Raw genomic sequence first — 72089 nt, forward strand, 5'->3', positions numbered from 1 at the left:
AAATCAATTATTATAAATTATACAGTTTGGGTTGATTATGTCATGCCTGCTAATTTGTATAAATAAGGACCTCAAACAATAGAAGCCATTTATTAATAACTATCTGTATCCCAACCTGTACCGCACTTTATGTTACAGCTGCAGGATCATCTGTTACCCATGAAGTATTATATTCTCTACTGCTAGGCATATATGCTAATTAAACCCATAATTAATTGTAACAGTTATAGTTAAAGTCAAAATGCTGACAGCCTTTTTTGGCCTATTATTCATGGTAATCAACTGATTCAAAGGCAACGTAATCAACAATTCCTGCACTAGCCAGGGGATCATAATACAACGGCAGCACCAGTGACAGCTGGCACCCACAGGTCTTTGGATACAATAGGAAATATAAACCTCTAGAACTGAAATGCTTCAGTGTGAACAGTGCCTATTGTTTTTCTGAGACAAATACAAGCATAAGTCGTATTTAAAAACTGAATCCGTAATGCAATGGTTAACAGAAATGCACGAGAGCCACGCTCCAGAGAGCCTGCCCTGCCTTCCTAGGGTAGTGGCAGCCCTGAGAGTTCGATACCACCGTTTAGTGTCTTCTGGTTGTAACCCCTCGCCCATCCCTTCCCCATCCGCAGCAAACTGTCTCGCATTAGGAACGGGAATTCTGGAGAGTGATTTTATTTGCTCTCTTCTCATTGAACACGAATAGTGAATGGTGGACAGTGCCTGAAAGGCAGGTGCCCTCTCTGGGTACATTATCTGCAAAAAGAGAGCAGCATTAGACTGTGCAGGGCACCTCACATTTCCTGCATACATCTGGTTGTATATCAGCCTTTGAACCTTTTATTTTGTTCCCAAAGACAGTGGTGGATTCCATACCCACAGCAGCCCCGAGAGGACAGGCTGGAGAGAAGGAAAAGGGGAGAGTTTAGCTGTTGCCAGCAGAGATCCACAAATTCTTCCAGCGCTTGCTCTGAAGCAAATGTCCTGCGTGGGCACAAATTAGGGTATCTCCAGAGCGTCCTGAGCCCTTCAGCAGGCCACCAACAGTGGAAGAGGGAGTAAAGGCCAAACTAGTGGCCACTTATAGCAACTACATCTTACAGCCCAGATGAGGTGCCATGCCAGATGAGCCATCCGAACCTGTTGCATGCACCAGGTAAATGGCTCTACATGGGTCTCTGCGTGTTTTCCTCCTCAATTTAAAGACAAGCTAGTCACTGTGTGTGGCCTCAGATCACAGTCTTTTCCTGAGTCATTCCTTCTGTGGTCAGACATGCTCGTGGCCCATAGCACCACTAAGCCAGCAAGTTTATACATACACAGCTTCAGCTGTGCTGCTTCTGCAACAAGGTTAGCCACAGTTTCATTGCCAAGATTTACACTGTCAGTTACAGAGATGCCCATCCAATACTATAACACAAAAATTTATGGGCATCACAGGGAAATTTTTATGGTTAGAGCTCATATACAATGTGTGCCCTTAGTGACACATTTTTAAATAAAATATATTGTTCTGGTGATTTCTAATGCTTAAAATAAAATAATAATCAACTTTTAACTGCAGTTTCCCCCTGGTTATTGAGCTGAACTTAATGACTGGCTGAAAAGTATTTGTCAACACAACAGCTGGAGAGCAACACTTTCTTGTAGCTTTATGTCACAGCATATGCCAGCCACTCAGAACATGTGATAATTCAACTGGAGCTGGTACTACAATAGCAGATGGGTTGAAGCATTGTTATTCTCACTCTAGCTCCCAGCCCTTGAGGGATCACTAAATAAAATCAAAGCAGATGGACCATTACAAGCTCATTTGTGTTCACTACAAGCACCTCAACCTCCAGTTGTGATATACTGCACCTTTGTATAAAATGACATGTATGGTAACATGACCTAATGAAAATAGCATCAGACTTGGCAAGTGAGGAATGAGGCTGGGAAATATGCACAGATCTATTTATCACCGAGTTCTTACCTTGCAGAAAAGGTTCATTTTTTTTCCCCCCTCTCTCCATGTTTATCATTGTATTTCTCTTCATGTTTTATCATTTAATTTCCCCACACTTGTTGTAAGAACTAACAGAGGTGGCCGTTGGTTCTGGCTGCAGCAGGTCTAGCAGGTTTCGCAGGCTCTGCGAAGACAGGATGAATGCTACTAACCACAGTGTAAACTCCTGTTAGTCACCCATTTCTACACCCTGTTGATAAATATGTTAATACAGGTGTCCCACAAATGGCAAGGCTTTGACCAGCCACTGATACCAATATCAGGGGATCAGGGCTTCCGTGTCCATTTCTCAGTTGCTCCACTAAGCTCCAAAATTTTTGTATGTGAAGTCAGAGTTGGCATCCCTGACTGAACTGTGGGTGTCCCAGCGTGTGGGAGTAATTGCTTCTAAAGGATGAAATATCATAACGCTGTCAGTTGTCTAGAGGGGGATCCTTTGGGGCCTGCTGGTAGAGTTAGTGCTGAAAATTCCTTCGTGCCATCCTAAGCAACCTGAGATAAAGTTGGAGGCACATCTACTGCCTGCTTAGAAAATGTTACATTCATTTAATGTCTTCTGAGGACCTTGCACAGCAATGAACCAGCACTGTCACCTGTGGCAGGCAACTGTGCCCTTTCCACAGCCACATGGGCACACACACACACACGTGCGTCCATGCAGTTAGTGACACTTCCCAAATTAAATTTCTCTCTAATATGAGCTTTTTATATCTACATTTGTCTCTTTTTCTGCCTGGTTTTAAACAGCACTACTGCGGAGATATCTACATTCAGTGTTAACGTATACTGTGAACTTATTAAAGGCTTTGGGATTTCTTTTTTTTCTCTCCCTAAACGGGAAAAGTGGGAGTAGTCAGTTAGTCAAGCATTGGGGGAGAGTTAGATGCTTTGGGTTTTATCTGTATTAAAGATACCATATAAGACTATGTATCTTTAGTAAAATCTGCATCAACTAAGAACAAAATCTTGCCTCAACTAAGAAAAAAAGAAGGGTCATTGTCATAGGCGATTCCCTTCTGAGGGGAACAGAGGGCCCGATCTGCCGACCGGACCCATCCCACAGGGAAGTCTGCTGCCTCCCTGGGGCCCGGGTTAGGGATGTTGCGAAGAAACTCCCTGGTCTGGTGCGGCCTTCTGATTACTACCCCCTCTTGGTAATGCAGGTTGGCGGGGACGAGGTAGCAGAAAGAAGTCCCAAGGCCATCAAAAGGGACTTCAGGGCACTAGGGCGACTGGTTGAGGGATCAGGGGCGCAGGTGGTGTTTTCCTCCATCCCATCAGTGGCAGGGGACAGCACTGAAAGGGGCAGGAAAACTCACCTGGTTAACAGGTGGCTCAGGGACTGGTGCCATCGGTCAAATTTTGGCTTTTTTGATCATGGGGAGGTATACACAGCACCGGGCCTGCTGGCAACAAGTGGAGCTCAGCTATCACAAAGGGGGAAAAGAATTCTTGGCCACGAGCTGGCGGGGCTCATTGAGAGGGCTTTAAACTAGGTTCGAAGGGGGAAGGGGATATTGCCCAGCTCACTAGGGATGAGCCTAGGCTTGGAGTGCCAAGGCCAGGGGTGAGATTGACAGCCCAGCTCAAGTGTGTTTACACCAATGCACGTAGTATGGCCAATAAACAGGAGGAGCTGGAAGCCATTATACAGCAGGACAGCTACGACTTGGTCGCCATCACAGAAACGTGGTGGGACAACTCGCATGACTGGCATGCTGTCATAGATGGCTACAGACTCTTTAGGAAAGACAGGTCAACAAGGAGAGGTGGGGGAGTTGCTCTATATGTGAGGGAGCAACTGGAATGCATTGAGCTTGGCCTGGGGGCAAGTGAAGAAGGAGTTGAAAGCTTGTGGGTTAGAATTAAGGGACAGGCTCACACGGGTGACATTACGGTGGGTGTATACTACAGGCCACCCGACCAGGAGGAGGAGGTTGATGAAGCCTTCTACAGGCAGCTGCAAGCAGCCTCACAGTCACAGGCTCTGGTTCTCATGGGGGACTTCAACCACCCTGACATCAGCTGGGAAGATCATACAGCTAGGCAGGCGCAATCCAGGAGGTTCCTACAGAGCATCGATGATAACTTTCTGATGCAAGTGGTGGAGGAACCAACAAGGAAAGGCGCTCTGCTGGACCTTGTATTAACAAACAAGGAGGGACTGGTGGAGGACGTGAAGGTTGGAGGTAGACTCGGCTGCAGTGACCATGAAATGGTCGAGTTCAGGATCCTGCATGGAGGAAGCAGGGCGATAAGCAGGATCAAAACCCTGGACCTCAGGAGGGCTGACTTTGCCCTCTTCAAGGAGCTACTGGGAGGAATCCCGTGGGCCAGGGCTCTCGAAGGCAGGGGGGTCCATGAGTGCTGGTCGCTTTTTAAACAACACTTCTTCCATGCACAGGAGCAATGCATCCCCCTGAGAAAGAAATTTAGCAAAGGAGGCAGGAGACCTGCATGGTTAAACAAGGAGCTTCTAGCAGAGATCAGGCAGAAGAGAAAGGTGCATGGCATGTGGAAAGAGGGACAGGCCACTTGGGAAGAGTACAGAAACGTAGTGAGAGCATGCAGGGATGCGACGAGGAAGGCCAAGGCTCACCTGGAATTGAAGCTGGCAAGGGATGTCAAAAACAACAAGAAGGGCTTCTTCAACTACATCAGCAGCAAAAGGAAGGCTAGGGACAACGTGGGGCCGCTGCTGAATGAGGCGGGTGTCCTGGTGACGGAGGATGCGGAGAAGGCAGAGCTACTGAATGCCTTCTTTGCTTCAGTCTTCAGTGCTAAGACTGGCCCTCAGGAATCCCAGGCCCCGGAGGTAAGAGAAGAAGCCTACAGAGAGGACGACTTTCCCTTGGTCGAGGAGGACTGTGTGAGGGATCGCTTAAGCGATCTGGATGTCCACAAATCCATGGGCCCCGACGGAATGCACCCACGAGTGCTGAGGGAGCTGGCGGATGTCATTGCTGAGCCACTCTCCATCATCTTTGAGAGGTCCTGGAGGACTGGAGAGGTGCCCGAGGACTGGAGAAAGGCCAATGTCACTCCAATCTTCAAAAAGGGCAAGAAGGAGGACCCAGGGAACTACAGGCCGGTCAGCCTCACCTCCATCCCAGGAAAGGTGATGGAGCAGCTTATCCTGGAGGCCATCATCAAGCAAGTGGAAGAAAAGAAGGTTATCAGGAGTAGTCAGCATGGATTCACCAAGGGGAAATCATGCCTGACCAATCTGATAGCTTTCTATGATGACATGACTGGCTGGGTAGACGAAGGGAGAGCTGTGGATGTTATCTACCTTGACTTCAGCAAGGCTTTCGACACAGTCTCCCATGATATCCTCCTGGGGAAGCTGAGGAAGTGTGGGCTGGATGAGTGGTCGGTGAAGTGGATAGAGAACTGGCTGAATGGCAGAACTCAGAGGGTTGTCATCAGGGGCGCTGAGTCTAGTTGGAGGCTGGTGACAAGTGGTGTCCCTCAGGGGTCAGTACTGGGCCCAGTCTTGTTTAACTTCTTCATCAACGACCTGGATGAAGAGTTAGAATGTACCCTCAGCAAGTTTGCTGATGACACCAAACTGGGAGGTGTGGTAGATACACCGGAAGGCTGTGCTGCCATTCAGCGTGACCTGGATAGGCTGGAAAGTTGGGCAGAGAGGAACCTGATGAGGTTCAACAAGGGCAAGTGCAGGGTCCTGCACCTGGGGAGGAACAACCTCATGCACCAGTACAGGCTTGGGGTGGACCTGCTGGAGAGCAGCTCTGCGGAGAGGGACCTGGGTGTCCTGGTGGACGACAGGTTAACTATGAGCCAGCAGTGTGCCCTGGCTGCCAAGAAGGCCAATGGGATCCTGGGGTGCATCAAGAAGAGTGTGGCCAGCAGGACAAGGGAGGTTCTCCTTCCCCTCTACACTACCCTGGTGAGGCCTCATCTGGAGTACTGTGTCCAGTTCTGGGCTCCCCAGTTCAAGAAGGATGAAGAGCTACTGGAGAGAGTCCAGCGGAGGGCTACAAGGATGGTGAGGGGACTGGAGCATCTCCACTACGAGGAGAGGTTGAGGGAACTGGGCTTGTTCAGCCTGAAGAAGAGAAGGCTGCGAGGGGACCTTATAAATGCCTACAAATATCTGAAGGGTGGGTGTCAGGAGGATGGGGCCAAGCTCTTTTCAGTGGTGCCCAGTGACAGGACAAGGGGTAATGGGCACAAACTGAGGCACAGGAAGTTCCGTCTGAACATGAGGAGGAACTTCTTCTCTCTGAGGGTGACGGAGCACTGGAACAGGCTGCCCAGGGAGGTTGTGGAGTCTCCTTCTCTGGAGATATTCAAGACCCGCCTGGACAAGGTCCTGTGCAGCCTGCTGTAGGTGACCCTGCTTCGGCAGGGGGGTTGGACTAGATGACCCACAGAGGTCCCTTCCAACCCCTACTATTCTGTGATTCTGTGATTCTGCATAGGTCAGCTGAGTGCCATAGGTCCACTTCATGCCAGCTGCTGCTGGGTTTTACAGACCCAGACAGGTGCAGCAACGGAAAGCCAAAGAAATTGCTTCATTAGGGTTGGTAAATCCAGTTGCAATCCGGTAACTGCAGTATGCGAGTTGAAAAGAACTTGTCCGGCTTCCCTGCCGAAACAGCCTCCCGCTGAGTGTTAGAACTGTGCGAAAGCTATAAAGGGAGCAGCTAAGATTTCCCACCTTAGCCAGAAACTGCAGGGCAGCTGGACAGCCTCAAGGACAGTGCTTCCAGGGAGCGTCCCGCATGCAGTTCCTGGCCACGTTCATGGCTGGCTTGTTTGTTCTTCCTGAGCCCTTTCTGTTAAGTGTAGCAACTCATCCTCAGCGTGAACCAGCATAACTCCATCAGAAGCATGTGCAGGTCAGGTCAGACATCAGCGCTGCCTCTTATCTGCTGGCCAGCTTTCCTATCAGCCAAACTAATTTGCTAAGATAATTCTGTTTCCTGCCATCTATTACAATAAATCAACCACTGTAGCTTCATTGAAGTCTCTGGTAACTAATGAGCTGCCCTTGAAATTCTCAAACTTATGTAAGGGGGGGAGGGGGAACCTTACTCTTCTAATGTAAGAAAGTTTTAGATAAACAACGTGCTGTTCTGGGCAATGCTGTATCTCCTCAGCCCCGTGTTAATGGCTCATTCTGGCCAGAGTCAGCTTAGACTGGGGCAAAACCAGTAAATGCATCCATCATTCCTTAAATTTTCTAAAATTTTCTCAATAATGTGATCTCAGATGGTGGAGCGTATGTGTAGATAAACACAAACATGGAAAGGCGAGACACAGAGCAAGAAAGAGAGAGAGCGCACTTGAGGAAAGAGTCGGAGCAAAATGACAAGGGATCCACTGTTGTGGCTACTGAAGAAAGAAATCGGCATGTTCCTATGAAAGGGTAACTTGTTGGTACTTCATTTTGAATGGGAAAAAAATATTGAAGATAGACAAGAACTGAAGAAATGTGAAGCATCCTGGAGCACGTCTACTACAGCAGGAAGAACTCTGGGGCAAAAAGGTATTAAAACCATTCTGCTTTTTCCTTACGGCCATATCAAACTATTGAAAGCAGTAGCGATATTATAATTTATAGCCGTATTTAAAATCAGAAGATACACTACTTTATAATCTGCTTGTGCTGTTTTGTTCAGATTTTATATTTAATAATGCAAAGTTATTTATTTTTTAAAAAGGGACTGCCATTCCTTGTGGAATTGCAGCATTTTCTTTCAGCTTTTCCTGCAGATCAACACTGGTTTTGTAATAGCTCTGCTGGGATAAAACTCAGTTGTGCTGCACCAGTTAAGGCGCTGAAGGGAGCCCACAGCTCAGCAACATGGTTGGCTTCATTCATACAGTCATTTGGCAGAAGGATGTTTAAAAATAATTGCATATCCCCTCCCTGTCTTTAAATATTCAGAGGAAAAGTCACAGAAGAAACGATAATGTGACAATAATAATGAGGCTGAAGAACAGCATTATAGCGTGAAGTCATATATCCCTTGGTTTCATTTACATGTTTAGCAGCTGCTTATTTCTCGATCATAGAAAGATCATTACCTGACTTGTAAGAGGAGAGGGGAAGTCTGTTCACCTTTGGGCAACTAGCTCTGCATTTATTAATAGCTGTTGCCCATCTCATTATACATTTAATTGCTGCATTATAATTTATTTATTCATTGATTTATTGTAATAGATGAGTAGAAACAAGATTACCTTTGCAAATTGCTTTAGGTGGGAAATTTGCATGGTTGAAAAAACATGCAGTGTGGCATGTGAGATGCTAGCTAATGAACAGCATCTTCATGTGTGAGCGCTAGCGTATACAAACTGGTCTTGTTAGAAAGTGAAGGTGAATCCAGCTGATTTATAGACTGTATAAAAAGAAATTACTGTGTAACTTACGTGCAATTATCCTTACAATCCCAGATGTCTCTTTTCTTCATGGAACAAGGGATCAGCTGAAGGACCAATAGGATGGGAAGAGAGGACTCCTCAAAAATTAGAACCCTAAAGGTGGGAAGTTTGCAACACATTTGGCTAAGGTGGGGCTGCCTTTCTGTTGGTGTGGGTGTCACGCTCACAAAAGCTGTTTACGTAGCTCCTGCCTTGAGGAGGTGCTGGCTGTCCCTGCCTGGCAATAGACCCAGGCCAGGGCTGCTGCCTGCTGCTCGCTGCGCTGCGGTGGGCGCAGAGCTGGGCTGCACACGGAGCGGGCATGCTGCGAGGTGGCCTCAAGAGCCAGCTGGTGCCAGGGACCGTGAGGTGCTCCCTAACCCAAGCGTCAGTGATGCTGCAGCTGAAACCACATACCTTGGCCTCCTTCGGTCCCCAGACCCACCGAGCTCCCGCAGCAGCTCGCAGGGGAGGCCAGAGCCCATTTCCTGAACTGCCGGGAGCAGAACTGTGAGGAAGAGCTGAAGAAAAAAGGTAGGACTAACGGGGGCTGCGGCCACGGCTGGACCTGCTCCTCGTGAAGGGCCTCAAGATTGTGACTCACGCTGGTGCTTTTTCCTGTCACACTTTGTTTTGCATAAAAGTTTTTGGTTTGAAAAATTACTACTGCATTCACGTTGTTTACAGTTCTCATCAGCTTCCACTAAGCTCTAGAAATGCCCCAAGATCTCCCAGGTAGTATCTGCCTCAGTCGCTCAAAGAGCGGCTTCCTTTGGATCCAGGTTTCCGTTAGCAGAGCGTCGCACGGCGCGGCTGGGCCTGCGCCGAGGCCGGGACGCCACCTCGCCCAGCCCCGGCTGGGTGCCGTGCCAAGGGGACACCGCGCCGCCTGCCGCGCTTCGGCCCTTGGGGACGGCGCAGGGGGCCGAGGGCGAGGCCTCCGCACGCCGCCAGCCTGCCGGCGAGGGGGTTGTGTGCCCCCCGTTACCTCAGCTCAAGGTAGTTTCAACAGCAGCGCTATAAAAACGGGCTGACCACACATGGACACAAACCCTCATTTCCAAAGGCGAGCCGTTTCCAGCCGGTACAGGCACTGCCCTCGTCTGACGGAACACGCCAAATACAGCCAAGCGCAGCGCTGCGGGAACGTGGATGGGTACCGCGGGGAAAACGGTGAGGGGCATGTTCTGAGCAGCTGTCCCACGGCGACTCACAGGAGGGCTCAGCCTTAGCTTTAAAAAAGTCAAATAATAATCCTATTGCAAATGAAAAAACTCAGTTTAAAAAGCAAACAAGAAACCCCGTTAAACTGCAGAAGTAGATAACAATTTTCCTGAAAATATATTTTGAAAGTATTTTTACAAGTGTTTAAGTATTTGCAATAAGACAAAGACTTTAAAAATACTTAAATTGACAGCATTCCTTTTACAGGCAGGAAATCCCAGGTAGGACTTTTTCATCATCATTATTATTATTACAATACTCAGGAAATTAAAGAAATTAAACCTAGAAATACTGGCTGGCAGTTTTTTCCTAGACAGAGAAGTGTGCAAACTTGATGTGCAGGTCTTATAAATGGTAGCTATGGAAGCAGCACTGAAGCCGCAGCATGATCCCAGGAGGAGCTGATCGTCTAGGGTCGGTAAGGCAGTGTACTAAGCATTTAAAAATAAATTCATTTTTGCCAACAGGCAATCCACAGTTACCTTTAGCATCTTTTTGTTGGTTTTCTGTTAACAGTACCAGGTACTAATTGGTAAGACACAAGTAGTATACTTAGACTTGATTTGATACAGCAATCCCTAAGTTTTCTATAAATTAAGAAAGGCTATGAAAAATACCTATATTAAGAAATCCTTCTATAAATACACAAAACAAGCTAATTGAACACTCTGTTCATTATTGTTTGTGACACTCCCAAAACGCCAGACCCGCAAAGAAATGAATCAAGCCATACGAATAATATTTTTAATTAATATTAATATAGAAAGAGCACATGGTACATTCCAGCAGCAGCTAATTCCGCTCTAACATGGGGCGGGGAGGAGTTAAGGCTCGTTGAGGGCAACCTGATACAATGGTTTGCTTCCCTAACTCGGTCTTGGAGACAGCCTTTGTAAGTTTAAGAGACTATTCGTACACAAAACATGGGATGTTTATTTAGCAAAACATCAATAACAGATAAAAACATGCTTTGTTACAGTGGTAAAAATACACAAAGCTTTCAGGCTGTTTTTACACCAACTCCGTTCTGAAACCATAAAATGCCGGTTTGCAGCATGTTGTGCCTCGGTGTTGTATTAAACAGGCTATCGTTAGGGATCATGGTGACCAAGCTCATCCATTCAGTGGAATATAAAGTGCACAAGAAAAATAAGTGCATTGAAATGAACCATTTACGATCATGAGTAATTCCTGTAACACACAGGACTTGCTTAAAAGAGAAATCTCACAGGCTGTTTAGGAAAACGTAGTACTACATTTTTGAGGAGCACAGAACCAGTATCACAGCTATTAGAACTGAACAGACATATTGTTACTTTTTTCCTCCAATTATCTCCCACACGAAAGACAAGCATTCTGCTGCAGCTTCCTGCAGGTCTGGGGTTTCTCTGGGTTTGGTTTGATTTTAGCGATGCGTAAGGCATCACCTTTAACCGACACCTTTTCACTTTACCCTCTATGTTCAGAATCAACAAGCCTTTAGCAGCACAGTGATTTGTACAATTGGCTACTGATTTGAGCCCTCTAAAAATGCTTAGCAGAGTAGGGACTGAGGGCTGTATAGGGGTGCAGCTTTTCTCCCCAACTATGGAAGTTTACGTATTATGAAACTACATTTTTACAGGCTGTCAGGAACCCTATTTTCTATGTGTTTTCCCACTCACAGGTTTAAGCCATTGTTAGCAACATTTAAGAGCCAAACCATGAAGCAGTCATCTCAGTGCTATTAATATATGGGCACATTCACCATATAAAGAGAGAACTTACTGGGAGGTTCCCAAATGCATGAAACACCTAAGAGTTGGGTGCTTAGTCACCGGACTCTTTGGGCATTACATTTCACAGCAGCAGACGCTTTAAAATGCATGCTGTTTGTACTAAACAGCTTACTCAATTCCCCTACAATATATGCTGAAGGCTAAAAACAGTTTCTTACCCTTGTATACAAGTTATTTTACACCTCCTTTCACAGTGAAACCACTTTTCTGTCTGTCTGCTCCTTTCTGAGAAAGGAAATAAAAGTTAGGGTTAGTTTCCGTAACACTTCATTTACATGGCCAGATTATCTCCAATCCAGTGCAGTACACCATAAAGCAGTATTTTCTGGATAAAAAAAGACAACTGATTTGTCAAAACCAACACTTTTTTTTATGCTGTAGAGGACATCTCTGTCCTCTTAACTGATAAGCAACAGAGTAACCATGTAATCTTATGCTGTTTGCAAAACTTTTTACTGTTTTGCAGTAGTACAAAACGCAGGCTGTAAAGCACTGCCTGCATTTCGAAACAGTATTTGTCATCAAGAAGCGTGCACAGCAATGCATTTAAACTCCCTCAGCTTTTTCTGTACGTTTTCTACGTGTACCACTGTAAGAGCTCACACCACTTCTTTTCCATTTCCAAAGGCCACAAGATTGGAGGCAAGTGGCCAAGCAGTGCATTTACACCCAGCTATTTTTACTCACTTCTGCTAATAGAATGTGCATCTTGAAAATATGGGATTCCTGGATATTTGCACTTGTGAAGAAAAGTGGATATTTTGCTGCAAGATTATTTATCTAGAAAAGTTTAATATGGTTGCCAAGTCTCCCCTCTGGCGGTACAATTCCACAGCTGTTGGCTGAGTTCAGGCAGGAACAGGTACGGTAACTCTAACTTTAGGTAGCATGTAATGTATGTGAATGGCAGAGTGGGGAGGGGAGAAAGACACAAGTAGAAGACATATGAACATTACTGCATTGGGAAAACTAGAAAGTAATCTAGGGATAGGGAAGAGAAAGACCCCAGACATTCAAATTGGTCTCATTGGTACGTAGGTTTGTGCTTGTTCGTTCTGTAAAGCCTCTGTTTGCTCCTCGTTCAGAAGGGGCACCGCTTGCAACCACTTCCAGGCTGAGCGTCATGATGGGGCTAGGGTAATGAAGGTATCCAACAAGGTACTAAACTTTGTAAAGAGCAAGTTGAGACTCTGGTGTACTGTTATTGCCCTTTTTTTTTTGGGGGAAGCTCCCTCCTGCCTTTGCTTTGCGAACAGCTCGCTCCAAAGGCATCACCTGAGGTACCTGGAGGCTGTAGCTGTGCAGCCAAGGGCTGGCTACCCTACCTTCTGTTCAGATTATGGAAGTGCTCTCAAGCCCCCATTTTAAGAAATACAAGCTGCCTAGCTGAGACCATCAGCCAGTCCCTTTACCTTACACTGCCAATGAGATGCTCCTATGGCATCTTTATCAACACATCTGAGCAGCTGCAGCTGCTGTCCCAGAGCAGGACGGTAGGTAGCCAAGGAAAAGCCAACGGACAATAACCCATCCACTGACAGACTGCTACAGAATCCGTCACCTAGAGCCTCACTGAAATGTTTCAGGAGAGAGAGTTCAAGTAGTACTGAAACTGAAGAAATAAGAGTTTTGCCAAGGAGCACAGACTAGATAAATAAGGCAAGGGAGCATGGAAGCTACAAGACCATTAGAGGCAAAAGCAACAGTGACACTTTTAACAACTTCCTTGCTCTTGAGAGTGAAAAATTAGAGCACACTTCATGCAGCGGCTAATGGAACAGATCAACTCTCTCGGCACCTCTTGCTTTAGACAGATTAGTCCTTCCAGCATAATTTTCAAATCTCTCTCTAGTACAGTTCAGTAGTAAAGTGTGTCCTAAAGAAACATTTTCATTTTTCCGTGAAGAACAAAGTAACCACATTGTCTACAATATGGGATCAGTCTCCACTGTCTTTAAAACAGCACCTTTTTCAAAGTGGCTTTTCCTCTGTTTTATTTTGTGATCTTCTATAGACTTGATCCCAAGAAGGAAGTTTTCCATATAAAACATCTTAAGAGTTGAAAATGTTCAGCTCATCTTTATGCAATTTGTACAACCAGATTTTACTGCATATATATAGTTGCATGTTTGCTAGTTAGTGTAGACAGAAGTAGCTAAAAAGCAACTAACCCAGCAGTATTTCATTGCAAACAGGAGCCAACAGACTTCAAAGTATAATATTTTACATCAGCACAGGCTTTGCAGCTTTTCCAGTTAGTTTTCATTAGGTATACAGTAAAACTCTGATCTACTTTTATTTATAGTTTCATCTTTCCAGGCAGAGATTTTTAACATTCTGAAATGAAGAGTCGGATGTATAACATATTCGCAGGTAGTAGCTTAATGTACTGTAGAAAAGTGGGTTTTTTTTTACCAAGGTCTAGAATCCACTTCAGTAACATTCCCTGAGGCAATCCACTATTCTATTGTTTTGTCCTCGAATCATTTGTATATGGTTGGTGTTCTGTTCCAGACTGCTTTGCTTCTTTAAAAACAGACACCTAGAAAAAGACATCTGTTAACTTTCATTGCTAATGTTATATTTCAGCAATTACGCTTCCCCTTAATACCCTCTTCTCCTCCTCTTTTTCCCCCTCCAAAAATCGCAAGTTAACAGATATCAAATCTGTGTGCTTCATTTTCACAAGATAGGAATTCAGATCTTTAGATGAATGTTAATTTTAAAAGATGCAAATGTGTGAAAGTAGACAGACAACAGAATTAATATGCAATGAACATTCTAAAATTTGTCTTACTGAAACTGAAGTTGCTCTCTCTTCAAGAGAGAGAATCTACGGTGCTAGAAAGACCAACAGTGGGGAGAAGTAGTGGGCATGGAGGGTAGAGAAACACAAGAGAATCATCACCCTTGGTCCACAGAACTGCACTGAGCAAGAACACTGTGTATCTTTACATTCTCAATGGACTAAGGAGGTTTCTCCTGATATAATCCCACCTTTAACATTGCAGAAGAGCCTGTGTATAATCAATGCACTTAAAGCTTTAAGTTTTAGTAACGTCACTTAAACTTTGTTTATAAAACAAACACACACAAGCACACTTCCCAGAGTGCAAAATGCTTAAATACTTCAATTACAGAACTCCACGTGGTTTTTGGAACAGTGATCCTTTTGTTCTGAGCGTCAGCTTCATCCTTGTCATCGCATCCATTGCCAGCAACGGTTGCATTAAAACTAACCAAAAAATGCAGCAAATGCAACAGTAGATAACTCTGTACTGTTTCTTCAGTTTCCCACGGGACATTGTTCATTTGTATAAACTCATCGTGGGACTTTGATACATGCACATGTAGGCATCACAAAGCAGTCTTCGTGCACAACCTTGAATTTTTCTGGAATCCAGTGAGTGTAATTCTTCTAGAGACATCTTCAGGTATTCACCAACTTCTGGACACGGGGTAACTTGTGGAATATTAAAGCCATTCTGACCTCCTTATAACCGTAAGGAAAGAAAAAGAAACAGATTAGGATAGTGTCTACATGTATGTATGCTTTCTAATGTACTTTAATTACAACAGCATCACCAGTTCTTGAAAATGCCTTCTGAAAAAAAAACCTAAACATGCTATTCTGGACTACTGCAGGGTAAACTTACGTGTAAAGTGTATCATTCAATAAAAATCACAACTGGTGTCAAAGTATCTTGTAGCATTACTAACAAACACCCACACAACACCCCCCACCAGAAGGAGATCTTTGTGGTTTTGTTAACACTAAAGATTCTGTACGACTTTAGGGGAGTGACGTGAATACTTACTCCACCTCAAATGCTACCGCATTTGTTAGTAACATGACAACTGGTAATGGCTTATGAATTTCTAAACCATGAGTATCTGTACCTGACTTGCAAGACTAAGGCAGAGATTGTTCCTGGCCATTTCCCATGTAAAAATGAGCAAATTCAAACAACACGAGTACAGCCATCCATGACACTGCTCCCCAGCGGACATTTTTGGCTTATAGCACCAGCTGAAGAAAAATATTTGTGATGCAAAACCCCCTAAGATCAGCAGGATCATCCAGCGAGTATCTCATGTAATCTACATTCCTGAAATAAAGTGGTTCTTCACAGACTTCAGTCATACACATTTCAAGCACTTTGAAACAAAGCTTGACTGCCTTCTGGTTGTTACAAGAAAGATACTTTAATCCTGCAGCAATTTCATTTTCAACAGGAGGAAAGATTCTTCTCCCCCACCCCTAAATCACACTGTAACACAGGGGTTCAAGAATTCTTTGTGCAAAGAACTGTTGCGATGACTCTGATACTTGTGTCTATTACTGTTTTTCTCAGACATAAAACTGAACAGTCCTCTTTTAAACCCTATTTAATGGAGCAGTATTTAAGAGAGCACCTGTTCTACTGACATTTGTATTATTACAGAGCAACGTTTTGTCACTGATAACTCTAAAGAGATTCAATGGAACTGTATAGATGTTGTAACGCGTGACTATTTGATTCTAAAGACACCTGCACTAAGTCATTTAAGGAAAAGCAATAAAAATATTTGCATACTACCTGATAATTGTGCACATCCATTTAAATATAGTCTGCAAGCACACATGCCTGCAGTTGATTATTTAAAATGAATTTGCTCTGCTAAACTTGCAAAGTATAGAAAAATGTCTAAGGAGTCCGGCTAGAAAACTTCTGTAGTTACTTCTGTACCATCTACTTACTAAGGCAGCCAGTCTAGTTGAAATTCAGATTACGCAATTCTATGAAATCAATGCACTCAGGGTAAGGCTGGGTCAAGATTAGTGTTCCAGCATCAAGTACTTCAAGTTAAATGATATCAATATCCCCAAAATATTAAGAAATAGGCACTGAAATTTAAAATAGTAATACATGTAAAAAAATTAAGAGAAAATTAGTAAGAATAAATAAAAGATCTACCGTCCCGATCTGCCATGCTGTCAAAGAAAAGCCAGGCAGAGTCATCCCTCCCGTATTTAACAAAAGCTACATAGTGGCTTGTTTCTATGCAGAGAACAGCAAACAACTCCATCTTCTGGTACGGGATGCAGCCATGTCGCCAGTCCCAGTCTGGCAGATCTTTAGGTAGTGACAATGGATTGAATTTATGACTCTGTCTCTTGGGATGAAGATGAACCTACAATTGAAGTGATATTTCAGAAGACAAAAAACACCCCATAAGATTATTTGTTCCAGTGGCAGACAAAGCTAAAAGAACACTACTGCTGAACTGAAGATTAATGGCACTAGAGAAGGAACTGCAATAACAGTAGCTGACTAAACGTTTCTTCTATTTTTCCCCACCAGTGTAGCTCAATATTGCCCAGAAAGTTCAAATCTAAGGTTAGAAGGGAAAACAGATTTAATGCAACAATTTTATACTACGCTCAGACTCGAAAACAAGCCGTGCCTATGACAGCGTCACACAAGTTACCAAACAGCTCTCAAAATTAAATGTTGCTATGTCACGAATTTATCAATTCAAACAAGGTATCATGTATGTAAAATCAGGATTTTTAAGCAGGTGGCAGGAAACAGATTCAAAGCTGCCCACGATTACTACTTCTCCACCATATTCAGTCCTGGATTTGGCAGCTGCTGTGTTTTCAGTAAGAAACTGTTGAAGAGTACATTGCAGAGTCAAGCAAGCGGAGCTCCCGATTTGTCACCGCAGGCTACACTTACCTCGGTGGGCGCAGCTACACTAGTGCTGGTGAGAAAGTCTCACTACACTCTAAACTTTTCTGTCGATTATTACAGCATGTACCATAGGGGTTAAACCCATGGAGAATAACATTAACAACTTACTTGTGTATTGCAGGTTTTGCAGAACTGTTTGATTTTCCCAGCAGAAATGTCAGTATCTTCGTAACACTCTCTACACTCGTACATAGCAAGCCCTCCGCATATACGGCACTGCCTGGGAGCTGCATTTTTAAAGAAGGTATTAGTCTCCAATTCTGGAAGGCTTTTTTTGGTGTTTTTTTGTTGTTGTTGTTTTTGGTTTTGGTTTTTTTTAGATGGGGGTATGGAAAGGAGGGAGGATTACTACTTTAAATGGAGAAAAGCACCACATTAAAAAAGCTAAAACCAGATTGCCAATCAAAGCAGAAATGTACCACTGTATTTAACTTCCTCCTTTGGCATAATGTGGAACAAGAGAAAAAGGTTCAGAGTGGTAAGCTACAAAACAGAAGATAATAAAAATAAGTTTTAACTGCATGAACAAGTAAAAAAAGACTTTTACATCAAGTTAGTTCTCTCTATTGTATTGGTACAGCTAGCTTAGCCCCATGTCTGTCAACACCAGGAAAAAAAAAGCAATGGCCATGACAGTGAAAGAAAAGGCCATGATGGTTTCAGAGCTTATTATTCTAACAAATTTTAGCAGTTTTATTAATTCTTATCTCAAATTTAAAACTAGATGTCTTTTCTCAGGTAATGCAATGAAAAATTCTGGGGGATGACAAATGTCAGAAATTTAGGTCACAAAAAAGCGATAGATTTAAAGTTGAAAAATGCACCATCACTACATGCTGCAGTCTTACATACCGATCTCGGGTTCTCTCCTAGTTTGATAAACTAATGACAAAAAGCTTAAAAGCAAGCAGCAGCACAAACTAATGAAGACTAATGAAACGTAGTCAACACTGTAAATACCTGTTAACCTATCTTGGTGCTACACTTACCTTTTAAGATTTTCTACCTGCCACATTAATGAATTGTTTTGCTGCCAGTAACTCAATTTTAACAACACTGTCTTGAAATAATAAGTTTAGTTGTACAGATACCCAAGAATTAAATAAACATAATCAAGTTATATTCTATACATTCTTCTGAATTATAGCTTTTGACATGAGACAAAAAAGCATTCTAGCCAGTAAACTTTCCTTTCTCCTCAGCCTGAGCATCTCACACTACTTTGTTAAATATTTAATAAAAACAAAAAACAGAACTACCAGGAGTACTTAATCTCACTGTTAGTCACTCTCAACAACTCTCTTATTACACAACACAATGTTGTATACTTACTATCTTCAAGTAAGTCTGTTATATTTAATTCCAAGGATGGAAAAATTTTGTTGAACATTTTGAAGTCTTTTCCAAACCGAGGCATCTGGATGATCAGGCAAGAGGGTGCCTAGGTAAAATGCCAAAATGTAATGTAATGAGCTTAAAATAGGTTATTATCTAGGTTTAGAGACATATTTCTAATGCTGTGAACATATTCGTATTATTTAAACTTGCAGCCCATTAACTTCAGAATTAACAAGACAGTAAACAATCCAAAATTAAGCCTTTGAGAGAAACAACAGCTAAAAAAAAAAAACCAGGAAAGTGGCATCTAAATCAAATGTCAAATGTCGTAAGTCTCAGTCATGCTCAGGTATGATATTAAATATACTGGACTACACTCCCCCATCCAGGGAAGGGAATGCGGAATCTTCCCTTTGTAAAGCTTTTCACAAACAGAGGTATCTCGAAATACTGGTCGTCAAGACAACTTACTGGCACTAACCAAGACGTTTTCTTTCAGTAATTCTTTGCCTAAATTACTTTCGTCTGTCCAGCCAAAGGATACATGTCATTAAGTCAGCTTTACATACTTCTGTAATGTAGGCAACCTGTACCACTGCACTAGTACTCCCACTTCCAGCATGTCCACATTTTGGTTCTGCACCAAATCCTACAGTTGTCCCATTGCAGAACGGGCGAGTATCTAGGTATCGTTGCTTCTAACAAAGCAGCAGCAGCACCAACCTCTGCAAACTTCAAGTTGCTGTTGATGAACGACCACTCTAGTAACTGCTGAATTGTTGGGACGCCAACTTTCTCATTTTTGTCCATAAAAATTTGATAGAAGTAACAGTCTTGTACTTTCTGACCTGCTGATCTAAAAACAGATTTAAAAAACAGACTCTGAAGCTTTATGTAATGATGACTGCATTTTACTAGGAAAATAACATCTACCACAAAATAGTCTATACAACATTCTCTCTGCATTGAAATATATTGTGCCTTTTTTTTTTTTAGGGAAAAAAAACCAAACGCCCACCAACAAAATGCCTTAGATCACAGGCAAGCAACTGTGGACTGCTTTTAGAAAAACTTAATTAAGAAACAAAAGCAGTATAAGTTTCAGGTATGATTTAAAAACATATCGCTATGCATGAATGAACTACCAGCTGAGAAATACTTCCTAACCATACGCATCAAAAACTCCAACACACCATAGCAGCTTTCATTGGAAAGACAAGTGAGAGTTTCAGTAATAAAACGTCAAAAGGAACAACAATAATTCTCTTCGGTATGATATTCCCAATCAGGAGTTAAAAAAGCAAAAAAAGACTGGGTTTAATGAAACATTTCCTTCTAATCAGGGAGGTATTTACACTGCTTCCTACAGCAGAAGTCTCGCACAGATGGCTAGTGCTGCTAGACTTGCAGTTTAGTTAAAAGGAACTCTCCATAAGGATAATCCCTATTTAAGGGCGCTCCAGCTCTAACTGTTAAGTAGCCTTCCACATGTAGGCAAACATTAAGGCGGCAGGCTATCAGCTGTCAATGCTAGTCATAGTAAGGGGTCTGGATAAACGTCTTCATCCTCTCAAAAAAAAAAAAAAAAAAAAAAAAAAAAAAAAGGCAAAAAAAGAGAGCAAGAGAAGCAAAAAAACGCATCACACAAACACACACCACAAACTAACTCCCCCAAAACACTGAAAACTAAGAACCACAAAACCACAACACAGTATTATGCGGATAGGGAGAGGGGTCAAAGGATTAAGCTACCCATTTAAGTAGAATGTGAGGTCAGATGTTTCAAAACAAAGTCAAAATTAAGTACTGATATTTTCAGGTAATATTTGTGTTGCATAAACATAAATCTGAGATATTTGAGAAGAGAGCTTCAGATGAGTAGGTCAACCTACTCTGGAAGGACATAAAAGACTGCGTTCACATTGAAGAAACTGATATTGCTACCATGGAGAAAAAGCATATAGGAGTAACTAGCCTCTAACAGCACATGAAAAAAGTTAGGTAGGACCCGTTTCATTATTCTAATTATAATAATAAATACTATTAATATAATTATAGTATTGTACCCCAGCTGTTTAACCAGAAGAATACATAAGCCACAGGGGCTTCTCGGCACTTCATATTTCACAGAACTGAAGAGACGCAGTAGCAACAGCTGTGAGGGTCTTAAAATGGCAAGCTACTCTCTAAACACTTTTCTATATAGACCAAATAGATGCTTGAAGTTACTAGTCATTGTGTTTTGGTTCGGGAGGGGGCAGGTTTAACCTAACAGTAGATTACAAACATAGATCTCTGTCTAGGCAGAAGCAGGAACACAGTTCCAAAGCCATGATATGCCTTGATCTCTAATCCTTCGAACTTCTTCAGTACTTCCCTACAGAACTGCCACAGAGGATAGCCTCAGGATACTCAGATGGCATCTGTGCAGCGAACCACAGCATACCGCACACGGCTGCTCTAGTTATGGTGTCCTAGTGCCCGTATCTCTGCATAGCGCAGCCACATGAAGAGGTGCCGCAGGGCCCACTCACAGCAGCCCTCCGGCAGCACTGCAGACAGGCAGGAAGGCTCTCCAGCAGGCAGCATGAGGACAGGGGATCTTTGCCCAGTTCTCATGAAACTATGTTCATGAGCTTTTCCAACAAGAGACCAGTGGGGCAACACCCACTTACCAAAAAAGGTAGGAAATAGTGTCAAACTGACAAATTCTAATCTTACTAGAAATAAGAATCACAACTCAAAGGTGCTCTAAGAGCTATGTCAATTTGAAAGGCAGCAGACACTCTCTCCTCATCAGCCGCTACAAATAGATGAGTTCAACAAAGAGAGAAGATTCACCTTATTTTCAGCAGTGGCTCAACTCTTAGAATATGGTGAAATAAAATATTCAGAAATTCTTCTGGATCTGGAGGGGACAAAAAAAAAAAAAGTCTTGTTAGTATGCAAAACCAGATACATTATTCAAGACTGATTTTAAATCAAAGTTTTCAAAACTTTACTAGGAAAAAAGTTAAAGGTTCATTTTTATAGCTTTATTAACACAATAAGGTTATAACAAACTATGAACATTTCCATGATACAAACCTCTATTTACTCTTTTCACGTCAAACTGGCCTAACAAAAGACACAGGCTCAACAGGGTAACAAAGCTTTCCAGTAAAGATCAAAAAGATGCCCTGTATTTCAGAGGAATCATTTGGCACCACACAAATTTTTTTTCAGGAGAAATAAAAGCTTTTAAAAGAAAACAGTGAAACTGCAGAGAAGCAGTGAGGAGTAGTGACAGTAACACTTACATAAAAACCACACAATAGCACAAAGTTCTCTAATCAAGCATGCAGCTAACACTAGCTTCCCAGAAGTCTGTTCTCCCCCAACACTGAGAGTTTTCTGGTGTATTTCTCTTCCTGCCACTGACTGCAATAAATATTGGTTTCCAGTATCTAGCATTTACAAAGCAAGTAGTGTCCTCCCAAACAAAAATGAAATGGCTACATAATACAATGCTAATTAATCACTACATGCATCAGAAGATCAAAAGGTTGGGAATTGATTTTCTAACATGATTTACACATTTTATTTCTTAAAATACTACATAACCATTGTGACAATAAAATGTTGTAGTGAAAAGAGTATTCCTCAGGGACCAAAAGTGACATTGTGAAAGAGGACAGAGACCCCAGCTGTATCACAGTCTTCATCTCTCAGGAAGAGTCCCAGATCTCCCCTAACTGCTTGAAGGGAGTAACATGGGCACAGTTCTGGTATATAGCAAGGTATTTCAGTTCTTTCATGTTACGAATCTTACAAATCTCAAAGAAAGGAAAACCTCCCCAGTTACCTTTTTCCTCTGAAGTGAATCCTGATGCAGCCTCAACTTTTTCAAGTATTTTCCTCAGTTTCATTATTTTTGTAGCACATACATATCCATATCTAAGATAAATGGGTTTAATAAGCTATTAGCTAGTTTGTGATCAAGTCAGAGAAGCAGAAAAAAACCCACCTCTTACATGCCAAAATACAGGCTCTCAGATCCTTCTTTAAGCGTGTACAGTATTTCTTCAAAACTATGTACTGACTCCTCATATACAATCTGACTTCCAGTTTGTTAATGCAGTATAAATTTAGCTCAGTGCTCAATGTTCTTGCATAATCTTTCAGAGCTCTTTTTAAACATTAACTTAGGAGGATAACTGTTTTCTGATTTGTCAGTCAATTACTTTTGATTTGTTTTCACTCTAATTTGCACTGCTTAATACATCATTTTCAGAATGTCACATAACAGCAGCACTGTGGGAGTTGTTAATAAAAAAAAATTTCAATATTTGAGAAAAAGATACAGAACTGTATTGCTGACCTAAGAAGCTGAAGTTTTGAGCATTCAATCTTTTCCTCTAAAACTTTACAAAAAAGTGCAAAGAAAGTTCTAAGGGTGGTGGAAAGGTAGGAAAAGTAAGGCTTTGTCGTCTCAGCCATTTGAGATTTTTGCTGCTTGGTATGTATCCTACTACCTACACCACAGAACCCTGGAACACACCAGGCAAAGTACACACACCCTTCCAAGAACAAGGGTTCAGAAGCCATCATTTTATTCCAGGAATCAAACATAAAACTTTGTGATAAATTGTTCAGTGACAGCCCACAGAATTTCAGAACTACAACTGCATTATTTACATGTCTAAAAAAGCCACTAAGCTAAAGACAAAAACTTTTCATGCAGATTTTTGCCATATTTCCTTTGTTCATTGTGCCTAAGAAATTACAAAACTTATGTTCTTTTAATAAAAGTATTTTGACCACTTGAAGACCACACGTAAACATTAATGAAACTTTTAAAGCCTCACCAAATCTATCAAACTGTGAAACGCCACATAAGATAACCCAAACACCTTCACCGCATTAAAAACATGTAAATACAAATACTGTGAACAAACACAACTTGTATCTGTCAATGCTTTTGTATTCATACCTATACAAATTTTACAACAGCTTTATGCTGACCACATTTCTCAATACAGACTAGTGAAAATATTTTATCACTGAACAATAAATAACTATTTCCAGTTAGCACTGATTAAATTTACCATGAAGAACAAGTAACATACTCAAAAAAATAAACAGACAGACTGGCAGCAGCAGCTGGCCAAACGTTTCAGTTTTGCAATAGGAACACATACACAGCAGATCTAGTATAAAATTTATATTGGACCAGAGACCAGTGCATGTCTTTATACTTACATTCTCAAAGGATTCACAATCTCTGTCCGCAACAGGTCTTGAGTCTCACTATAATACTCTACGTCATTCTTTTCTTTAGGTCTCAGTAACACAGTGTCCAAAACAGAGCTAAAAGAAAACAGGCTACAAAGAAAAAAAGAACAGGAAAGTTGTTTCAATACTGCAAGATGCAACCATTCAGATGCCTAAGCAACATGAGACAAACCAAGCAAAGCCACAGGAAGAATTAGAGAACTAAACAAACTCAAAAAGAGATAATTACGGACAGAGAACAACACAGCTGTACTAAATAGTAAAAAAGTCCACTCTAACCCAGTATCCTTTCTGCAGCAGAGTACAAAACCAGTTGCCAAGGCAGGATTCTGCAAACAAGTGAGTTCAGAGATATTTCCCTCGCTCCACCCCCGGCCTGTGTACTCTTTCATCCTTCAACCATTTACAGTCAAAAACAGTATAGATACGTAAGGGCCAGTACAATTTGCACATGATTCGCACTTCATGTTGGGCACCAAAGCTGCAGAAGTTGTTCAGATTGAAAGAGCACAGTAATGTGTCACAGCTTGCAGCGCACGACTTCGTAACCCGCACAGTAATACACACAGACAGTCATTACAACAAAGATCTGCATTTCTAGCATGGGATGCCACTATACAAATTATGAACTTACCAGAATAAGGTGGAGTCTAAGTAACAGGAGTTGTAATGACCCTGGATACCTTTCTTCTTTCCAATCATTGTCTCTAAACCTTCTTTTTCCATTTTTGGAGGAGTGTTTTCTTCTACCACTTCACTTAAGTAACCTCCAAAGGCTGAAATTTTTTTTATCAAAAGACACTTTAAAGCCTCAAATTTTATTCCCCTTGAGATTTTCCTATTAATGTTTTATAGCTAAGCTGCTGCCTTAGTGTAAGCATTACTTCTCTGGACTAGAATAGCATTTTATTATAGCTGAGACTCACTGTCTTCCAGAGAGTGAACAAGGCCTTGCATTCCACTGACAACGCACATTAGAGTGCTTCAGAAAGCCTGCAGCACTGAATTAACTTCATCCAGTAGGAATGAAGTTCTCTTCTCATTATAAATGCCCTGTTCACACTATCTTATAAGTTTCAGACATTTGCTGTTGTCCCAGGCAATACATCACCGAAGAAATCTTAAAATATTTGAATTAGAAAAAAAATTGAGCTTTTCAGCACTACCTTTCACCATAAAAATATATTCTTTTCTACGTTAATATTTACAAAAAAATAATCTGACATTATAGGAAAATTGTATTTCTGATAATGCAATCAATCACATATTGCTGGAGCTGCAAATACCATTTTCAGGAAGATTGCTTTTCATCTTCTAAAGTAAAAAGTGTACAGCATAACAAAAAATCCCTTAATTTTATGGAATTTCTTTAAATATAGGAACATTTTCTTGTTTTAAAGCATAAAAGAGTAATCCATAGAAGTGTTATGTTCTGTACAGACTGATCTTCTATTCATTAATCTAAGTAAGACCTGTACAGATTTTCAACTGCCCAATACAAAGAACATATTGCAGGAATAAATGAAACCAAAACCCAGGTCAGTCCCCAGCTGATAAATAAGCAGAAGGTCAGTACCTAGAGAGTTGCAGCGTTCAATCTGGTTGGAAACAGGCTGTAGCGAGGCAAACCTGGAATCAGGCCTGCAGCTTTTGAGTTTAACAAAAAGAGCTTTCTTTGGCGCACAAGTGAAGTATCGAGTTCCTTTAAATGTTCCGTCTGTACAACCTGCACATTCATCTTCCTGAAAATTCAAGTGAGAATTCACTATTTTTCTTAATACTAGAATTCTGCAGTAAGACATTTGATAAAATAGCTACTCACAAGTCACCCTTTAGGTATTCTGAAGCTTGATATACAATGTACCTGCATTTTAGTATACAAAGCTTCGTCTGAGGTGTTCTTTAACTGGATTTATTGAGAAAACTAAGAGTCACACTTTTTTCTTCATGCTTAACCTTTCATCCCATCCAAAATAAAATAAAAATTCCATCAGAAGCAGCTTGGGGGAGGTGGGAGAGGAGAGCGAGAATTAAACCTAGTCAACATTAGGAACTTCACTAAGCTAGCTACTCACTCCAAATGCCTTCTGCAGTTAGAAAGAGCACACATTTCCCACTAAGCATTGGATAGTGTGAATACTTCCAGTGTGACTGTGGCCTGAACAAGAAAAATACCTGCTTCAGAACACGCAAAATGTACATCAAGGAAAGAGAACACAAACTAGGTATGAAAAACAACCAGCTATCATTATTTATCTTTGATAACACAATTTAAGGTATATTGTCTGCTTACTAACAATTGCTGGGTTTTAATGCAGCAATGCATGACAGGCAAGCCCGAGAGCCCAGTTTAACACAAGGCATCCTAGAATGCAGTCTCAGAACACCTGTGGCAAACTACAGCATGAGCTTCACCCAAAAAACCCACAAGCATCAGGATTTTTTGTAACAGCTGAAATTCCAGTTTCATTCTCACCTATTTTGCTAAAGATGTTTGTTGTTTTACGTAATTGTACGCTGCCTTATGTGAAATTTTAATGAACGTTATCCCAAAATAAAGACCCCCATCTCTCTAATTGCGTACACATTAACTGATAGCCAATCACAACCTTAGCAGCAGCTGTCACACAGTAAATCTCAGTGCGTAACAGCAATTCATATTTGCAGCAACTGTGAATTTGCAAAGGGCCCACAGGAACACATAAAGCACATGGCTGTCAAATCAACAGTATCACTACCACCGATTAGCAAAGCCAGTCTTATCACCGAGAGTTGTAACCCTGACTCTGTCTGTTCACTGGTACGCAAAAAACAAAGAAATGTATATTCAGTAAAGACTCTTACAGTCAGGGCATTTTATGTAAGTCTGCACTTCAAAGAACCTTTAAAACAGTCAGCCTTTTTCAATTAAAATCTCCCTGACGTAAGCAAAGGGCACTCCTTTAAAGTAAGTGACCAGTCCTACAAATTCAATTACCCATGGTGGCACAAAGACATCTCAGCACCTATTAACAGAGTAAGGTCTAGGGCAGCCACATAAGTCAGAGCTCATCTAAGAATTTAGCTATAAGGAGATCACATGACAGCCCGTGTGGACAAATTTCTCCAGACTGACTGCTTTTGCAAAGTATACAGGCACCAACTCTCAGGAACAAAACTAGAAACATGTAATTAGTATCAATACGAACTACAACGTATATTTACCAGTTCCAGTCCAGCTAATACTTCATTTACTCCAGGGGGTTGGCCAATCCAGCGGATTACTCCATAGAAAGGAGGATTTTCTTTAACTTCAGCCAAGGAACCTGCTTCAAGACCGTGTGAGTTCCCAACTGGGCCTACTGTTGATGGACTATCCTGATTAGCCGTAGTATTTACATCACCAATGACGGACTGAACAGATAAAGAGAGTGGACTATGTCCAATAGTACCATTAGTACTCGATGCTTTTGTCAAGCTAAAAGGGAGGGAGTGAAATCTGTTTTCTGTCGACATGGAGTTTGTTAAAGGTGGCTGCAGAGGTGGTGAAGAATGCCCAAACCCAGATGAATCAGTAAGTGATTTTGCAGGGTCTTCAGCAACTGTTAAAATCAAAACCGAGATGTTAGTAGATGTTGGGGGGGGGGTTTCACCCACCTTAAAAAAGCAAAGACTTAGCTATCAAACCAATGAAGGGTATCTGCAACCACATCTGATTTAGTGGGTGTCCTGTATGGGAAGCACTAACAGCTGGGACATGTAGGAATATGTCTGTCGCTTGGCAACACTGGAGAGGAAAGAACTGGCTGAGGAGACACTGGTGTAGCCCTGCCACTTTTACCACAACCAACAGCACAGAGAAAAGTGATGTTAGCCAGAAACTACGTGAAGGTTTAGACTGAAAACTTTTTCTTTTTTTACCCCCACACTGGAATTTTTCTTCGAATACAAGTTAACAGCCCCAGGAATTATGACTGTAGTGGGCAAAATTAGGAAGAACTCATTGGTCAGTGTGACTGAGGAAAGGATTTGCTTCACAGCTTATAGAGAGATGAGTAATTGTTTGCAGACATGATTTGCAAATGGAAAAGTGTTTATTCTCTATGGCTCTATCACAATATACTTTTGTTCCAACCCAAGGAATCCATCAGTGTCTATAAAGAATAAAGGATTTAAATAAGTCATGACTAATGCAGTGTTTGATAAATGAGATCACACCTAGATGTAACAGCAAGTGTTCTGCTCATGGTCTCATGACACACCATTGGTATTCACAGAGCAAAAGCCTCTTCATCACCTCTTCTCCCCACACTGTTTCATTAACTGAGGTTAATGTCCAAAAATTTATAAAATTATTTAATCCTTTGCTTCCATAGTGCTTTCTAGATAGGCTATTTGACTTGTTTATTTTAAAAATTATAATAAACTAATTTTTAAACAGAGCTCCAAGCTGCTGGAACAACATCTGCTAAGCAATGCACAACGATTTTAACCCCTTTTCTTTTACAATTCATGCAATTCAGGGGCTACGACTGCTGTAGGTTTCTATTGTAAATTAACATTATTAGTTATCTCAAGGGTGGGTATCAAGAGGATGGGACCAGACTCTTTTCAGTGGTGCCCAGCGACAGGACAAGGGGCAATGGGCACAAACTGAGGCACAGGAAGTTCCGTCTGAACATGAGGAAGAACTTCTTCCCTCTGAGGGTGACGGAGCACTGGAACAGGCTGCCCAGGGAGGTTGTGGAGTCTCCTTCTCTGGAGATATTCAAGACCTGCCTGGACAAGGTCCTGTGCAGCCTGCTGTAGGTGACCCTGCTTCGGCAGGGGGGTTGGACTAGATGACCCACAGAGGTCTCTTCCAACCCCTACCATTCTGTGATTCCGTGATCTACCCCTTCAGTCACTAAGCCAGCCACACTTTAGAAAAGCTGACCAGGAAAAAAAAAAAAAAAAATTTAGCTCAGGAAGCAAATCAGCATATACTGATCCTATGGGTATGCGCACCCATACTTGTAAGAATTCAGAAAGAGATTTTACATAAATAACTTTTTAAAATACTGAAAAAATTTGTATGCTTAGTCAGATTCCCCCCCACACACACACTTCCAGATTGAGTAGCTGGCATGGCAGAATATTACAGTTCCCTTAGATCTGTAACATTAGCTACAAAAAGACAGCAAAATAAAATTACTCTATATACTTGGCTATAAGGAATATCTTCGTATCCTCCTTCCAAGCCTCAGCTTTTATTTTGCCTGCAAGACATACACATTCCCACAGAGCTGTGCACACGCTGCCAAGAATGTAATCTCCTACACGCAGAATAAAACAACAGGTCTGTCAATTAAGACAGAATACACTTTCATGAGGGTTCCAAAATGTTTTTTATGATATGTCTTCCACTAAGACAATATACTCCAAGTGTTTTAAAATTAAACTTATTTTATTTGAAGAACATCAATACACTCTAGTTTTGTTTTGCTAAATAAAGTGTATGCCTACATGAAAGACCATCATCTCTCTTTACCTTCATCGATATACCACGGGGGTTTTGTTTTCATTTGAGGCTGAGAGTCAACTGACGAGCCGTTTAACGTGTAGAAGACTTCAGATCTGTTTCTATTTCCAGGTTCAGAGGTAGATCCTGGAAAACAACATGTTTTACTGAAGAGATTAAGCTATGCTCTTATTTCAGCTATACTTTCAAGAAGACATAACTGCCTTTCCACTAAGCAGAAAACTCTCCCATCAAAGCTAACACAGTTCTAAGCTTGCAAAAAGGTAACAGTTTATCCCTAACCAACTTCATCCTCCAAGCTGAAATTTCAAGTCACCAACCTAAAAAGAAGGCAGAAAATACCCCTCAAGTGTAAATTTTTCATTACTGTAAGTCACAGATATAAGAAAGCATTTGAGATACAGTGTACAGCAGGTATTTCTTCTTTGTTTTGAAGGCAAAAAAATTTTCAGAGTAGGCAAATTAAGTTACCAATCCAACTCCACGCAGCTGTAAGTTATACCAACAGACAACCACAGTTACTGCAGTGAAGACCGTCTCTGCCAGCATCCAATGCCAGGTAGAATGAAAGCTTACACAATATATTGTCATTAGTATTCTACAACCCAACACAGCCACTAGTAAACTCAAAAGACTAAATTTTGATTTCTGCCTTTACAAAAAAAAAAACCACCAGTAATTTATTTCCCTTCCAGGTTTAAAATTTTCCCTGGGAGGATTTTCAGAGCTGGCCAAAACCAGTGTCAAAAGAAGTTTATATTCCCAGAACTTCTAGTTCGGTTTTGAATCGCAGAAAAATTAACATATTTGCATAGATCTGCTCCTGGGCTACAAATTTGGAAGTTTTTAGTCCTGCAGAAGGAAGACAAAAGCAAACTGTATTTATTAAACAAAAAACAAAATAAAACAAAACAAACCCCAAAACAAATACATACCAAGTTTCACAGAGTGTAGCCCTGAATTGGTCATGCTAGACAACTAGGTAATATGCTCCTGAATTTCTGCTAAACCTCAAACTGTTTTTCATGGAAGTGAAGGTATTTTGAGCAGTCTTAAACTGTCTACCATCTTTATTATGATTAAATTAATACTCAAGAGAAATCTAATTTGATATGTAACTGAAATAATAAATGAAGTGACAGAAAATGCAAGGCAACACTTCTTCCCAAGTAACAGAAAGTTGTAATCTTACATAGGTAAAAAAAAAAAAAAAATCACTTCCCACACGTACCTGTAGCCTTTGGCTTACTATGATTGAACAAGCTTTTGTCACCACCACCTCTGGAGGCATAGGCAAGCTTGGGAGGTCTCCTGTCCTGTGACACAGTCTCTATGACGTGGTAGATGAGGAGAACATTAGCTTCCCTCTTCTGTGCTTTCACTATGTCACACAAAAGTTCAACTTGCACCATAACTGAGCCGAGGTCTAGCATCATAAGTTTTAAAACAGAGTGAAGCTAATCCTTGTTTGGCACATAACCAACATTTTATGCATACAGGATTTCCTTCTAGCACATCCGCCATTATTTTACTCTGAAGTCTACCATTATTTCTTGAACACATCAAATAGATTGACTTCACGTTCTTCAATGTATGTGCGTGCTTCCATTACAGGAAACAGATCCATTAAATGCTAAACTTTGTTTTCTACCAACACATCCACAACAAACGCTCTCCTCCCAAAAATGGAGGAGTCCCCATAAATTTTCCAGAGAAGAGAGCAGAATTCACGCAAAAACATGCATCTCAACTAAATCACTGAGTAGGAGATGAACATAAGAAAAGTTAGCCAAGTTGAAGAGAGAAGGCAATGGTTACAGGCTACAGGCTGTACAGGACTGCACACTCAGTGGCACCCGTCTTCAGATACAGCACAAACAACAGTTTTGCACAAAACATTTGTCTTTCTTCAGAAAAGGAATCGGGGGACTGTAGTGGTCACAAGTTAACACCATTCAGTGAGTTACTGCGGTTAGTAAATTTTTCCACAGTCTTGCCATGAATTTTCAAATCTTTACTCAAAGAATGCATAAATAATACCATCAACACATTCCACGCACAGAAAGAATAGCTTTCTGATCCAAGATACTTCAACTCCTGGAGTAAATTGAACAACATTCAATAAAAATTCCCACTACAGACACTCACGTATTTACGAATACTATACAATTTGACCGGAATTTTGATCAATATTAAACCTTTCTACTAACGAGACTGTAACCAAAAGGAAGAGGAAACTGAAGAGAAGTATAACACAGAAGGTTAAACTAACACAGAGAATTTATAATATTAATTCCACAGTATTGTTTTAATCATATAACTGTGCCTAGGTTGAAATGTTAAAGTCTGCCTTCTGGTTAAGAAAGCAGAGCATACCTGGAATAACATCATTGATATGCAAAAGAAGTGTGCTTTCAACACTTGCAAAACTGCACAGCTGTATTCCATTATATCTTCCATCCCAGTTTCCAATAGGATTATCCTAAAAAGAGAAAAACGTTACATGTATCCCAAGAGAAGATCTACATCACACAGAATACACACATATGTTCTTAAGAACGTAAAAAGTAGGAAAATGAAAGGTTTGACAACATCTACTTTTTCCTGTAATAAACTTTGTATTTAGAACAGTCAAACGTTACAGTCTCTAAATACAAACACAAACTTAGAACTATTCTTTTGAGAAATATTTCCTGTTTTAGCAGGCATTCCTCTACTAAAATCCGTTATTTATAATTAAGTTAGAACAATTCCAGTGCATTGTTAGGCAACAGCTACTGCAATCAAGAAAATGGAAGCACCTGATCTACAAAAACAAAACCAAAACACCCTTTAACTACCAAAAATTTGAAAGCAGTTCATCTTAAAAAAATGAAGATGCTAGAAATAATTTTTAATGATAAGCTTCACATTTTCTTGAAAGATCAGCTTTTGTACTTGAAACTCAGTATTTTTAAGGTAGAACAGTGTCAAACAAAGCAAAGTCACATGAAAAAAAAAGCTTTTAAAAATAGCTAACACAGAAAAAGGCATTCAGCCTGCTTTTAAAAAAGGCAGAGCAAAGCCAGTCTCACAAGACAAAACACGCAGCTCTATTACTTCACGACTGACATCTAACATTGCAAGTAGCTCAGTGGAGGCTCCTCAGAGTAACCAGAGTATTTCTCCTGAACTGTTCAGCATCAAATAGGACATCATTTACCTGATGCCAAAAAGCAAGTACCACCAAGGGGCATCTTTGGACACAGGTGTTTATTTTCCGTTTTAGGTCAGCCTCCGCTGAAGTAGCTTGTGGATAATGTTTCTTCTTCTATATTGCATGTAATTTACTAGCTAACACACATGCAAAAGTTATTAAAGTCAGATTATTTTCTTACCATGTCCACTCCAACAACGTATCCTAAACTTTCGTTTCCTGGTAAGACATCACAGAATATAACTGTCCCATACTCTATACTCTCTCCTATCTTCAGAGAAACCCTGGAGTTGATCTCCAGAGGAGGAAGTTCTACCTGCATTGCGTCAACTGGAGCTGCATAGTCACTTTCCAGTTCATTATCATCATCTTCCACCAGCTCCAGTTTGTCCAAAGCAACAAAAACCCCACAATCCTCATCACATCTGAAAAGCTGCTTGCCTTGGTACTGTCCATCAGTAAAGCCCTGACCGCGACCTTCTTCCTAAGTGTCAGAGCAGGAAGAAGAAAAGGGAAGAAAAAACAGTTTATTTTGTGCAATAGCAGACTACTACAGAAGCAGTAACATAATCAAGTGTTTCAGAGAAACTGCAGTAAGAAATTGCCTGATGAACTACCATTATACTGGGAGAATTCTGTTGCCAGATTTTGTGGCAAATATGCACACTGTCTGTCTTAGGCGACTAAACAGTAAGATTAGAGCGTAGCTGCAGGCAGAAAGAAGCTTTTTTACTCAGAGAAGCACGTTTTCTTCAGGTGAAAATCTTGCTTCCGTCATCAAATTTTTGCCATATCAAGACAAGACTACTTCATAGTAGCCATAATGCTAAGCAGTCAAAAAATTCACTTTGATGCCAAAGAAAGACAGATGATTTTCTGAAGCTCTTGGCTCTGATATTCCTCGAGGCTCTTAGTGGGACTTGCAAAGGATTTGGGAAAAGTTTAAAAAGGACTTTCAAAAACACACTTCTAATGCAAAAGTGGCACTCTCCTGAATCTAATCCTTCAAAAGCTTATGACTGACATTAATTTTAGAGAGATATCTCACTAGGAGCACACAAGGGCAACATTTGCTATCTTAACTTGTTGCCATTTTACTTTTAGGGCTCTGTAAAACCAGCAGCCCTAAAATCCAAGCCTGCGTTTATAGCTTGTATCCTGCCACGTGCAGGCAAAAACCAAGTACTCAATAGAAATCTGAGAGCCAGATATTTGCCACAATAGGGATGTAAGTAAGTAAATTTTTTCAGGCTGAAAGAGTCAGAGTACGTTCAAGTCTTTTTGCCAGCCCATGCACATCATCAAGCTTCATTTAACATGTAGAATACAAGGCTGACGTGATATGGTATGTTCACAGGTATTTAATAACTGCCAAAAGACTGAAGGTTACAGAATTTTTAGCAGTAATGATGATTCAAGAAAAAAAACAAATTGTTACGACTGCGCCTTTAAACAGAACATTTTTAGGTCATCTTATAAAATATGTATTATGCTCCCCCTTAGCAAGAAACTTACCAGCAACTCTACTCCAAAGTAGATCCCAGTTAGGGACCTTTCTTGCAATAAGGGTCCTCTGAAGCGAACAACTCCAGGAAATTTATCATCTCCTGATCTCAGCTGTACTCTAACAGGTGAGCCAATGTCTATTTGGATGCCTTTAGTTAACCTGCTTTTGCTTTTAAACAGACTGTATCTTTCCTCACAGTTGGTAATGGCCAAAAGCAACTCAGCTAGTTTTTCATTTATTTCTATAACATCCTTCTCATCCACAAACAGGATTGCATGAGGTTGTTCCAGAATCTTTAATCCGATCTGCAGTTTCTTGCCTTTACAAGGAATATTTCTGGAGTGTCCCACAGAAGAACGGTCTTGAAAAAACTGTCCAATGCTACCTTTGGGGACTTTCAAGAGCTTTTGAGTCTGCTTGTCTACAACACTGCATTCTTGGAGAAGCAAGTAGAAGATCCGCTCTTCCCAGTAGGATGAACTTGCTTTTTCTTGACTCCATAAGCCCGAATTCATCGTGATTAAAACTTTGAAAGTTGCACAGGAGTCTTCAAGAAAAATAAGCCGTTGATCTGCATTGATCTTGACAAATTCTATTGGAGGGTCCAACGTTTGTGAAACAATGCAATATTCATTTTGCAAAGAATCAAATCCAGAGCAGAAAGCCTAGAATTAAAAAAAGGAAAAAAAGGCAAATTTAATTTGGGGAAGTACAGCTAGTCTCAAGTAAAACAACAGAAAACCATTTGAACCTGTGACCAGCCTCACTCCTCCTACAGAGTAGAATTAGTTCAGCAAAACCTGAGACAGTGGACATTATTTTGAAACAGCCATAGTACTGTTCATCACGGACACACCCATTTCCACTTGTTATTGCTCTGTATTTCCTTTCCTTCTCTAGTTCCTTCAAGCAAGGGGCTATGGAAAAAGTGTGACGAAATGCAGAAAACACACGTAAGAGAAAGGAAGAAGAAATCTTAATTTCAGATGAACAGGAATAAACAAGTTGCTCAAATTTACCAACAGTATTTTATGGAAGCTTTCCACTATGAAAATCTTTTCCCGTGTGCAGTGACTACTTATTTCTGACAAAGTGTACTGCGCCTGTCATCCCGCATACCATTTTGATTTAGGGAAGTAGAAAATTGTATCAATGTAACAAAGCAACAGGAAATGGAAACTTTGGTAATTTCTAACAGCCATTTCTTTAAATAATAGAAATGGCCGCTTCCAGTAAGCAATAAACAATGTATGAAAAACAAATTGCACCAGCATTGCAACACACAATTCTGAAGAAAAACCTGGAGGCTTTTCTTTTTATCATTTTGGAAAGATAATTCACTTCAACAAAGTAGGAAATGTATCACTTTCAGTTATTAAAATACCCTGGAAGAAAACACCTTAGTTAAACATCACCCTAAGAACTATAGTTCACAATCAATGAACTAATCAAGAACAATTTGAAAATATTTCACTGCACATGGTAGCAGATACAAAAGTAAAATACATACACACATACATATGTCTACAGTTTAGATCATACTGGATACATGATGAAAGATCTGCAGTACCTTAACAGGATTTATTCTTCTAAAGACAACAGAAAAGGGTAGCACACAAGTTAAGAATATATTGTCACATAAGTTTTCCTGTTGGTAATCCATAATGTCACAGTGTGCATTCAGTTAAAGCAGCATCTCGATTATTTACGGGTTTAACATCAGTAAATAAAAAGCAAATACTGTTTGTCCTTGTGCCTCCTCTTGCTACCCTGTTCCTCCAGATCTTTCCTCTGACAGCATTCAAACACCACAAAATCTATTGCTGTTTCTCCTACTCAGTTTGATCCCAGCTTCAGCTGCTCTCAGAAAGCAACAGAATCCAGTAGTACTGTAATTATTTTCATCATCTGGTTTTAAACAAAAAGAGTATTTAACAGAACTCTTTTCCCCAAAGAAAAGTAGTAACAACCACAGAGGACCTGAAATTTATGCAAAGTCACATCTCTCAGTCATGAGGCGTTCACACACATCTGTGCTGCCTGGCGGAGCCTCCCAGCCAGGCGCTGGTGCCACACAGCCGTTCAAAGCGAACGCAGCAGCGTCTCCTCTTCACAGATGCTGCGCAGGGGTGGCAATGTCACCATCACACTTTGACACTGCTGCTGCTGCAGCAGCGCACAGAATTATGGGCTTTAGAGTGTTGCCATCCGCAAAGTAACACCTGAGGGACAGAATCTGGACAGTTTCAGACCTTACTGGGATAAAGTCTGGTAGACTGGCAACCTGTTTTCAAGTTATAAAAAATTTCTTCATTTTCGTTTGATACACATAAATGGGCTTTAATGCTGATGATTAACAAAATGCCTGGTATCAGCATCAGATTGAAATAGCAATGTTTTATAGTGGAACTGATGAAGAACACAACAGGACCTCCCACTACCACCAAGGAAACATGATTAAATGACCACGAGTTTTTATAAGTCTACTCAAATATTAAAAGAGTTCCATCCAAGTTCTGTCTAGTTCCCTCCTCTTACTTTTTCCAGACCCTGGGAAAAAAATAGATACTGTCTTGTTCTTCATAGCTCCATTTCAAGTTCTCAGCTTTCAAAGGCTGATGCACTTAGTTAACTTTCTTTTTTTGCAAGCCATTCCACAAAGTTTATCAACCCCCAACACACTGCCAACAAGCACCTCTGACATACAGGGACCATGACCTTTCCTATTTCACTTCCAGAAATAATTCATTTTAATTTGAACAGGTATGTATGGAAACAATACATTAACAGAGAAGTCTGTTCAAGAGCTTTAAAAAAAGTAATTAAAAATATTATTGTGTCTATTTTTTAAATGAGTATACCCTGCTTGCAGGTCCATTGCTGCAATATTACATAATCTCCACGTTTAGAAGTAAAGAATTCTGTATGAAAACACGTTACCACATGCATTTTGAATATGTAATAACTTTCTATGATGCACGGTCAGCCTTTCAAAGTTCTAGTCATCCACAGAGACGTTATCAAGCCATTGAATACATTACCAAAAGGTCTTCCATTACAAAAAAGTTCATTATCACTATGAAAAATGCCTTCCTTTAAAAACTTACCTACCACCACTGCCCCCTGCCAAAGAAAACATACGGCTCTAAAAACCAAATCTCCTTCTTTTAGAATAATAAAGAATAAAAAGAAAAGCTTTCTTAGAAGGATGTCAAGTTCCAGCAATATATCAGAAATATATGTACGCAAATCAGTGATTTTAAGATTTTTTTTTTTTTTTTTTACAGCCATTTTCCCTGGACTTGATTATGCTGCGAGTAAAGCATACTTGCCAAACAAACAGTACACACATATCGGACTAAGACCAGAATGAACTATTAGACCTCAGTATGAATTAACTTGGGAACCAAACGAATCATGCTTAGCAATGACTCTTCATTACGCTGCACAACATACCAGCAACTATAAAAATTTGTGCACACCAGCGAGTACTTGACCATCACCAGGGATGCTGAAGTGTGAGAGCCTGTTCAACTGCGCTCTTCTACTCCACCTACTACCAGAATTATTTTCATGCTTAAAAGATTTTGGGAAACAATGGGCAAAACACAGTTATGACGGGAACACTACATACTTCGGGGAAACAAAAAAAAATTAAAAATGCCAGAGGTAGGCCACAATAAGCTACGTAACTTCAAAGCTTCCCTAACTTCCTTTCTTCCCCTGTCTTGAGTCACTGCTGCCACTACAGAGACATCTCATGATGAAAACAGTTTGCTGTGAAATATGAGAACTTTGTTTCTACCCTGCAGTAGCCTAAGATGAACTATAACAGAGATGTCTCAATCAGCTATCAGGTTTCAGCATAAACACACAGGTCTACAGCTCTGATTCAGAACGTAAGACGAAGAGGCTATTGCACAGTTTCTTACAGAACTTTCACTTTAAATGCCAAGTTTTAAGCAGCTGAGATGCAAAGATCTGTTCTCCAGCAGTCCAAAAATAATGTTCAAGGGAAGGTTAAAAGCAGGAGCAAGTAGATTTAGTTGCAGCTCGTACACACAATTACATGACTGCAACGCAAACCATGACTGGAAAAAACAGAAATTGTTTCTTCAGAATAGCGGCTGAAATATTGACCGATACAAACAAGTTCACACTGGCAACGTGACTTCTAGAAGAAAAACGCAGCTGAAAAACTCCACTCCGATATTGTTAAGTGTGCTACATTTGATACAAATGTTTTACTTCAGAGAAATCACAAAAATCACTACCAGCCACCGGAATACTCCGGCATCACTGGACTTGTCAAGCTCCGCCACGGCCGCCCCGCAGAGAGCCCTCTGCCAACGCCCCCCGCCGGTCCTGCGAGACGCCTGCCCTCAGGCTCCCCGCGCGGCCCGAACCGCGCCCCCCTCTGCCCAGCACCGCACCGCGGGCGCCCGCGCGCCCCGGGGCCGGGCCGAGTTCTGCAGAGCAACGGCACCACCCCCCCCCCGACCCCAGTTCCGAGGCAGCTCTCTGCCGCGCCGGGCCGGGCAGCCCGGGCACCCCTCCAGCCGGAGCCGCGGCCGCCAGCGGCTTCGCGGCGGACTCTCAGGCACGCGCAGCAGGGCCCAGGCCCGGCGCCCCCGCGCAGCCCCGCCGCGAGCCGCCACCCCCGGCCCGGCCCCGCCGCCGGGCCTCGCCCCGCCGCCGGCCGGCCACCTTGGCCCGACCCCGCCGCCTCCCCGCCGCACGGGCGGCCTGGCCCGCAGCGATCGCCGCGCCTGCAGCCCTGGAAACGCCCGGGGAGAGCGGCTTGGGGCGGTGGGGCCGGGCCGGGCCGCGCCGCCGCCTCACGCGTACCTGACGGCGCCGAGCAACCTCGCTCACCTCTTCATCGCCAGTCCCGGGCCTCGGCGCCCCGCCCGCCCGCGGGACTTCCCCGGCGCCGCCTCACAGCCCCGCGGCGCCCGGCGCGGCGGCCCGGCCCACTCCTCGCTCCCCCATCGTCGTCGTCGCAGCAGCCCAGCGCTTTGGGCGGCGAAACGTTCCCTGCTGCCCCGGCGAGCCCGCCCTCTCGTGAGCCGGCCTCTCTCACAGCCAATCACGCCGCGCCGGCGCCACCGCTTCGTAGCTCTATTGGCCAAGAGCGCCGCCAGGTGATGAGGTTATTCGGGGGTTCCCTGCCCATCAAGTTTGTACGAGCGGCAGAGAAGGGGGCGGGGAGGCCAGAAGGGAGCGGGTGGTGGAACGCTCCCCCTTAAGGGTTCTGATTGGTCGCCCAGAGAACGAAGGCGGGACGTGGGGAGCTACGGCGGGGCTGATTTGACGGAGCGTGCGCGGGGCCCTCGGTAGCGGCGTAGCGCTGGCGCCGGGCCAGCGGGATGCGCGCGGCGGTCCGGGGCGGGCAGCGCGGGGGCCTCGGGCTCCCGGCAGCAAGCCTGCTCGGCAGCCGGACCCCGGCCCCCCCAGGGCAAGCGCCGCGGCGGCGGGCGGCCTTTCGCGCTCCCGCGGGGCGGGGCGGTGCCGTTCGCCGCACGGCGCGGTGCGTGCCCGTAGCCCCGGGGCGGCCGCGGGTGTCCCTCCCTCGTGGGGCAGGTGGCTGGTGGAGGCCGAGCTTGGTCTGGCTGCAGCGCCCAGTTGTGAAATAACTTTACTCTCACAAATTGTAAGTAATGCTGCCGAGTATTTGATTTAACAAAAGCCAGATGTGGCTGCTCTGCAGCCGACCCGCTGCCGAAGACGGGTGTCGCCGGGTGCCGTGCGGTCTGACCCGCTCGGCTCCAGCGTGTGGGGCACGTGGCGAGCTCTGCTGGAAGGAGGAGCGAGAGGGTGAGCCCCAGAGCAGAGCCGTAGCTGCCCGCCAGGACGGCTGTGTTCGCGCATTCAGCATTCCCAGGGGACAATGCTTATTTTCAGAGAAGATACCTTTTTTAAGCACATAGTATTCTAAACTGGTGGCTTAAATTTCATTTTAAAACACTTCTGAAATTTTGTACTGCTAGAAATACACCTCCTACAAAGAAGCATCTTTGGGAAAGAAAAAAAAGCATGTAATCGCATACCTAAGGTGACATACAAATAAACACCTTCCTAGTTTCTTAGCATCTTTAACGTTCTTTTAATGCACGTTCTGATGCAGCTCAGTAACACGCGGTTCAACATTAGCTGGAGTAACGGCTGTCCCAGTTACTCCTGCTCCCGGTCGCGCTCCAGAACCCAGAGGCGGTCCAGCAGCAGGCCTGGGCCAGGGCTGGGGTCCCCACCCTGGGGTGGCGTGGGTCGCCGCAGGAAGGCAGACACAGGTCCTGCTAGCGGGGGGGTGCGCAGGGTGGAAGGGGCACGGGCTGGGTGTTGGACACTGGCAGGCGCATACTGGAAACTCCCAAGGAAGCGATGAGATGCCATCTACTATGGAATGAATGCTCCTGCTAATCAGTTTATCAACTCATTTGAGAGCAAAACTGCATTTTAAAGTCATACTTAATTTTAAAAGAATAAATAGTAGTGGAAAGATAGTGAAATTTATGCATCACATTTCTCCGTTTTGCAGAAGGGCAGGCGGCAAACCCAAGCTATGCTCTGCTGATCCTCAGGGTGGCTATCTGTACACAGCAGCTGCGTTCGCCACTGCAAGAGCCGCCTTTTATGCTACTGCAAAATGCATCAACGTGCCTGCTATAAATCCTGTTAGCCCAAATTTCATTATGTTTACGTTTTGGGTATAAATAAATTACACGTGGAACATGACTAGAAGTATTAGCCTCAGTACACCATAATTATATTTGAGAAAAGGGGATAGGCACTTTCTAAGAACAAAATATCTAAATGCTAGATAGGAATGACTACATGTGGTACACCCAATAACTCAGAAACAAATATTTAAAAACATTTCTCCAGCCCATGTAATTATGTACTTAACCCCCTATGATTTCAGCAGGAAGAATGACAGACATAGACCGTTTAGAAAGTCTGTCATTCTTCAGACAGAGCAGTGCTTGTGAAATTTAACCCAAGTTAATATCCTATTGACCCACTGGGTTTGTGTTACAGCTCTGTGTCCCTGGCAGACCACAGATGAAAGGCAGGCCAAGGCTGTTATTTACTCGAAAGCTCCTTCATACTGCTTTAGAAGTAGAAAGGAGTTGGAAAGTGATAACAGGGCTCTGGCGGTGTAAAATGGGCCCATTACATATCTTTCATGTTGAAAACCCTGTCAGTAACACCAGGACGAGATACTTGCCATTAAACAGCAAATTGTTTCTTTAAACAACACTCTTGCGAAGAGAGACATGTATTATAATAATGAAATACGGTAAACAAATTCCACTTTCAAATGACACATCACTATACAATTAACCATATATATAAATAGGATGGAACAGAATTTTGTGCTGTGCCAGGATTGGCGTATGGTATTCATTGTCACAGCATCACCCCAAAAGTGCAGAATATTTGTGCAGAACAGCTAAATTTTTCTGCACTTCAAACATGAATATGGAAGGTATTTATCCAGCTGCATTAAAAAAAGAGATGAAAGGTTCTTGTAGAAGCATCAAAGACAACATTACAGCACTTTCTAAATATTAGTTATGTGATAAAAGCAGACTTGGATAAATATGTTAGGTATTTCTGCCTCCTCTTGTTTTTTCTCATTATCTACAGTTCTAATGAATGATTTGGTAAAATAAACAAGGTTTAGTTACATAGTTTGGGGCCTGAGAGGGAAAACCAGCACAGACTCTATGAGCTTGCCTGAAGCTGTATTCCTTAGGATGGAAGGTGAAGAGTATTTTGTGATAGGGATATTACAGCCACCTTCTTTAACAAGAATAAGACCTTGCTGAGCCTGTAATAAAACACCAATAAAATCTGGCAGTAAACTGCAGTTTGTGTATAACATTTGTTTATCTCACGATTTTTCAAGGTGATACCCGCTTTGTATTCTATGGTTAAATGTTGCATCTGTCTGGGTTGATGTGATCTGTCTGATAGGGGATATGTGAACTGCCCAAATCAGGGTATAAATCAAGGTGGGACATTTTACACTATTGCAGCAGTCCCTTCTGGTTTTTCAACCATCAAAAGCACAAACATGGTCTTTCAATATAGGCATCATTAACATGGCATCACAAGGCTAGCTCATCAGATGGCTGGTTATCATGTTTTAGACATAAGCTTTCAGGTTAGTCTTCCAAAAATGAGTCCTGTCATCTTACATTGGTATGGAGGACCTAACTCCTATGACAACCACTTCTATGCAGTGCAGCGTTACAATTTTAACCTCGCCTCGCTCCTATGTTATTGCAGAGCGCTGTTTTTCCATATCCTGTGGTAGATGCGTTTTAACACTGTGCTCTTTATGTCTGCCAAAGTCAATGCTTTCACAGAATACGAACTCTGAGCAAGCCAGTGCGTGAGGATCCCTTTTCCATCACTGACTGTGACAGAACATGCTTTTCCGTTAAAGTTTACCACAGTTTTATGAATAGTCAGATGAATTGATGGTGTAAGTGCACTAGCCCGTCTCTCAGAACGGTATTCTGCCATTGTGAAAATTCCCCTTTCCCACTGCTTAACCCTTTACGTAGTATTTGGCTGTTGGAAGTGGAACTCAGAATATAGAAAGATACTACTTAGGCATTCTGCTAGCAACACCACTGTATGCTGTAGACTGTTTTTGAAGGTGCTAATCAAGTAGACATTTAGGAGAGTAAAATGCTGCCAGACTAACAGCACTGGGTCCCTTCCAGTGCAGGGCCAGGGGCTGTCTGGACCAAACCCGAGCTCACGGGAGCAGGATGAGGAGGAGCAGCCTGCTTAAACACGCTGTGGATGTCATGGCTCCTGGACATGAGAAACCCATTTAGGAAGTGGCTGTGACCATAACAGCTGGCACTAGTGAGGCAGGCAGAGTTCTTGCAGAACACCTTGATTTGTAAATTATTTCATATCAGCTAGTCATGCTCGTAATAACAGATTTCACTCTTTTTAATCATCCAAGTTAATTTCACTAGGACTTACTTATTCTGAAATAGTTGAAAGTAGAAGTCATACTTAATATAGTCAAAAAGTCCACTTTCCTCTTTTCTTTTAGCTTTATCAAAAGCAGGACAATAGCCCTAAGCATCACAAAATAATACATTGCTTTTTGGCAACACATAAATTAACAGATTCAGAATTGAAAGCTTAGATACATCTGCGAACTGTCAGCGTGAGTGAAATGCACTGAAATCCCCCTTGGTTTTTGCACACAATTGTAACCAAATCCATAAATCCTAACTTTAAAGGAATGAGACTTGAGCCAGAAACCCATGCCTTGTCTACACTTTAAAGGCTTGGCTGGTATAGCTACACCTTAGAGCTGTGTTGGCAAGCACAGACTTCTTTCCTGGTGTAACTTAGATCACTTTCCTCATGGAACATGCTAAACTGGCTAAAGCACTCTGCCAATGTAACGGCGTCTACACTACGGCTTTTGCCAGTATGGCTGTGGCTCCGTGGGAGTGATTTTTCATCGTTCTGACAGCTATTTTGGCAAAACGTCTACACTTAGACTGAGTCCAAGTTAAAGTTGGCATTGTTTTATGTTGCAAATAAAGCAGAAGAGAAGCACTGCCAGTTTATGGCCCTGGTTTTACATTATTTTAAATTGTTTGTTCTAAAGGAATGTGTGGGGCAGGATCCATGTGGTCCTTTGGATGTTTGCCTCCCACATTTGTGCTGCATTAAAATCGCTTGGTTTTTCAGTAAGTGAGCTTTGGCAATGGGGAAACTTACATTACTAAAAAAAGATAGCATCCATATTATTTACCCCAGAAATAGCTATCCTGATGCTTTAAAGCAAATTTCCAAAGTGAAGTGAACTGCAAAAGGAAGTATCTGTGCCAAAGGACGTGTGGATTAAAGCATCATTCTTCTTTGCTTTGTCCTCAGTTTGACAAAGAATTTAAGCACAGGATTAATTTTAGGCACGCACGTAAACCCATTTCAAGTTTAGTAGTCATGTCAGATATGATAATGCTCCCTTTTGAACTTTAATTAAGCACATATTTGAAATTAATCATATGCTTAAGCACTGTGTGGAATTGGGATTTCTGACAGAAGTGCAAGTTTACATAGAGTGAGGATATTTATCGTGGTACCGTCTGCATTTTCTTTTCTGAACTGAATGTTAAGTCTGTATTTTAAGATGTCCTGAGGGGCATATTTTTCCCCGTAAGTACATTTACATATTTGGTTCTTTTTTCCTAATCTCTCTTTTGCTATGTGTGTTTTTTCTGGTTTCAGAAACCCATGCAGAGAAGTTTTCATTGATTTTGTAATTGTATTTACTGTTGAACTCTTTCCTCTGCCAGACTTTGTGTTTGCAGGTGTAATCCCAACCCTTGGGTTTGCAAACCTGCCCTTGCTGCTGGAGCTGCACGCCAGCCACCAGGCCGTGCCTCGCCCGCAGACAGCGCAAGGGCTGTTTGAGGCAGATAGCAGATTTCATGCGTAATCAGTCAGCGCTGAGCCAGTGAGCCAATTGGACGAGGAAGTCTGATTTAATCAAGGCTTCTTCCTTCCTTTTTGTAAAACACAGAATGTGCCTGTTAGGAGAAGGCACAGACATATTTTTCTGCGTTTTGAAAATGCGAAGCAGGTTTTTCATGACTTCCTACAGACTACACACACACCACGACTAAAAGCTCTTCCGCAGTTTCCAGGTGAGTATTCTGTGCACTTCGGTTTTTAGCGTTACTTATTACTCAGTGAAGCAGCTGGAGTGGCATTTACCCTGAAACGGAACAGGACGAGTGTCTGTTCGAAGTAAAGTTGTGTAATTTTTTGCAGGGGTTTTGTATTGTTCTGAATTTTTTTAACACGTAAAAATAAATCGGAGCCTAGTTAAAAGGGCTTACGATGATTTTTAGCTGTGAAAGTGAAACTGTTTATATGAAGCACAGATAGTTTTCAAGGCAGATGTATTCAAGGCAGAAGACTTGTATATCATAATATTCACTTCTGCATTCTTCTGTTTACGTGTGTTGTGTTTCTTTGCTAAGTTATGTTTTAAAATGGCATTTTTACATATATACAGACACATATATGTACACATTTTATGTATGTAATGTTGTACATATATAAAGATACGTATCTTGAATATAAATACAATTTTACTTATAAGGTTATACCGACTTACAACCAAGACAAAAGTTGTCATTTAAATTTGTTTGGCCATTTTCAAATCCCTTATTTAATCTGCTATATTTGATATGATCTTTACATTAAAAGGAAATATTTGTAAGTTTATGCCCTTAGGATAAACTGCCATGATTTTCAAAAGACTGAGCAGTTAGACAGTAAGTGGCCACTCTTCATGTTCAAAAAGCAGATATTAAGGAGGACTAGAAGAACAATGAGAACTTTCACCTCCTAGTTCAAAGTCTAAAAATAAGGGCTTCCGTGGTGCTCTTATTAAGGAGGATGACAACATGTACGTACTTGCTTGTCCAAGCCAGGCAAAGGAAGGGTTTCTGTTAGACGAAAGTGGTTTGCACTTCCATTATTTCCAGTGAGGAAAGTAATCGCTTTTCTTTTTATAACCTTGAAGTTTGCCAGAAATCAATAGATCTGCTGAGTTTCCTCACCTCTGTAGCCAGCATTGCATAAGTGCATGGCAGACAAGTAGAGGCAAAATGGTATGTAGTAACATCCCTGTCCTAAACCCTTTCATTACTTAATAACCACTGCATGGGCATAATTTCTACATTTGTAGCAGGGAGACTTGTTTGGGGTTTTGGGTTTTTGGTTTTTTTTTAATAGGTTGTTCTATTGTTTGACTTTCATCCATTGGCTGAATTGTGAGCAACACTTCTCTCATGCTGACTAAAAGAACACAGCACCGTGGCAAAGTTGTTATGATACTCTTAGAACTTTTTCAGCTGCTGGTATAACACAGTGGTGGAACAGGTTGAGTTTGTTTGTTTTTAAAAAAGACATCCTGGGGAGACATTTATGAGGCAGAATGGCCAGTCTGGTCTGCAGAGTATATTGTGTTAGCCATTTTATCAGTATGTGGTAAAATAGTAGTCCTAGCAGAACAGGCATACAGATCTACTACAAGCACAGTACGTAGGTTAAAAAGACAAGAAAAGGGAGAATACTTCTGTATAACAATGAGCAATCTTGGTTCTCCGTCCACCTAGCCATTTTCAGATTCAGTTATTTTGTTCTCACAGTACAGAGACAAGTCTCTGGAGAGAGCTTGAAACTGAAATATGACAAAAGTATTGTACTATTTTAGATATCACCTTATTTTGTGCTACAGGTTGTGAGTAAGAACAGGTGACAAGTTTTGGAGTCCTGAGAACAGTAAATCTGAGCAGTATAAGAGAACCAGGCTGCTAATTACACTAATTATCTCCAAAATTTTAGTTTATCTGAGCATATACTTGCAAGCTGGAGGGCAAAATACAGGGAGAAAAAGTCTGAAGTTTATGACAAAATTCTCCTAGATAAGAACGGAATTCCCCACCTAATCTTACTCAACTTCTTATGGTTTTCATGTTTGATTTTAATCTGCCAAAAAGATATCCAAACACTTTCAAGGGTAATGGTAATAGCAATGATTCTTCACTGGTAGCTGTATATGTATTTCTATTTACTACTTTAGTTTTTATGAAACTATGTTTACCCTCATACAAGTTCACAGAGAACAGTAAGTCAATCACAAAAGATTATGAGACTGGATCCTCTAAAGCCAAGCTACCAAGAAATGTCATATTTTTTGTACTCTTTCAGTGATAGCTTGCAATGGATGAAGACTCACACTGCACAGCAGAAAGGGAGCTGTTGGAAACTGTAAGCAGGATTACTGCATTTTCTACCACAAGTCCATCTGATGAAGAACAAAATCAATCCAAAGCTGAAATCTCATGTCAAGGGAGACAAGAAAACCCAGAAAGAGATGACCTGCAAGGTTGATGCTATGCTTTAATTTTATATTTCATGTAGCTATTTATACCATTAATCTTTTATGTAAAAAAATTTATTTATTGCAGCAGTAGTCCAGATTTACACTGCTATACTCCACTGAAAATAAGTCTTGATTGAACTTTTAGTAAGAATGTAGCAATAGTGAAACAGATGCACATTCTGCTGTGTATATACACACACGGAGCTTTCCTTTTAAATCCCTTACACCTAAAATGTATTTGAGATTTAAGTTACACACCAGGGACCAAAACAGTGATCATCAGACGACCTGTCTCGGGAGTGCACTTTCTGTACATCACAAAATCTGAACTTTGTGGCAGTATCAGCAAGGACCCCGAGACTGAAGCTGATCTCAAGCAGTAGTCTCTCACGTGCTTTATGAAGAGGCGGCATTGAACTTTTACTATGCCTAAGATTGCTGTCATCTGTTATTAAACAAAATGTTATCTATAGTACAAAACGTATATAATCCCATCAAGATTTTCAGCCTGCAAAGATGCCATAAATACCACCTCCCTTAGGAAATACATGCTTTGTAGACACTGGGCCAAACCCCAAAAGTCTTGATAATTGAAACTGTATGGCCAAATTATTAAGAACATGTAAAAGTGGGGCCACTGAAGGCATTATGGTGCCTCTACAATTCTATTTCTGCATCAAGCTGTTATCTTCCCATTCATTTGTGGCCGTTCACCACCATTGTCTGAATGTCAGATACATTGCAGACTGACTTCAGCTGACTGCATTGACAGAGACATTATTGACTGGAAATTGGGACTGGTGTGCCCACTGAAATACAAATATTCCATTTCTTTTATCCACTTTGCTAGCCTATAAGCCACCTGATGCAAACTGTTGTCAGTAGATTTCAAAGGCAGAGAAATCACCCTTTTGAAAATCTGCATCAAATTCCCCTGTAAGCAAACTATTCAACCAGCTGTCCTACATTTCTAGATATATGAATGTATATATGCTTGTGTGTGTGCGACTGGGGGGGGGAGAAAGAGAGGAAGGGAAGGAGGTATGTAACATATTTGTAGCTGAACTGTGGCAGTAGTTCAGCTACAAAAGAAAGAGGATGTGAGAATTCCTCCTTCAGCTGAGCTGGTTATCTGGGTTTCTCCTTTAAGGTTAGGATGCTCATGTTTTCTCAGCTTTCAGCTGTTACTGCACAAACTCAATATTTGAATAGGGTCAGTATTTGAACAGATGTCTGAATTTGAAGCTGCATTCTACTGTCTCCTCCTTTTAGCAACAAAGAAGCCTGGAGAAACACCTGATTTAGAAGACTGAGTCGGCATTTCTTAGGGCTATTTCTGGGATGGTGAAGCATACCTGCTGCTCACACTGTGCCTGAGGTTACAACCTAGACATTCTTGTCAGTAATTTTTCTATAATTTTCTATTCTGTAGGCGATTTGGTATCTTTCAAAGTTTCAGACTACAATAACTTTCCTTGAGAATCTGGACCTGTCTTTATTAGCAGTGAAATCACTTATAAGTCTTTAGGTCTTGCTGTTACAGCAACAGAAAATCTAGGCTCTCCTTTCACAATAAATGCATAAGACTTTTCTTTCCAAATGCAAAGGCTATAGTCTGAAATACTAAATATATTGTTTTTAGATTCCAATGCCTGTCTAAGTCCTAACTCTTCGATGACCACTAAGGAGCTTCAGGAATACTGGAGGAATGAAAAACGCCAGTGCAGACAAGTCAAACTCCTTTTTGAAATCCCATCAACCAGAATTGTAGAGCACCGCTTATCTAAATATGTGGTAAGCTTAGACGTGAATATGTAAGAAGATCACAGAATCACAGAATTTTCGGGGTTGGAAGGGACCTCTGTGGGTCATCTAGTCCAACCCTCCTGCCGAAGCAGGGTCACCTAGAGCAGGCTGCACAGGACCTTGTCCAGATGGGTCTTGAATATCTCCAGAGAAGGAGACTCCACAGCTTCCCTGGGCAGCCTGTTCCAGGGCTCCGTCACCCTCAGAGGGAAGAAGTTCTTCCTCCTGTTCAGCTGGAACTTCCTCTGCTTCAGTTTGTGCCTGTTGCCCCTTGTCCTGTCACTGGGCACCACTGAAAAGAGTCTGGTCCCATCCTTCTGACACCCACCCTTCAGATATTTATAAACATTTATCAGGTCCTCTTGCAGCCTTCTCTTCTTCAGGCTGAACAAGCCCAGCTCCCTCAGCCTCTCCTTGTAGGAGAGATGCTCCAGTCCCCTCATCGTCCTTGTAGCCCTCCGCTGGACTCTCTCCAGTAGCTCCTCATCTTTCTTGAACTGGGGAGCCCAGAACTGGACAGAGTACTCCAGATGGGACCTCACCAGGGCAGTGTAGAGGGGAAGGAGAACCTCTCTCGACCTACTGGCCACACTCCTCTTGATGCATCCCAGGATCCCATTAGCTTTCTTGGCAGCCAGGGCACACTGCTGGCTCATGGTCAACCTAAGATCATTAACTTTTATTCACTCTACAGGGGTCTGCATAGCACACAGTATGCCTCACTACTTGAAAGCCTTACCAAGGGCCAAGTTTTGCAAGCCATGATCATACCAAGTGGAACCTGTTCTCACTGATCGTACAGGCATAGGTGGTGGAATCTGCCCCTAGAAAAAACCTCGGACAATCAGTTCACAAAATCTGCAGCAGAGGAAAGGTGATATCAAGTAAATGAGTAGTTTGAGTATCCTTAACATTCAGAGGCATGTCAACATTAAGGAAATTCACACAAGTACAAAAATATCAATATAGTTACTCTGAGCTAGCCTGCAGTAGCATCTGCATTGCATTTGTATAACTTCCCTGTCAGAGATTTATGTTAGCACAAGTGCACAAACTCTTTGATGTTGACAAAGTCTAAGACATCCTCCAGCTAGATCGCTTGGGATTGTTCCCCTTCGCTACCTAGAGCTTCATTAGATGGCATATTTGTGTCATATTTTCAAGGTGAAGCATGAGTATGAGGAACAGGAACAACAGAACAGGTTGGATTTTTCTATCTTTACTCACAGTACTGACACTTGGTTTTTATTTCTGATTCTGCTCCTGGCCTTCAGGAGGACTGATCTAGAGCAATTCTCTTTGTCAGTACCCCTGTGAAATTCGTATAGAGATGTTTCCGTTGTTTGCAGCAACCTCTGACATCTGTAGATGAAAAACGCTAAGAATCATACTAGTGTTACTGATACTGGGTGATGCGGTTTGGTAGAATTTGAAGCAGGTGTGAATTTGAATGGCACCTACTTAGATGGTGCCATCCTTGCACACACTCAACAGTATCCAGCTTGTTGAACAGTTAAGAATTATTTTAATACAACTGTATGAGAACAACAGTATCACTCAGTATATGTGCAAGTAGTTAAACTTGGTCACAAATTACATGCCTAGCCAAAAAGATTTACATTACAATAAAATTTAGCCAATTTGAATGATAGTATAATTAAATGGTATTGCTTCCCTTTTTCATGCACACTCCACAAATAAAAAAACCAAGTACTTATTCACTTAGCTGCCCTTGATAAAATGATAGCTTAAAAAATTGCTCTTATGATTGTTTTGGATATGCATCAGGCATATAGACACTTTTCAGCTTGGAGCAGGACAAGGTATGGGAAAATGTCACAGTACTTACAAATTAAAAGACATCAGAGAAGTCAGCTCAGATTTAGAAATCTTTCAAGGAGTGCCTGTAAACATTTGTGAATATTAAGAGAGAATTTTTCTTTAAGGAAAAATGAGGAAGAGAATCAGACAGACACTAGTGCAAGTGTTATTTTGCACCCTTCAACAGCAGCAAAGAAAACAACTGGCACGGTTAGAACTGCTCCAGTTCCTGTATAATTCAGTGGGAGCAGGGTGAAGTTGAATGTGAACATGGTCACATTCAAAAGCCAGGAAGGTCAACAGTCTGTGTCCTTAGCTGGTATGCGGTGACACAGTTAAGCTGGTCTCCGTGGAGCTCCACTGGTTTACGCACATCAGGGATTTGGCCCTTCCTCAACATCATTGTGCTAGGATCAGGACAAGAAGAGAATCTATTTGTACAACACATAACACACAATTTTATTTTGCAGCTATTTTTCTAATACCACATTTATTATAGTCATTTCTGAGGCTAGTGAAGAGCTGAGGAAGACATACTCAAGTACTCTTAATGTGGGACAGCATTGCTGTTAGCCGTTAGTGAAGGATTTTGGATAGCAAACAGATTTTTGTAGAAATGTCACTTTTTTTTGCATTATTTATATGCCGAGTAAGTTTGAATAACAGGACAATGATTTAGAGGGGAAAAAAAGGCTTTGGAGTTGCTCCATCTTATTTTTGCACACACCAAAAATTACTGCCAAATACTGCCTCTACTTTCACAGCATTAATAACACCCCAAAATCCCTGGAAATGTCTGATACAAACAGCATTTCTGAGTATTATGACCAAGGTAAAATAGAGTACATTCAATATTAAGTCTGCGAAATCCATTCAGTTCACTGAAGATGATTGATTGCAGCAGCCATGGCTGTTATAAACAAAGTACAGCTACAGAACTGCTTTGAAAGTGAGTCTATGTGCTTCAGTCTGCTGGTAGTTCACCATTTCCAGCACCTTGCAGGATGGGATCTGTCAGTGCGTCGTTTATCCACGATTTACATACACGCTAAAGCAAAATCTGGTGACAAAAGTCCAAAACAGCAGGAGGTGGCTGAAAATTTCAGAGATCAGGCCTACACAAAGTATGCACCATAATCTCAGGCAGCAACTAATTTAGCAGCACTGCTATAAGTCATCAGAGTATGCAACATTACACACATAAAATTGGTGCAGGAAGGTTTCAGATGGTGGAATATACAAGCACAAAGTCTTTTCAAAGCAATAACAGACAAAATATGACTGCACAAGGGCTAGAATGGCCCTTCTGATTCTTATTTTTCTGTTTTATTGTGTTTAGATGTATAAAATCATCATATTGCAAACAGGGAGTTTTGACAGCAACAAGTCTGTAATTGAACGGCGTTATTCAGATTTTGAGAAACTGCACAGAAATCTGCTGGAGGAGTTTAGTGAAGAAATGGAAGATGTGACCTTTCCCAAGAAAACGCTAACAGGGAACTTCACAGAAGAAATAATCAACGAGAGAAAATTAGCCTTCAAGGACTACCTGAGACTTCTGTATTCTATGAAATATATCCGAAGATCAAAAAAATTTATCGACTTTTTAACAAGGCTGGAGCTTCAGGAAGCATACGGCTGCCTGCGGGGTGGCCAGTACACCAAAGCTTTGGAAATCCTTTTAGAAGTCATTGGTCTGCAGGAAAGGCTGACGAGAGGCAACCCTGTCTCAATTGTCCCTACTCTCTGTGCTATCGTGGTGTGCCACAAGGACCTGGAAAACCCAGCAAGTGCCTTTGACTATGGAGAAAAAGCTCTATCACGTCTTCATGGGCGTACCAGCCACAGGTATTATATTCCATTGTTGGAAACAATGATCACTTTGGCATATGAACTTGGCAAGGATTTTCTGTCTTTGCAAGAAAAACTGGAAGAATGGAAGGCAAAAAAAGATCCCGTACGGGTTTTTAGCCTGAAAGAACTCACAGTTCGGGAGTATGTACAATGAACAGAAGAAAAAATTTCATTAAAGAGCAAAGCTGTCAGGGCCCTTTCCTGAATGCACACTCTTGAAGGAGTAAGAACTGGAAATTACCTGTTTGGCTAACAAAACTTTATATTAATAGAAAAAAATTAAATATCTTTCATGTTCAAAAGGGACATTAACATTTATGTTGGGAAATATTATGCTTACTTTACAGGTATGAGGAGCACCTAAGCTTATTAAGGTTTTTGGAAATAAATTTGCAACAAAAATTCATTTATGATTTGCATATTTTGAACATAGCCTGTTTCATGTGACAAGTCAAAATAGGAAAATACACTGAAGAATCTTCTGCATCAGAGGCATTTCTTGCTCGTATGGAAACTACTTCCTTTCAAGCAGAGAAATATCTTCTTAGTCGATGCAATCTAAAGGATGCATCACCAGATGCTGAATGCAGTTTTTTGCTCCTCCAGCTGAAGCCTGCTCAAACAACACTTGCGATTTCTGAGAATGATGGGATTGGTTCGGTTCCCAACAAAGTCAGCTGGCATGGGTGGGAGGACCTGGGGGGGAAGTTTACCATCACCTTTGGTAGGAGCAAAAAATACAAGCGATGATCATTTTCTCAGAGATGAGGGAATATGCTTCATTTCCGTTTTGTAGCTGATACAGTTTTATGACGTGCATTGAAGGCACTTTCTTGTTTGGGGTGATCTTTAAGTACAGCTCTGACCAGGGTAGAAAATTAATACCATGTGCACTATATACATAATGGAAAGCACCCTCAGAAGGGTGCTGTGGGGAAAACATCTGGCTAATATAATGCTAGCGTTTAATTCTGGTTATCAAGCTGTGAGACACATGGTTAACATACAGTCTGTGTTAAGCATGTGCTTCCCTGTTGCCTTTCAGAGGTTTGGGTAGATTGGGCGTGGCCTTAGTTTTACGGTTTACATTTACATTGATACACCATGCAAATATCATCTTGGTGGCACTGCAATATTACAGCTAGTTCTTTCGGGAGTCCAACCCACTTATACAAATACTAAGCTTGTCTTTGCACTGACATTCCTGTGAAAACTTCCTAAGAGCTGATAAAGTCTGTATTTACCTGCTTCTGTAATTTCTCTCAACTCTGTTATCTCTCCCATGCACTTATTGTAATAATCTGGTAGATTAATTCTCCTAAATAATCTAATTAGCATGTCATGCTAGCATGGGTGATTATTCTCTTCTGAACATAGTCCACTGAGTACTTTTAGGCCTGTACTCCAGGTACAGATACTACATGCACCACAACGACACTGTCTATAGATTAGGAATAATTGTATTAATTTACCTCCCAGACACATAAAAGAATCAGCTAATTGAAAGTGCACTGAACCTGAAAAACATTGCTGTGCATTGTTACAAGAAGGATGGCTTGGAAAAATTATAGAATAATCGGAGTGTCTAGGGTGGAAAGTTAATATTTTAAGTAGCTAATAACAGCTAGGAATTAAACTCAAAATATGTGGATTACTTGTTATTTAACAATTATTACTTTTTCTTATACCAGAAGTAAGAGAATGAAGAGTAATTAATTAAGAGACTTAAGTACGAGTCTTCCCACACCATATTGCAGGACAGTTAAAATGGATCAAAGGTAACACCTTCTTAGAGGATCATGTCTGAATTGGTAACAAAGTGGCGAAGAAGAAAGCACGTGTGGAGTCTGCATCACACTCGGGCAACTCGGAGTTTAGGCAGCAAGGAAGCATTGCCACCACACTGCTCTATCTCAACAGCAGTTTGTGGTGAAAGGCCAAAAGAAAAGCAAAAATTAATTTCCCCCCCTTTTCTCCCTCCCCTCACTGTGTGCAGCATCCCAGGCACAGCTGTCTTGGATTCTCCTGAGGTTCCTATGGGACTGTATGCGAGTAGCTAATAGTGTCCACAGACCTCACCCTACTGCTGACTACAAGATTAGAGGGTCCATAAGTACATGCCATCTAGCAAGGACAAGTACCAGAAAAATGGCACGTCAGAGGGATCTTAATCTTTACTTGTGGTAATGCTATAACTTTCCATCTCTGAAGCATTAACTGCTCGAAAGCTAACCAATTTTTGTTGGCATGGCAGTCCACATTAGGAATATGAGGAGGTACTATTTGGCTAAGAGAAAAAATTTTTGTAATTCAAAAGGTGCTAAAATAAACTTTCCAAACCCCCCCACTGATTTGTTGTTATAAGCCAAATTTCTTCTAAGAATATTTTTCCATATAATGTACTAGCAGAGTTTTGTCAGAAAAATGGTCCTAGAACAGGTCACTTCGTCCCTATCCACCAGAAGGCAGAGGTCAGTCTCCTTGTATTAAAGGGGCAAATGAACTAAATAAATACAGGAATGGTGTGAAGAAAGAACAATGTGTCTCCCCCAGCAACTCAACCTCCCCCAAGCAAATCATGTCTGTATTCCCTTCCAACAAATACAAAGCCTGTGACCTTCAGATTTGTTAGTCTCTTCAGATATGACATTGAAAATCCTTGGAAAGAGAAAACTAGTATGGTGATGGCAACAAATAGGGACCCACGAGGCCTGGATTTCACCTGGATCTCTGCCACAGACTTGGTCTGAACTTTGCGTAAGTAACTTCACCTCTGTGCCCCCATTTCCTCACCCAGTACTTCCCCAGTAAAGTTTCCTCATTCAAGTTTTCAGTACTCTCTGAACAGAAAAGCTGTGAAACTTGACCAGAGAAGCGCTGTGAAACTTGACCAGAGAAGTTAACTCCAACATTTAACTTCGACATGTGCGTTGAGATGGAGGCAATTTTGATTTATATAAGCCTATTTTGTTTCTTGAAGATGTCTTGAAACAGAAGAGAGTGTAGAGACAGTAAGTTGCTAAATCTGTGTGCTTATTGTTGATCGCATAGTTTCTTGCTAATGCAGTCTTATTTATGGATCGGGCCTTACATTCTTTATACACTAGAGAAGTTACAAAATTATCTATTTATTGCACTGGACTGTAGTGAAACCATGCTGGGTCATCAGCTCCATAGGCAATAGGCCAGTTCTGATTTCTTAGCTGTGTACTCTCAGAGACTGGCTGGACCTGCCAAAAGAATTCTGCTTTCATTTACTCGCATTTCAGAAGTCAGCTTCTGCATATTCTTTTTCACTTGATTTTTACAGCAAAGTGAGTATACAGCAGTTATATGTTACCTAATTAAAAGGTAATGGCATTCGTACTCCCATACTGACCCTACTATCTTCCACTGGGAATGACAGCCTGCGAGGACTGAGCTCCCTCTGCCTGTACCTGCGACTTTATCCCCCACAGCTAAAAATGAGTAGCCAGGTAGGGTGGATCTCCTGCAGGGAGTCAGAGATTAGTCTCTTTCCCTGTTGACATTGCCTGGTGCAGGGATACAGTAGTGGTTGCAGACCCCCCATTCATGAATTAAATCCGTCCTTGCTTTTTCATGAGAAGTATAAATATTAAATGGGTGCTTTCCACCTGCCACCACATCTTGTTTTTCCTCTGAGTAATGTTTTAAGAATAGCTCAAAAAGGAAATAGCTAACATTTTCATCCACATCTACCTGTCTTGCTTACCTATTGCCTTTTCTTAACTCTTGTTAAGAAGCCATTGGAGAAACGATGACTAAAATCCTTGTGCAGCCTCCATGGGGTTTGCGTGCTGTTCCCAGAGTACACAGAATGACAGAATGTTAGGGGTTGGAAGGCACCTCTGCAGAGCATCTAGTCCAACCCCCCTGCTGAAACAGGACCACGTCCACGTGGGTTTTGAATATCTCTGGAGAAGGAGACTCCACAACCCCTCCGGGGAGCCTGTTCCAGTGCTCTGCCACCCTCAGAGTAAAGAAGTTTTCCTCACGTTCAGATTGAACTTCCTACGTTTCAGTTTGTGCCAGTTGCCCCTTGTCCTGTTGCTGGGCACCACTGAAAAGACTTTGGCCCCATCCTCTTGACATCCACCCTTAAGATATTTATAAGATCCCCTCTCAGACTTTTCTTCAGGCTAAACAGACCCAGCTCCCTCAGCCTTTCCTCATATGAAAGGCGAGAGTACACATCCCACCTCTCCAGGTGCTAGGCCAGCAAAAGTGAACAGCACTGCATCTCTGAAGCAATTTTGGATGAAGAAAACTCTGGCACTACCACACACGCAAGAACAGAACACAAATTAAATAAGCAGGTGGTTCCTGCTTCCAGACAGCCATTTTAGTTCCACTCTTCATTGCTGTACAATATATGAGTGATGAAAGCCTGTTTTATAAATAAATCCATTTCATCCATTTCCTGTCTCCCAAAACAATGTGTGCTTTTTACAAAAAAAAATCTTCAGTTTAATAAAATAAATGGAAATGAGCAGTTGCTGGCATTTGTCCTGTTCGCATTATTAACATTCATCAGCCATTCTCAGTACCTGGAAGACAGCTGGAGTCAACAGACAGAATGTCTGGAGACCCAAGCTCTACTTTTGGCAACGTCGCAAGCCAACTGAGTGACCTTGATCAAGTCTAATCAAATCTCAGATTTCTTTTGAATACCAATATTGCTTTGCCCTCTTCTATAAAGCTGTGTTTTACTTATATTTTATCTGTACATTCCAGTGTCTCATTTTCCCGATTTTACAGCTGGGGGAATTGTGGTATAAATGAGAGAAGTGATTTTTCCCAAAGTCTAATACAGTGGTCTAGCGACCACACTAACTCTCTGGAGAAATAGTTAAGCACAACTGGCATCACAGCTTTGCAGAACAGAGACATGTCACGGTTACATGTTCTGAAGTTCATCTTGCATGGACGACCACAACATAGCTTAATTTTTGCCAGGTATCATATACCTGAGAAAATTGTGTGTGATGTCTATGGAAGAGAAAACAGCTGAGTAAGTCTGACTCATTAATATATTCGAAGAACTAATAAGTTGTTTGATAGGGAAAATATTTTAACCACTACTCTATAAAAATAACAAAGCAGAAAGTCTTACGTAAGAGATTTTTAGAATATGTAAAAAAATCTCCAGGCTTCAATATCATTTTCCACAAGAAGTAACAGAAAAATATTTTCAAATCCATTTTTCCAGTTTTAAGCATTTCTTACAAGTCCAGTATTTCTTTCCACAGCTCTTGTCGTCTAAACAAGAAGCGCCACACAGCCACTGCAGAGTAGCATATATGCTAGCAATCTGTTATTATCCACTTTTCTCAACAACAGCACACAATGCATCAGAGCTTTCCGGTATGATCTTAGACTTCACATTGTCATTGACACCTCTGAAATACACCTACAACAGATGACAATCCAAATACGAATTCACATTTATTTTTTTCCAGAAAAAAGGTCAAAAAAATAAAATATTGTCTAACAAACATCTGCCTAGCATGTCTAACAAACCACAGGCTGCATACATACAACCTAGAAGAAAATTTGAATAAAATCTGGGCAGATCATCCCGAGTGTCCACGGAGAGTTGTATTACTATCTATTGAGCTTTGCCCGATTTCCATATCAATTATTGTATCACTTGGGGCATTAAGTAGATAATACTGTTTACACAACTTTCTAAAATAACTAAAGAAGCCCATGAGGATGCCTAGTTACTTATGAAACATATGCAGACAAGATGCTCTCTGTGCAATGCAGCATCTTGTTTACAGGCAATCCTGTGATCTTTATCACGTACTTGTTATTAACTCCTGTTATCTGCTGCATCACTGGAGGATAATATTTGCTTTCCTGAATCTCAATAAGGCTAAATACAGTTATTGAATTCAACAGCTTTGTACAAGCAGTATGGGAGTCAAGTTCAGGACACAATCTAGGTTTTGTGGCTCACACAGCAGCTGAGCAAATCAAATCAAGAATGTTTATTTTCTGATTAGATCAAAGGCAGGAGCAAGATGTGTTGAAAAACTGAACACGGTTGTAATGGTGTAAAATACTGAATGTCAGTTCCCATCTGGATGAGGTGAGAACCCCAAAGAACCAACCTATTTACATTAAGATCACATTACAACATATGTTCATCACACTTTGTGAGTATATATTTGCTCTACACAAGACACTAATTTTCATGTCAGACCAGTGAGATTTGAGAGTAACTATGCTGAAATAAATCAAGTTATAATGCAATTGAAAGTAGAATAAGGTCTACTGTCTATATAAACATGTGCACAATCTATACACGATGGATGGGTGGATGGACAGATGGATTGATGAGGGGATAGGGCAAATGAATTTGAATATTTTGATGATTAATAAATATTTGCCAACTGTTTTAGGAAATTCAGATCAAAGCTACTTTTACAAGTACTACATGGTTATATATACATACATAGTTTTAAATGTACTACCTTACTTTATTAGAAATGGGAATGCATCTGTAAGTCTGTGATTATTCAGGCAATAGAAGTACTGGAAAGAAACAGACTGGATGGACTTTCATACACTAATCTCTGCAAACTAGTATAATTTTACCAGTGTAAAATATTTTCCCATTCAAGACAGCACTCGAGTAGACTCCAACTGTTATAACCTAAAGGAAATCTTAAAGACTTTTACTGAAAATACAGAATTTAAATCTTAATATTTTTCTTCGTTCTTAGCATTTCTAAAAGATTTGCCTCCATCCTGACAACTGGCGGCTATGGCACTAGATGGAGCTGCAGCATTTGCAGGAGCTCAGGACTCCCGCAAGGTGAAGGGACTGGAAAATAATTTTTTTTTTTTTCCTAACAAAAACGATTTAATGACTCTAAAGTCTAACATTTAAATTTTAATATGAGTAAACTAAATATATGTATATCTATTCCATTGTGAGTTCAGACTGTAGCACCTAGCTTTCTAGCTGTCCTTCAGTTCAATTTATCGTACCCCTTCATCAGCCAGTTCTATGAGCTGGCTAGAAAGCTGAAAGAGAAAATGTTCTTGCAGGCTTTTAGACCTGGTGAGTTCAAAGCCAGAGTCACTGCAGTGTCTCAGTTCCTACAGTAACTTTTCCTTCAGATCAAAAGGAACCAAGTAAAACTCACAATTCTTAAAAGAAGTATCAAATAATGGGGGGAGGGAAGTAAAAAGAAATGGACCCATAATGCCTTCTGAACAGTGCCAGGGAAACTTTGTTGACTCCATTTTAGATAGCTGCACTCTGAAGTGTGAAAAAGAGATCTGATCTTGAGTCCAACTACTATAAAACATTTTGAAGCTCCATTAATTTATTTAGTAAAGGTATATATATACCCCAGACACTATATGTACACGTTTGATTTTGAACTTTGTGGTCTTGTCGATAACATGGAAGTGGAAGACATGATGACTAAACCTAGACTGTCATCTCCTTCATCTGTGCTTGAAGTAATGAAACCTAGAAACGTTATTGGAAGCAGTCCCTGAAATGCTTGTTTGATCTGGCTAGCATAGGCCTACAGTTCTCTGAGTTGTGCTAGTGATTTTTATCAAGTTGCTGGGATGGCCTGGATTTGAAGACTGGCTTCTCTCCCCACTGAGTGCAGGCTGCAGACCAGAGTTTGAAAGCAGCCTCCCCCTACATCAAGATTTTTTTTTTTCAAAAGGTTTCTGGAGAGGCTGCCAGCTTTTAAAAGTGCTTAGGAAACAGCATGAGGGAACTGGGCAGTCCAGCAGCAGCAAAAAGAAGGAAGACTATGCCAAAGTCTTTGAAAGAATACTCTCAGGAGGTGAAATCTTTGAAGGGGATCTCCCCCCTTCATATTCAGTTTCTTCCAGAAATCTTGGAAGGAAAAGAAAAAAAGAGACGGAAAGAAAGGAGAGAGAGAGAGACAGATACAATCTCCAAAGGCGAGACACGGATTTTCTTGTTTCTGTCACTGCACCTCACCTCCAGGAACAGCAGCTTAAATGTGTGCTGAGTTAGCAGGGGGGACTTCCATGGCTCAGTAATAATATACACTGCTTTTATAGTGCTTTACATGTTCAGAACATGTTATAAATGCTGGGCCAGATTAAGTCAGGCTTTAAATCTGCATAAATCTTGGCAGAGGGCTCTGGTGCCCATGAGATTATAACGTCTGCCATGAAACTAAATTGTGATGATCAAAAAAAGAGACTCAAAAAAGGCAGAGCCAGGAAGAAAAGTTTGTTATTTGGGAATCACGACAAAAAAAGAAATCTGGGAAGAAGCAAACAAATGGCCGGTCAGTTGCATAACAGATGGCTGCATTGTTAGGGCTGATGTTGAGAAACATTGGGAAAGGAAGGGCAAAAGTTTCCATTCATTTCATCTCCTCTGGATAGCAAAGAGTCATCGAGATTTTTAAGGTAAAAACAGTAACTCAGTGAGACTGACAGGAAGAACTGGTTTGGGTTTATGCACTTATATTTTTCTTATACCGAGGAGACAGCAGCAAGGATACTTGGTTGTAAGTAAACATAAACAATGATATAAATTATATCATCTTCATAAGCATCCGTAAAACCAACTAACTTGTTCCTTGATTATTATGCTCCGCGTTCATCTGACTGGTCTGCATAGCAGCTGTAAGAAGCTTGATTTGTGCTACATCAGAATATATTTTAAATGTATTTAACATTATGACTTGTCCTGCTGTGCAGTAGCTTAATGATAACTGACCTAATTTGCCATATAAGTCTCTTGTATAGGAAAGGAATTCGTTTCCCTTTGGGAAGGCAGAGCACTCTGAAACAGCCTTTGTCTGCTGCTGCCACCCCAAACCCCTTCAATACCTGAGTTAGGAGGCAGAGCACGAAGGCAGTGGAGGGAGACACTTTATCTGATCTCAGTATATTTTCCCTATTTCTGCCACACTGTAACATACCACTGATACTCACAATAGAGAGGATGAGGGAGCAGTAAACACAATAAACAAACAACAAGTGGAATACCGAGACAAAAAACACAGCTAATCACAGTCAGAGGAAGCACAAGGTAGAGCTGGGCAGATTATTTGTATGTCAGTCCAGAGGTTCAGTATTTCCACTAGATGTATTTATAGCTACTATTTTGCATCTGTTTCATAATGTCACCCTGTAGCTCTACAGAGCTTCTCTCTGCCTCAGATGCTGCAATTACATTTGGAGGAAAATAGATTGATTTACTCCTATGGAAAGCTGTCTAAATTGGAAACAATGTACTTGAGATACCAACTCTCACCTCACTGTTGCCACATCTGACAGTTGATTGACCACAGCATAAAGGCTTGGCTGCAGAGGTGCCCTTAACTTCCTGTTTGACCTATGCTGTTGGTCTTTCCACAGGCCCAGATTGGATTTATTGACTGAACAATGTACACTCACTCCACATTTTGTCTTCCTATTTTGGTAAAGTTCTTAATTTCACAAAAGCACATGTAGCCTTAGAGATCGAAAAAGCTCCGCCTAAGATGAAGTTTTCAGACATGTACGCTTCCTGTCTCCCCTGCCATACTGCAGTACAGCTCAGCTGCGCCCTGCAGTAAGTTTTCAGCTGCAGTCTGAGGCCATGAAGCCTCTCCACAGAAAATGCAACTTACTTGCTTATCTACTAGCTATGGTTACAAGAGTTTATGTCTCCATGTACACTTCCAATTAAAAATCTGACTTTTCTCTAAAGATTTTTTTCCTTGTTCTTTGTAACACATGGCAGACTTCAAATACTGTCTTTCCTAACCCTGTGGGCATAAAATTTCTCTTCCTTTTGTTCACTGCCATTTAAGGCTTTCCTGCCTCTTGCAGATGACCCTCAAGCATCTGTGCTGGTCACACAGTTGCCATGGTTTGACGTTGCCACATATACTGATGCCCTTTTTATTGCTGCTCTGGGAAGAGCTGGGACAAGCCACGGAGGTGGACTTCCACCAGCCTGACTACCACCTTTGGTACAAGCAGAGCTGTTAACAAATATGCATGACCATTAGTAAGAGCACTGAACTATGTGAAGCTCTCTTCTTGCTAGTTCAGACCATCATCACCTGTCCCAATCAGCAATCTCTCTTCTAATTTTCTCAGCAGATTTCTCAGCAGGCCCTACAGATCTCTTCCATGAGTGATCAAACTACTGCCTTAAAGAAACATTTTGTTTATTTAAAAGAAAAGGATCAAAAGAAAGTCTTACACCAATGAAAGAGATCATTGATTTTCATTAAGATCGCTAGGTCTAGGAAAAGATCTCACTCAGTCTCCTTTCTCAGCATGTCACCCTGTGTCAGCCCATGCCTCCTGATAACTTCTGACAGCAATCTTCTTTTTTTAATTCTGAGAGACCAACTGGAGTTTGCTTTATCTCCAAGCCCCTTGCTCTGGCAAGATTTGTATCATTTTGGATCCATGATTCAGGTCCCTCAAAGCTATTTGTTTATTCCTCCCCCTGTCTTCCTTGTGGATGGCTGAGGCCATGCATCACAAAGAATTGTGTGGCTTTCCTTTTTCTTATCAGAAGCAGCAATGTTAGAACAATGTGTACATAAAGGGAGATCTGATAACCTACCTACGTATTGCTTCACCTGCCAGGTGAAGCAGGTCATTTACAGCATTCACGCAATTCATTCTGGTCAGTATTATTAGAGCAGTGCGTTGCACTACTTGGAGAATCACACTTCAGGCATGCTAAAAAGCAATTTACTGAAATATTTCCTCCTCTGTTACTCTGGTGGAACGGAGAAGAACTTGCCCCTCTGCCTGTATTAACTTTGAATTGAGTGTATATCTTCTCTTTACCTTCTTCTCTTTACCTTTTCTTTTTTCTTTTTAAATGAATCTTTTAGGAATTTGTATGCAGTTCAGAGCTAATTTTAGCTTGATCAGAAAGTGCTCTGGGGATGCTTGTGTAAAAGGTGTTATAGAAATGTACTACATTGCATCATATCCAAATCAAATTCAACATAGTTAAAAATTAGCTATGGTAATAAAAAACGCTGCAGGGACAAGGCTGACACAGTCTATGCTGGAAGAAATGCCTAAATAATTGTGGTCTCTATATTTTCACAGGTTAACACAAGGACATTCAATGGCAGTTTTAACCTGATGCTTTGAGATATGAGCTGGTCACATGCAGAAATCAAGAAGGGATTTATAAGCAGTGAATAATCAAGCTGCAGCTGTACAGAAAAGCACTAGTGGATCTAGACTACATGCTGCTCAATAGCTGTGGGTAGGAGGGCATATTCACTTATTTTCTCTCCATACCCTGTTGATAATAATGCAAGGCACACAATGAGAGCATCATGCTAGGTGAATCAACACTCAGAACCACTCAGAAAAATCTTGCTTTTCCATAGAATGAAAAACCAGTGGCACTCTGAGGTCACTGTTAGGCAGTCAGGTATACATGGGTAATTGCAAGCATTGCAGTTCCTCTATGCACTCTTCACAAACATGCATTGATTTACCACAGAATGTCTCCAAAAGAAAAGGAATTCTTAAGATTTCTTAACATTCTCCCATGAGAGCAAGTTTCTTTTTCAATCCATTGTGCCATTGCTACAACCTTATTTTTATTTTCAAGAGTTTTCATTGAATCACAGAATTTCTCTCTGCCACAGCTCACCTTTTAGAGACATTTTCCAATTGATCTAATCCATCCATTCTACCTAAGAACTCCTTTGCCTGTTTTTTGAAAAAAAAAACCAAAAACCTAAGGATGCATGCAAGATGTAGCATCATTAACAATTCTTTAATGTATACAAGCACATCTGGCAACTTTAAATCTTGTTACTTCTTTGAAACATGCCACAGACTGTCTTTTCCACTTTCTACTTAGTGAATCTTCATAGGTTTTTAATACTCTTTCTACTTTTGCCATGATCAAAGGAATTGCTCTCCGTTTGCTTGTTCCTCTGATAAGTGATAAAAGATGTCAGTGAGACTAATGAGAACTGCCTCCAGCTTCTTTCGTAAAGCCCTGTAGAAAAGAAATCACAATGTATCATCAAACCTGCTAGTCTTTTAGGAAATAAAGTGTGGAAAAATACACGGCACAAAGACAACAGGGGAATGGGAGTGGGGGAGGAAGGGAAAAAAGCTTGTATAAAAGAAACAAAACAGGGTATTGATGAGTAAGTAGAAATATTACTCCCATCAATAACCTGTATCGGGGTAAATCCTGAAACAATTGTGTATGCAAATGTGGAGCTTCATTTCTTTGTGCGGTAGTATTTGCTTCTCCTTGCAATATTGCACATGCTGAAAAGATAACATATAGTTTCCCCCTTGCCCCATGATACAGAGTGTTAAATATCGGAATCCAAATCCAGGTTAGGCCTTTACCCTTCAGTGCTGAATGACAGTTTACACTGCTTTTCTCAGAATCTGTCAGAACAAAACTCTTTTCAGATTCAAAGTGAACTTTGCCTGCGAGTGCAAAGGCCCTCATTCCAGTGAGGACTAGCACATCCTCAGGCCCTAAAATCATGGATATGTTTCCATTTACTCACACCAAAGATGACTGGAATAACCCCCATGGATCAAATTAAGCATGTGTGCATTGAGATCAGTCCCAAACAAGTGACAAAATTTTAATTTGTGCTGTGAAAATCTGCTCAGCCTTCTAAACAAATTCCTCTTCCAGTTCCTGTTTCTAATTTGCTTCTGCGGATTTGCTGGCCGATATGTCATCTACAGGTGCTGCTTGTATATGTTTTCTCTAACCCATAGAACAGTCAAACGCAAATAGATAGGTATCTTGCTGAGGTAAGACAAGTAGTGTCAGTTCTTTAAATTAAACAGCAAAACCAAAGGTGCATGCAAATCAAACAGCAGGCTGATTTCCTACATAGCCGCCTCCTCACAACAGGACACACACACGCCCTTCAACGCCTCCGTCACGGCGGATATCTAGAGAACGTGCTTTTGTTTTTCAAGGCTGACACAGACATGCCAACAGGTGGTAGCACTGTGATGTTTCCTGTGAATAACCTGTGCTCAGTCGACTACATGTTAAACCCTGATGAGCTAGACCTGTGGGCTTTTCAGGAAGTTATTTGAAGGCTAAGAACAGAATATCTTGATAAAGAATCATGACCTTTAAGTCAGCAAGTGGATAACTTTGACTTATTTTTGTCTTGTTTTGCATCAATATTTCTCAGATATTTTCCTTGGGCTGGTAACTTAAAACTTGTTGATCTATGACAAAGTATAACCATTTTATTATGTCTGCATACATAGTTTTTGAACTATACACATTTATTAAAGCAACTATACAAGGTAATAATATACAAAAATGTAGATTATAAATCAGTATTTACAATATAAGTAAGGCAAGTGCTCAAGAGGAAAGTGTACAGTTATCAAAATATATTTTGCTTTTCTAACTATTTTAATCAACAAAGGAAGGCTTATTAAAGTGACTTGCAAAGGTTGTTCCTGACTATTATGTCATTCAAGATTTTAAAACTAGTAGGTCTCATCTTAGACTTCATATTTAACCATAGGTGGTAGAGGAAAATAGGCATCCTGCTTTTCAGAGACTCTGTGCTGAGTGCCAGATATGGCAAAATGGATAGGTTTAATTCGGAGGAAAAATTTTAATATTGCTGTCTTTTTAGGAAAATAACTGAAGAGTGCACAGTGAAAACAAATACCTCAATTTTCTTTCTGTTCACTTTAGTCACTGAATGAAATTGAGTAAATGAAACCTAGAGAACTATTTTCTCATCACTGCTAACAAGCAGTGACTCACTGGCCCAATGTGAAAACCTTGCCAGCTACACACATTTTTAGATATTTTTCTTTAAACTTCGAATGATTTAGTACATCAGAATAAATTGGACTTAATAGAAGTTTAATACTTAATTTTGAGTAGTTTTACTCAAAAAAAGATTTTTTTAAAACTTAAATTAAAAATCCAATTTATTTTTTAAGTCATTGATTTTTATCCATCCTGCTGTTCCTCTTCATTAAGGGAAGAACAACTCTGATGTCTCAACAGAACAGAAACTCTGATCTTTCTCCTGGGGCTCTGTTTCCCCTTTATACTAATATTAAATATGAAAGGTCTATGGAATCTTAAATAAGAAAAAGAAATGTGTTTCTATGCTGGATAGGGGGGGGATTAAGCCAGCGAAGTACCCTAGGGGAGAGTGGAGCTGCATAAACAGACAGACACCCTGAGGCAGCTTCTATTGCCATTAGCTTCACTGGGCTGAACCACCAATTAATGCCAGCCCAGAATTTGGTCCATACTTGTAAAGTCACAATCGCATGTACTCTTAGGGCTCTGTTCTTCTCATCTAATAGTACTATTTGTAATAACCTAAGCACAATCACAAGGCTAACCTCCAAAAACAACAGAAGCTGCGTTTGATTTTCATTCTGTCTGGATTACTCTTATCTTGTGAGACAGTCAGAGAGTGTAGCAATTAGCATGGGAATAAACTGATGTTTGAATTCATTTTCCTTTGCGATCATATTCACTGGACGTATCATTGGTTGGGGAACATATACAGCTCCACGCTCATTGTTTGGAGCTCACAAATGCTGTCCTTGCAGCTTTACCTACAGAGAAACAGTGCCTCTTGTATTCTAACCAATAGATCTTTTATGTTTTTTTCACATAAACTGTCCATTTCCTGATTTTTACTAAAGAAACAGTATGGTCTCCAGAACAGCAGAACACAGTTTGGCCTATTTTTTCGAATCTCGAAGTCAACTACTGGAAAGGGCATTTAGCAGCAACATGCCGGTAGAGCTTGAAAGTCAAAAGAATTTCAACAGCACAAGCCAATTATAACATCTAGTCCTGCTCCGAAACAGAATCATTCCTCAGAGATTCCATAGGTGTCTGCCTGTACAGGAGTTAGTGATGACTTTAAGGTTTTTAGCCTCAAAAGATTGAAACTGGAAGCTCTAAACTGTTGGAAAAAAAAAACCCACAACCCTGCTCTTCAATCTTTATGACAGTGGAGAAAATGCTGACTCTGTTTTAGGCCCACCTAAAAGGAAGGCGCAGGTTTTCACTTGGTGTTTAGCTCTATTTTATTTGTCAAAGCTTTGCAGGGCATATCAAGAGAGCCCTGACACTGATAAAAATGTATGCATGATTTCTATACCTACCCAGCGAAATTTACTGTCAGAGGTGCATCAGGGAAGAAAGAGAATCTGCAAATTAAGAAAGAAATTGGTAATAAGAATAGTGTTCTTTGGAGAACGAAGAGAGGAGGCTACTGAAATGTCTTGCCACACCTGTTAACCCCATCCAGAACTCAGGCAGCTAAGTGTTTTTTGATGTCCATAGGTTGGTTTGTCCCCTGACTTCCAGCCCCTTCATGTTTCTCCAGTTCTGCTAGCTACACCTTGAAGTACTCAGAAATAGCCAATTTTTAAAAAAGTAATAATAAGTCATTTGTGCAAAAAGAAAAAAACAAACTTTCAATATCTGTTAGCCGAGACAGCTGCTTTGCTCTGTGCAGAATAAACTGCAGCCTGCATTTTGATGCTCCAGTTCTCATCCGTCAGCACCCTGTTTCCCAAGTGAGCAGTTTCCCTGTGCACCTACGAAGATAGGAGCAGTCTACTGGCTACCTTGACTATCGGCCTTCCTTTAGAAAGAAGAGCATACAAGAAACCTCAGAATTTTTAAAAAGGGAGCTTATGCAAAAAAATAAATGAAAGAAGTGAAAGAAAGAGAATAAAGAGAAGAAAACAAAGAATGGAAAGTAGTCAAACACATTTAGAGAGGTTTAAAACTGTGAGGGAGGAAGGTTGTGATTTAGAAGAATAATGAAATGCTAACATAAAATTAAAATTTAACAAATAAACTGCACAGAGGAAAAACAGAAAAATAAGAGGGCAGTTATAGAAATTAAAAAAGCACCAAGTGGAAAAAAAAGAAAATAAAGGAGAAGACTAACATAAAATGCACATCTTTGTTTTTATAGTATGCTAGACAAAAATCCAGAATGGCTTTCTCAAAGCTGCACTGTGAATCAAAAATTTAATGTCAATCTTCACTCATTTTCAGCAAGAAAATCATTACACTTTTCAAGTTACTTTTCTTCCAAAAAAAAAAAAAAATCTGGCTGGAAACTTCCCAGTCCTTCACCAACTGCAAGGATTTTCTACTTGAAAACCAAATTTTTCAAGTGAAAACTGTACTGCTGCTCCATGTCAAAGTATTTTAGACAGCTCTAAGAACACCACCAGCTTCCCTTTGTCAAAAAGAAACAAAAAAATCTCGGAAGTTTGCTTAGAAATTGCTTACAGTTTAAAGGGAGAGATGGGACTTTTCGAAAGCTGGTTTTGTTAACCTCACATAGAGAACATAAAAGCAGCTGAATGGCCACATTTGAAGTCTGGTAGAAATTAGATCCCAAGAAAGTCAATGGGATCCTGGGGTGCATCAAGAAGAGTGTGGCCAGCAGGACGAGGGATGTTCTCCTTCCCCTCTACACTGCCCTGGTGAGGCCCCATCTGAAGTACTGTGTCCAGTTCTGGGCTCCCCAGTTCAAGAAAGATGAGGAGCTACTGGAGAGAGTCCAGCGGAGGGCTACAAGGATGGTGAGGGGACTGGAGCATCTCCCCTATGAGGAGAGGTTGAGGGAACTGGGCTTGTTCAGCCTGAAGAAGAGAAGGCTGCGAGGGGACCTTATAAATGCCTACAAACATCTGAAGGGTGGGTGTCAGGAGGATGGGGCCAAGCTCTTTTCAGTGGTGCCCAGTGACAGGACAAGGGGCAATGGGCACAAACTGAAGCAGAGGAAGTTCCGTCTGAACATGAGGAAGAACTTCTTCCCTCTGAGGGTGACGGAGCACTGGCCCAGGCTGCCTGGGGAGGTTGTGGAGTCTCCTTCTCTGGAGATATTCAAGACCCGCCTGGACAAGGTCCTGTGCAGCCTGGTCTAGGTGACCCTGCTTCGGCAGGAGGGTTGGACTAGATGACCCACAGAGGTCCCTTCCAACCCCTACTATTCTATGATTCTGTGATCTCCATACCATCTGCCTAGAGCATTTTTATTATTATTCATTCAGGTAAGGTCTCCTTCCTTCCGTAATTTCTGTGAAAACCATTCTAAAAAGCTATTCCAGAAAGTCTATTAAACTTAGAGAAGCATGTTGAGGGATTGCTGCTGTGATACGTATTATTGTTTTTCCAGGGGAATCAGTTGATTTTAATTTTGTTGTATCACTTCTGGGAAACATCAAAGCCAAAGCACCTTCTTATACTGGATCATTTATTATGGTATTTCTTTCACTTAGTAGGCTTTTCAGTATGAGTAGAAGACTAGGGCTTTACCTGTGTTATTTTCAGAATGTAGCAGTAGGAACTTCAAGGAAAAATATTAGTGATGAGGGCTTGTAACAGGAATTTCACAGAAATGCTTATTCTTGTGATAGGTTCCATTTCAGGGCTGTTAGCCAGACCTCTCGTAATAAATTTAGGCTTTCCTAAACAGGAAACCTCAGGAAAATTAATCTGAATGAACTGTAGCTGTGAATTAACTTTCCCAAGTGCCTTTACAGACATGCATTTAAGGGTTTAACAGGCCACAGTGCAGTACAGTTTGGGGATGTTCAGGATATAACTGGGAGATACCATAAGCTCTGCAGTAACTATTTTTTTAACAGCATTGTTCAAATTGGAAGGCTCATGCTGCTGTTGGTATCTTCAGCACTTGAGTTTCACTTAAGTTTTGCCCATTTTTAATTATTTCTGTGAAGACTTATTTTTGAGAGACCCACGGTAGTGAAGTGGAGTGATAGTTTTGCTTAGTGCTGTATGGAAACAAATAATAAAGCTCAATTACCATAAAAACCAACAATGCAAATTCTGGAAGATGGAATCCCTGTCCCTTAAGGCTCTCTCTAAAATGAAGACCAGAGAAAAATCTCATCTGGTTTACAGCTGCGCGGACAGATGCATGGACATACTCACCACTATGGATGCAGAATCTAAGGACTGTATCAGTTACAGAGCCTGTGGTTGTAGATCCACTGAATCTACATATGCTCTCCCTCGCTGCTCAGTCATCTTGCCAATTTTTAGTATAATTTCATAAATCTAACACTAGAGCTGCATGCTATAGTCCTGTACCACCTCAGAAGTGCTGTGCAGAGAAGTGAATGCCATTTCCCACTGCACTATTTATGCCACATATTAAGTTGCTTCTCCACTACGGTACCCAAACACTTTTCACAGTATCTGCTTTCACAATACCACTCCTAATCACCAGGCACAGTTCATAGTCCCTGTTACTTGATTTACTACTTTGTTTTTGGGTATATCACAAAAGATTTTATTCTGGTTCCAATCCTACTTTGCAATCCAAGTCACCTGGAAGGACAGGTTTGCCCTCGGTTGGCATTCTATCAACAGTGTCATAGCAGTGATGTCACAGTGAAAAATACTGATTAACGTCAGGCTTCACACTGATATATGCACCACTCCTGAAAACATCACGATTTAATGAGAATTTATTTTTTGACAGCTGTTGCAAGACAAGTCCATCATCTAGTTCTCAATTAATATTTTCCATATAGACAAACTATAACATTCTGTAAATATTATGACTGTTACATAAAGAAGTCTAAATATATTCCTTATCTGATTACTCTTAACAAAACTTTTCCGCAGAGAATGAAGTTAGGCTTGTTTGAAAAGATCTATTTTTCATGTTGATTGCAATTGATTTTTATTTCAATTACTATGTTAAAGAAATGCTACAATATCAATTTTAGCAGCTTACCACAATCACCAAGAACATTAGAATTACTTCAATTACTAATTTTCAGTTCAGGTGGGAACCCGGTCACTGTTTAGAAAAGTTAAGAATCTTGGTAAAACTGAGGTTAACTCATAACCACCAGAAGTTCTCACAGATTTATAAACAAAATTGTCTTGGTAGAGGGCAAATGAATCTGAAACAAAACCCGGAAGGAATTCATGGTCTATTCCCACCCATCTAACCAGCTCCCATTTCTATCTTCAGTTTGCTGGGAGACAAAAGTGTGGTGAATCAATCTCTGCATTATAATGAAGTAACAAGACAAAGTATTATTAAATAAAAAACCCACATGCCTTTCCTATACTGTATCTTTATGTGAAAAGCAACCCATTTTGGACCAGATTCAGTCTTTACAGAAATAGGTGTATTTTCATTCACTCCACTGGACTGCTACATAAATACAAACACGTGCAGGAGGCAGCCTGTGGCATACTTTTACTTCAGGTATTCAAATTTCAGATGGAAACATCCTCAAAATGACAGTCACTATAGAATAAAAAGATTTGAGACTGTGCTGTATAAACCAATATTATGAAGCACGGAGGCCAGAAAGGTATTTAGGTCAGCACGTTTTCTCAGTGTAGCATTCTGTGGCATGCAGTCTGAAGCTACAACCACCTCCCACTCACAGAATGAGCATGGACACAGCATTAGCTAAAATGGGGTACTACCAGCATAAATCTGGGAGATTGTACCCCGCCACTTTTTAAGTACATGCACTTTTAGATCCAGTATGTTTTTCCTATCCATAGCATTTGTAATCTCATATATGAAAAAAATCTTCCCTAAAACCTTTTAAAAGCTGCTCTTGACTGAAGTACTCCTTAATTGTGTTCAGTGCTGTTCAGCTCAACAGCAAAATTC

The 72089-nt window shown here is 41.1% G+C and overlaps 2 protein-coding genes across 8 annotated transcripts; one reads left to right on the forward strand and one right to left on the reverse strand.

The window, feature by feature from the left end:
• Positions 1-9825: 9825 nt before the first annotated feature.
• CYLD (CYLD lysine 63 deubiquitinase) lies at positions 9826-38963 on the reverse strand. 5 transcript variants are annotated; one of them, XM_075434240.1, is made up of 18 exons: positions 38838-38962; positions 33971-34627; positions 32637-32939; positions 31636-31741; positions 30491-30589; positions 29269-29385; positions 26964-27340; positions 25336-25501; positions 24394-24535; positions 23727-23849; positions 22330-22421; positions 21327-21393; positions 19209-19341; positions 18480-18588; positions 17256-17374; positions 16368-16584; positions 14792-14902; positions 9826-13951 (listed from the first exon to the last, which is right to left on the reverse strand). In XM_075434240.1, exons 2-18 carry the CDS (start codon positions 34475-34477, stop codon positions 13938-13940), a joined length of 2802 nt encoding a protein of 933 aa, XP_075290355.1. In that variant the 5' UTR covers positions 34478-34627; positions 38838-38962; the 3' UTR covers positions 9826-13937. The 5 variants fall into 5 exon arrangements, with proteins under 5 accessions (XP_075290355.1, XP_075290356.1, XP_075290353.1 ...); XM_075434241.1 differs by having other exon boundaries at positions 9826-14902; positions 32772-32939; XM_075434238.1 differs by having other exon boundaries at positions 9826-14902.
• Positions 38964-39540: 577 nt separating this feature from the next.
• Positions 39541-52795, forward strand: SNX20 (sorting nexin 20). 3 transcript variants are annotated; one of them, XM_075434030.1, is made up of 5 exons: positions 39561-39615; positions 44533-44656; positions 46734-46911; positions 48551-48702; positions 51875-52795. In XM_075434030.1, the coding sequence occupies exons 3-5, from the start codon at positions 46746-46748 to the stop codon at positions 52541-52543; spliced, it is 987 nt and encodes a 328-aa protein (XP_075290145.1). In that variant the 5' UTR covers positions 39561-39615; positions 44533-44656; positions 46734-46745; the 3' UTR covers positions 52544-52795. The 3 variants fall into 3 exon arrangements, with proteins under 3 accessions (XP_075290146.1, XP_075290145.1, XP_075290144.1); XM_075434031.1 differs by lacking the exon at positions 44533-44656 and having other exon boundaries at positions 39541-39615; XM_075434029.1 differs by lacking the exon at positions 39561-39615 and having other exon boundaries at positions 44472-44656.
• The last annotated feature ends 19294 nt before the right edge of the window (positions 52796-72089 follow it).

The sequence above is a fragment of the Opisthocomus hoazin genome, chromosome 12, assembly GCF_030867145.1.
Source record: "Opisthocomus hoazin isolate bOpiHoa1 chromosome 12, bOpiHoa1.hap1, whole genome shotgun sequence".
NCBI classification, from domain to species: domain Eukaryota; kingdom Metazoa; phylum Chordata; class Aves; order Opisthocomiformes; family Opisthocomidae; genus Opisthocomus; species Opisthocomus hoazin.

Excerpts from the sequence above, each read along its gene's own strand:
- CYLD (XM_075434238.1), bottom strand. The coding sequence starts at position 34,477 with ATGAATTCGGGCTTATGGAGTCAAGAAAAAGCAAGTTCATCCTACTGG. Across the intron at positions 24,536-25,335 it reads TGAACGCTGCAACTCTCTAG|CCTTTGGAGGTTACTTAAGT; the intron begins GTACTGACCTTC and ends AAAAAATTTCAG. Across the intron at positions 21,394-22,329 it reads ATTCACTTCAGAGGAAAAAG|ATCCAGAAGAATTTCTGAAT; the intron begins GTAACTGGGGAG and ends TGTCCCCTCCAG.
- SNX20 (XM_075434031.1), top strand. The coding sequence starts at position 46,746 with ATGGATGAAGACTCACACTGCACAGCAGAAAGGGAGCTGTTGGAAACT. Across the intron at positions 46,912-48,550 it reads AGAAAGAGATGACCTGCAAG|ATTCCAATGCCTGTCTAAGT; the intron begins GTTGATGCTATG and ends TATTGTTTTTAG. Across the intron at positions 48,703-51,874 it reads ACCGCTTATCTAAATATGTG|ATGTATAAAATCATCATATT; the intron begins GTAAGCTTAGAC and ends TATTGTGTTTAG.